The sequence below is a fragment of the Phymastichus coffea genome, unplaced genomic scaffold (assembly GCF_024137745.1).
Source record: "Phymastichus coffea isolate CEN01 unplaced genomic scaffold, Cenicafe_Pcof_1.1 PCOF00033, whole genome shotgun sequence".
Lineage (NCBI taxonomy): Eukaryota > Metazoa > Arthropoda > Insecta > Hymenoptera > Eulophidae > Phymastichus > Phymastichus coffea.
In genome coordinates, this window is record NW_026706844.1 from 2,966,778 (window position 1) to 3,022,642 (window position 55,865).

A 55,865-nucleotide genomic window follows, 5' to 3' on the forward strand; every position below is an offset into this window, starting at 1 on the left:
CTATCAGCGTTTGAAACTCTCAAGCCAAAAATTTGCTAAATAGATCGCGATCACCTTGTCATTTCGAATGGTTAAATTTAATACAAGACATACAAGGAATACGCACATCTATCGAAATCCAAAAATATGTCGTATATTACACATTTATCTTGCTCTCTATGCTTCTCATCTATTTCTATGTGATCTTTATGCTGCGTTACTTCACGCCTTTTGCTCGCAATCGTCAAACAGTTAGTATTACAGTTATTTTATGAATTACGCTAGGTAGGTAGTAATTTTCATTCAGTTCAGTTCCTTACGTTTTTATAGACTGGTCGCAGAGCTTAGAACAGTCGTAGAATCATGTAAAAATACAGAATTGCAAATGGAAAAATGCTATAACGTTGCACCGAGACATATGAAAACAAAGAGTTTCTCTTTCTCGGCTCTGAAACGAAGCTTTGGCAACTGCGATGTACGTATAATACAATTAATTTTTTCAAAGAATCATCACAGAAAATCATTTCAAGTACATATCATTCTACTTGTTGCTTTTTATGCGGTAACCAAGTTCGCACAGTTTCTGCAATATTTTCATGACAATGCCAGTTCCTTCTCATTAGGTGGCTCATTAGAAGTCGTTATAAGCACGAGTCAATATGTCTCATGAACAAATTTGGCAAAGATTGTCACATGCTGCAAATACAGCTTTTCTTTTGTTGTAGTACAATCGGTTTTAAGCTTTCGTAATGGATTAGCTTGGAGAACCAATTGCTTGTCGTCTTGAAGTACAACATTCCTATACAGCTTTATTTATTGTTCATTCATCAGAAATGTGTTTTGAACAGTGTGCTCATTATTCTAATAATTTTTCATTTGACGCTATCCATTCTCACATCTACTTGTATCTTTTGATTGACCATTTTTGCGAAATTTCTTTACAAATATTCTTGCGCGCTGTAATTATTGGAAAGTTATTGTACTTCTTTTCAACGTTGGGCTAGTATAGCTACTTTCGAACGAAATGTAAACTTTGTACAAACACAAACGAAAAGAAAATACCTGTCCACGAGTCGTCGCTCTTATTTATAAACAATGCACGCGATAATCTCGGCTGACTTGTACGAAAGGAACTTACATTTAAAACTAAAGCAACGATGGAAAAATTAATTTTTAGATCAAGTATATTAGTGTTGCCTACAATCGAACATGAAATACATGAAATATTAATATCTGCCGATAACGTTTCAATTAGTTTCAATTCATTATAGCAAATATTATTTTCAGAAATTAAGGTGAACTTGACAGAATGTTGAACTTTGAATCTGGTGAAAAGCATGAAAGAAGATGATGATTGACAATATCAAAAAAACGTTTCAGAACTTTCAGACTACTTACGAGTGGCTTGTCATTCGACGCTACACTTACAATTGTAAGTAGACAGATGGGCCAATGAATCGCAAAGCACATTCTTTAGAAAAACATCGCTAAAATACAAAACACCATTAGTAATAGACAATTATACGAAAGCTCTTAACGGTTCGATAGGCGTGAGCGTCACGTAAAATCGCAAGAACACGATAAACCTGAAATCAGTGATTTGAAATGAAACTCTTATTATCTAGACAAACTATGATATTTCAATGCAATGACAATTAAAAGTATTATATATATATATGTGTGTGTGTGTGTGTGTGTGTGTGTGTGTGTGTGTGTGTGTGTGTGTATATATACACACACACATATATATATACTCAAGTTTTTTTCACCGATACCACAGCTCAGTCACATACGCGACTTTAGAAACTACTCTACCGAATTGTATAGGCACTACTCCTAGCCTAACAAGTACCATGAATTTATAAAGAAACATATATACATAGAAGATTCCTGGTTAAAAATAAGCTTTTTTAGTTTTCATCATACCTATTTATATCTGTATGTATGATATTTACGAATCCAATACACATATTCAATGCGCGCACATAGTTCATTATATCAATATATACGTCTCTGTGAGTGTACTTAAAAATTCAGTGTTCTACGCCACTAAGAATCAACCACTTTATTCATGCGACTGCTACTCAATAACAGTCCATCACTCTTGCTTTCATGCATTCCGTTTCTCTAGCTCTGCATACTAAAGGGTTTCTGCTCTCTGCCTACACTCTTCACAAGTATTCGCTTTGTACAAGGGAAATTCTCTCAACTTCTCTTCCATAAGACATCGCATTGCGGGAAAAGCGTGTAGTCTATCAGTCAATGTACCAGGCTCTTCTATTTTGATGCATTTATATGCACTGCCTCTTGATGTTATTTCCCGCTTACTTAGAGTATCAATCTTTTACGTGTCGATGAGCGTTGCGTCTGTCCAAAGGCTTCAATTAGACATAAGCTATGTATGAATTATAATGTAGGTAAATGTTTCACGTGATTTATTCGTCCCGCATACTCCCTCGTTCTTCACTTGCCAAATTGTTACAAATGCATATTTATTCCTTAAATAACGACGTGTTTACTATAGTAAAATATCACAACTAGAACCAACGACATGATTACAATACGTTTTTATCTGTTTCGGACCGTCTCTTATCCAGTGTTTACCTTGACTTCATCAATTTAATGTCATGAGTACATGAGACGTACTCATACGCTTCTTAAACCACTTTTGTTCATTTTTATACTTATCATTGTTTTGTGAATAAACGCTTATTGGCGAATGATATCGTATTTTCAGGAAGATACTTTCATTTCACAGCGTATAAATCCAATATATTATTTTGTTTAAGGAGATAGCGGTAGATTATCATGTAACGAATAGAAACCTCATATTATTTAGGAGATACCATCTACCATTAATAACATAGGTATACAAAATTTTATATCACAAGCGAGCTATAATATTCCCGAAGGATTTTGGTGCGCTGAATCCAAATCTTGCCTCAGAATTGTTCCATCAAGTCAGGTTTTTGAGATATCCTGACCCTAAAAGTGTAAAAATCACTGTTTTTTGATATATGGGAGGTTATGTAACATCGTAAATAAATATTTTCATAAAAAACTATTTAAAGCACCTTAAAGTACAAATCATCCCTTTTAAATGCCGTTGAGTTTGCCCAAATATCTTTTTTTTCGCCGAGATATCGCATTTTGAAATTTTGATATTTATGAATTTCTCAAAATTCGAAAATCCATTAACCCTTTGTTGCACGAATTTTTCTTTTGAGTTAATTTATTCTAACATAGTTACTCGGGGGTTTTTGAGGTCGCTGATCACGAATCTGAAGTTAACACACACACATACGCATTTTTTCAAAATTCTAACAGCATCGATCAAAAGTTCAGACAATTTTATGCCAGAAATGTTTATTCCTGATTTCTATTCCTGATAAAAGATCAATTGAAAAGAGTAAAAGAAAATCGTCCGCTTAAGACTTGATGGATTAATAGATTTTCGAATTTTGAGAAATACATGAATATGAGAATTTCAAAATGCGATATCTTAGCGAAAAAAAAAGATATTTAGGCAAACTTAACGGCATTTTGAAGGGGAAAATTTGTGTACTTTAAGATGCTTTAAATAATTTCCTGGGATAAAATTTATTTACGATGCTACATAACCTCAAATATGTCAAAAACAGTGCTTTTTGCACTTTTAGGTTAGGGTATCTCAAAAACCTGACGTGATGGAACAATGCTGAGACCAGATTTGGATTCAGCGCACCAAAATCCTTCGAAAATACCATAGCTGGCTTATGATGCAGAAAATGACCTTTTATTTGTATACCTGTGTAATCAAACGACGCTTCATTGACGCATTTGTTGAGTGAGCACTAAGTAGTACGAAAAACATATAATGCTACGTCAAATTTCCTGAAAAAATGATCATTATGTATGTTTATATATAAAACTATGCTGCGTACGTTTTGTAGCAAATATGACTAAAAGTGTATGCATTACTTGTTTCTTATCAGTTCATTCATATTTACTCACACAAATGGGACCATACAATGATCGCGCGATTCTGATTTGATAAAACAATAATTACACGGCATATCTGCTAGTGCGTGGCTGCCAAGAACACAGCATATTTCATTTATCGCCTCGTCAATGCGTAAACACTTTGGAATAAAGTCACATTCATTGTTTAATACTAATGTCAAGTAATTTACATATTGATTATTAAGAAAACATTTCTTCAATATTTGTAAGTTTGAGTTTGTTCAACTCTTTACTTGCCATTCTCTTTATCATGTAAATATGTAATAGGATTAATTATTAAACAGGCACATTAACGTGGTTAGATAGTCGTACAATATTAATCGATGCTGGCTGGTGAATATTGTCATAATTACTTTTTTTTTTGATTTAACGAATCTATTTGTTTCCAATACAAAAACTTTAGCGAAGTTAACGCTCGATTTTACAATTTTGTAATATTCAGATTTGTTGCGCTAAATTGTGATAATCGCAATATTCTTAATATTTTCTATTGGAATCGATTGAATACATGAATATAATAAAATTCATGAAAAAATAAAGTTGAATCTTAGTATAAAAACATGATAAAAAATTTCTTATGCAAATGTTTTTGAAAGTAAAACGACTATTTTATATTGCTATAAAATGAAAAAAGTCTTTAATTTACCGGGGGTAGATTAAAAACTGGTAGGTTGCAATCTATACATAAAAACTGCTAATATACAAGACATTAATCTGCATTACATAACGATTAAATCGAGTCAAACTCAAAATTTTTTTGCAACTCTTAATATAAAGTCACATAGTATATTATTAGAATTAATAATATACTAATGTATCGTAATTAACGTACACATACAACATATCATTCAATGCTGTAGACGAGTATCACTCTAAACAAAATTTAAACGTCATCAATTCATATTTTTATTATTATTAATTGTATTAAGGTAAAAAAAAATTACCTTTACTGATAGCTTTTAAAAACTAAAAAAACTTTCAATCGGAAGTTAATTATTCAATTAGCCAAATTCGATTGTTATTTTTCGATGAGAGTAAATCTATTTCAAACTGTTTTAATAATGATGCCTTGTTTAAATGTATACTTTACAGAAAATCTCGCTTTAATATTCAAAACCAGATCTTATTTCATTACGCAATGGCAACGTACAGGTATTATTATTTTTGATCGAAAATATTAAAGTTGATGTTAACGTTGAAAGTTAAACTAAATCTTACTAAGTGTACATCTAGACGAGGCATAAGCAACCTGAACCAAGCAGCAGAAATTTAAATATTTAAATAATCGAATGGATTACAATACATGAGGAAGAACCTGACTTAAAATATCGTAAATTATCTGGAAATACTCATACGTAATAATTATTTCAAGCTATACAGTAATTTATATACAAGACTATTGGTTGACAATAAAAAAAAGAACATAGCTATTTTCAATCGTACGTAAAAGTAATCAGTAAAACTTATAAGTAATTTTCATATGTTAGAAACATATTTTAAAAATGTTTTGTTTTATCGTCAATTTGGTTTAAATGTTACAGAAACTCGCAAAAGAAAATATGTAATTCTCAATGCATGCATATATCTAAATATATATGTATATAACGGTTAAATGTCATAAAAATGTTAAGAAAAAAATGACTGAGTGTACATTCTAAGCAGAAATATCTTACGCGTTAATTCAAATTATTAATAACTTATCATTTTGATTTTACTAATGTACATCTACCTTGTTTTTTGTTGATAAAATACTTCACGGAGTTAAAATTATGCTGAAATGAAATAGTAACTACCAAATAGATTGAAAAACGAATAAAATCGAGATAAAAATATTAGCATTAGGTATCTATAGAACAAGTCATTGCAATTTAATATTTTCTTGCAATTCATCGTGATCTGCTTGAACGATAAAACGTATAGGTAAGTAAAATAAAAGTAACTCAAAATCTTAAAACGAATGAAACGACAAGAAAACGATGTGGACAGTATAGCAACAGTTACGACATTCAGCGCAGCATAAAGCGAAAAATCGAGGATATCTAATTGGCCCACGAACATTTTACGAAATGAAAGAGCAGTTTCAGCTCTTCATTTTATCTATTTACAACTTCGCACAACAAAGGCCCGATAACAATATAAATAATTACAGTTCAATTGTAGAAGTAGTAATAATAGCAGTCGTTAGAGCATCAAGCTATACGCACTCTTACACACTTAATACGCATTGATTGAACAGCTGCTTATAGTTACAAGATTACGGTTTATAAATGTGTGTGCTTTTCTTTTCTTCTTCTTCATTCAATACAAAAATTCTAAGTAAAAAACGCTCTAGAGCACAAAAGAAATGTTCACATGCGTTTGCTATTTAGATGATGCCACGCGTCAACCCAAGTTATCGTATTTTTAAAAATTGAAAATATTAAAGTAAATTAAAAACTAAAACTTCAATGATGCTTACAAAAACACCTACAAAACCAATAACTTAAAGACTAATGTAAACTATGAATTTCCCGTCGACACTTGCAATGCCTACGTATTTTTATGCGACGGCTGAGTATACAATTTCATGACGTACTTTCCCCTTTAGGTACACACTTATTCCACAACACTATAAATAATAATTTTACCCTTTACTGACCAAATACAAAAGTAAATCTGCTAAGCAGCGCATTTCCAATCTTATTCTAAAAATTAACGATAAAACGGACGAGAACAATAAAAATATTATACATAGATTTATGTAAGCAAGATACGCATCTAGCATACCGGTAGAAATGCAAACCTACTTGTTGATCACAAGTTGTAAATAAAATCAACGAGAAAATAAAAAAAATTCATTATTAACTACTGCAAACTTGATCGTTCAAGTGTACGGCTAGAGATTTCGCATTTTAAAAGCGAGCAAAGAGCTATTTTTGTTGGCTTTAATCTAAGTAGCCAAGTTCCGATATGCAGTACGTTATCGTTTGTACCGAATACAAAATCTAATAGCGCGTAAGATCCAGTCGTAACCTCTCTGGAGTAGCACTGAATAATTGTATACGACGTGTCTCACTAATCTATGCCTCTTTATAATCGCCTCGCTCGCCGAGGTCTTGTCTCGACATATATGTAACTGTAATTGTACAGTACAGTCGCATCTAATAGTTGTCGCAGGTTGGCGTTGCCAAGCAGCATGGGGAATACAGTGGAACAAAGGTTTATTGAAAAAAACATTAGACCATAAATCTCAAGGCCGCATCGCTTATACGGTATACGTGGCCAATCGAAACCAAAAATATTTCATGTTTTAGGCAGGCAGTGAAGATTGAAAAGCCAAAAGGAGGATCCGTTTGTTCGGCCATTCGAGGACGGACGGATTATCGGTCTAAACAATTTGCACAATTTGCTTCACATTCGAAATGCATGTCTACATAGTTGAGAGAGTTGCTCGTTTACGCCCGGATCCTCCTCGCGTGATGAGATCCAGGCTACTTGGCATAGCTGGCCTCCGAGATAATCGCTTATACTGAACACGACGAACAGACCAGCAACGAATACCACACGGGGCTTTGTTCGACGAACAGAGCAGAAGAAGCGAGCTGATGAAAGTAAATAGGGATTGTGTACTCTTGAAAGAACAGACTTGCGAGCAGAGCAAGTCCTATGGTATGGAGAATTAGAGGCGGAGAGGAAAGGAAGAATCAGCAGAAGAGAAAGCGGGAAACTACTCCGTGAACCAGAGGCCGGACTGGTACTGGTGCTTGCCCGGTGAGAGGGGCGCCAGCCCGTAAACCGCAGTGGGCTGCATGTGGGCTGGTAACGGATGGGCCGCGTGCGAGGCGAGCAGCGGCCGCGCTGAGCTGTGGTGCGCCGGCGGCGGCAACGCTCGACTAGAATCGTACAACGTTAACGGTGACGAACTGTAAATTACAAAGCAATTATCAGTTGGTTCATTTTTACACGCCATTCTCCTAACATCTCATCTCTATTCTTCTACTTTACATTCACTTGTCTGCCGCCTAACCGTGTACGCACAAATGATTCTTGAGCTATACGATTGAGTGTCTCTTTGTCATCGTTTCAGTTATCGTTTATTATAATGTTTGTTTTCAAGAATCAGTAAAGACTAATATATTCTTATATAGGCAACTTTAGTCGATAGAAGTCAACGAAATTCTTGACTTCCAAAACCAGTCACTAGTACGTACTGGTCGTTGTCCTATATTGTTTATTCAATTAACAAATGATAAATTGTTTGAATACTGATTTGTTGTTTTTTTCATTATCAAATCATTTTCAAAGCTACTAAACAATGCTGTCGAGTTCCAGTATAACCGCAAAATATTATAAATCTAAAATTTTAGTTGGCAAAACTCAGATGACGTATCAGTGACAAATAGATAATCTACAAAAACGATATCTCTGGAAGTAGGATATGTGTCATAGAAAAAGGAAGATAGCGATGACACTTTTGATAAATTCGAGTCGCGGTGACTGTGAATTAAAAAGCAGTATAGAGAGAAGAGTAGAGATTTGGGAGGCAAGTAGAGTAATATAAGATGTGCTTGCAAATAAGAATAGTAGATATAATATAAATAAAAATGGTACACACGTGCATGCATCAACTAGGTGTCTAGGTACCCACCCGGGTGTGAATCCCTGGTAGGTTGGTAGTTGCTGCTGCTGGGGTGGCTGAGTAGGAGCGGCGGCAGTGACATAAACGGGCGGAGGCACTGCGTGAGCCCGTGGGCGGACCGCGTGCGCATACTCCTGGTAGAGCGGTTGTCCAAGATGCTGACCCTGGGCAGCCGCGGCCGCCGCGGCCGCGGCAGCAGCTGCGGCGGCTGCCGCGCTAGCGATAATAGGACCGGCAGGGCTTCGTCCGCCGCTGCCCGTGCCCACCTGGCCCTGGGCCGAGTTTGTCGGGCTCATGTGGTGAGCGTGATGGGAACCGTGCACCGTGCCGCTCGCGCCCACTACACCGCTTTGCCTGCAATCATTGGGGTGACCAGCCGATTTTAAATACCAATCTCTCCACCTCTTTCGACTCGCAATCATTTGCTCGCGACTCCACGAGCCAGTCAGCCAGTCAGATTACGTTTGCCAGCTCGATTAGAATACTCCAAATCGTCGGCTGACAACCTTGACACAAAGATACTCTACCTGTACTGATGCACCGGATTAGCCACCGCCCACTTCTGATGCTCTCTCGAATGAGCTGCCGGTGGCTGCACCGCGTATTCATGCTTGTACTCGGAACGCTTGCTGGGCCATGAGATGCGCTTGTCGGTTGTCCCGGTCGTGTAGACAATCTGCTGCTCAAGCAAGTGCGGCTGCGTGCTACTCGTTGACACGTACTGCAACCAAACCAACGTAATGAACTAACGCACCTCGTCGATAATTCTGTAAAGCTGTCACAAATATTGGGCTTTTCTTTTTCTCTCCGTAAAAAGCGCAGTTGACAACAAACCTGATACATAGGTGTCTCTTTGCAAGCCGCTGAGTGGCAGGGATGAGGGGCCAAGTATTCCACACCAGGTTCCGCTTTGGTCTGCACGTTAACCATGTTGCATTCCGACTGTGCTTTAGCCAGCAGACGTTTCTTTTGAGATTGAGAAGTGTAGCCCGAGCTAAAAAAATAATTGCTTCAAGGTTAAGGAACAGCGTACATAAGAGAATACCCAGGACAAAAATAGAGGATTAGGACGTATATTAATAAAGACGCACCTGATGTGGTGCTGTGGCTGCGGTTCATGTTTGATGTGCTGTGTTGTCTGCTGATGCGCCTGCTGGTGTTGAGATGCTTGTTGATATACGTGAACCGGGTGGGACCTATTGTTGGGACTGCCTTCGCCGTCACTATCGTTTACTGTGATGACATTCTTGCGCTGAGACCTTTGCGAATTAACTACTGCATAGTTATTGCTCTGCGAGTGATTTTGTTGACTATTATGCACCACTCGAGTTGTCGGTTGTGCGCTGTAACAAAATTATGAAAGAAAATTAATCGCAAACAGCCAACTTTGCCAATAGAATGGCTAGGGCAAAAAGGCTTGTAACAAATTAATAAATAGCAGCGCATTGTTGAAAATGTCAACAAGATAATGCAACACGACCAAAAACTTAAGTCAAACGTTATTATCTCTTTATTTCATTGTGTTCTTCGTTAATTATTTTTTTATTTCATCATTTTGAAAAGAGCATACTATGTATCTTATTGATCAACACAAAATGTTTTTATTGTATAACATGAAAAAGAGCACAAACCATTTTTCCGGGGTTTCATCCTCGCTGTCACTGATGGTGATGACCGATACAGCTGGCGAAGGGGTATCGTGTATAGTAATGGTCTGCTGGCGGACATAAGAGACTTGTTGATGTTCTGGGAGTTGATGCTGATGCGCCGGTTGTTGTGGTTGCTGTTGTTGTTGCGGCTGCTGTGGCTGATGCTTGTTGGATGATGAAGAAGTGGACAACGAGTGATGGTGAGATAACGCGGAAGAAGACTGCAAGATAGGTTGGGTCTGCCAGATTCCAGTGCAAGCTTGAAGAGGTAACGGGGACATCTGTTGCTGCCTACGCGTATTGTTAGGAGGCGTGCTCTCCTTCACCCGTTTCTTTACTGGACTCAATTGCTGTTGCTCTTTCTTGTGCTCATGGCTGCGGTGCTGCGCCTGCTGGGGCACGCTCAAATGGTGCTGGTGGTGTTTACTTACGCTGCGCTTGCCCCAATTCTGCGGGGGAGCGTGCTCGACCAACGCACTTGGATTGTACACTTCGGTCACGGGGAACACCGGCCTCTGCTTTCCCGCAAAAGATAATCCAAGTTAAACATTTAAAAAATGTGAATATCAGTACTAAGCGCAATCGCAAGCGAGTCGCAATATTTTACCTGTAAAATAGCCGAGCTTTCGACAATAAGTGGTCTGCCCCAATCTCCGGCATCGCCAAGGAGGGGCTGCTGTATTGTCGCATGTTGTGGAGGCAACTGTTGCCAAGATGGAACAATGGCTGCCATTTGCCGACTTCCGCCGGGCCACGACGTTTGTACCGCATTCTGCAGTGCAAAAACGAAAATCAAACAATTGTAATTGGTACTTGCTTTTTTGTACGTGTAAACCAAAGCAAATTTACAGTCAGTAGCATTTGGCGGCCAGTTTCAACCATGGACACGGGCACAGCGTACTGCTGTTGGGCAGCAGCAGCTGCAGCTGCCACTGCCTGTTGCGAGATGATAGACGGCTGAATTTGAAGTGGTGCTTGCTGAGCTTGTGGGGGCTGTCGAATAACCCAATAACCCAATTAGACATTAATGCCGAATACATTTCGCCTAAGGTTCGACTGTCGAAAACAAGGATTTAATGCTCACCTGCGTTACAACGACATGCTTGGCAGGACTTGGCATAGCTTGGTATCCAGGAGGTGGACAAAGAATACCTGGTACTAGTTGGTGAGGAAAATCGTGTACGCCGTTTCTACCGCCGTTAGAGCTCCCGGAAGAACTACTGTACTGTCCCGCTCTCCGACTGCTATTGCTGTATATTTGGTACTGAAATGAAATAGAACCACGAAATCAAACTTTGCAAGAGAAACGAATTGAGACTATAAGTATGGGGACGAGTTAACAAAGTTCTTACTAAGTTGTCGTATCCCGACTGAGCTGTACGGTGTTCCCGCACCAGTCTTTGAACCTGATTATTAAAGGTAAGCGTAACCGCGCTTCCGTTGGTCGTCGGTACAAAGTTGGCAACCAGCGATGTTGGAGGTGGCGGCTGGGGTGCCGGAGGTGCCTGATGATGAGCCGGGCTGGCGGTGAATTCTCCGGCTCGTCGACAAACTTCCATCATTTGTACGGAGGCCTTGACATTGTTACAATGTGCGTAATCCACCAAGTGAGCCAGTGTGACAAAGGCGTGGTTCAGAGCTTCTCCTGGTGTTATTCGACGCTCCTACAGAAACCAAAAAATCATATTTATCAGTTATAATTTGTCGTCGCGTGAATCAAATAAGAGTAATTGTTGGTTGAAATAGATATTACTACCTGATCCATAGTGAGCATTCTTTTCAGTAAATCTATAAATTCTCTTCTATCCGCTTTTTCGGCCAGAAGCTGACCGCCTTCCAAGTCTGTAGGAACGTTAACTTGGCCAATGTCGTCGAGACAATTAAATATGTACTTTCTTGCCTCTTTGGATTTGATACTCGTCTCTGCTTCGTGCTCCTCGGGCGTTTTGAGCCGCCAAAAAGGGTATGTACCTGACAAAAATGAGCAGGAGAGTCAGAGCGACTATAGAAAAACAAATGTAGATGAAGAGAGAAGCCTTAACGTTTCATACTGTCGATATCCCTGTAGAAAAATTTGGTCGTTTTGCTGGCGTTGTTGAGCATGTGCTCGGTGGGTAGTCCTTGAGTCTGACTGATGTATCGTATTTGATCATACTCGGAGCTGCCAGGATAGAGTGGCCAACCGAGGAAAAGTTCAGCAACGACGCAGCCGAGCGACCACATGTCGATGGCCTCGCAAAACGGCAAACCGAGAATAATCTCTGGTGCGCGATAGTAACGCGACTGCAAGTACGTATTGCACACGGCTTTAGAGACGTGCGAGGCTGAACCAAAGTCTATTACTTTCACTCGGTACGGCTGGCGTACCGGGTCCACCAACATTATATTCTCCGGCTTCAGATCCGCGTGTATCAAACCCAGTTGCTGAAATTTCAATTGTAACATCGGTCAAACATTCCGCTATCTAAGTAGCAGCCATGATACTCGCACAGTACTTACTTTGAGCTTAAGCAATGCCGTGAGGACTTGCTGTAGAATGGGCCTAATATACTTGAGAGGGAGTGGCGAGAATTTATTCTGTTTAAGAAAATCGTAGAGATTTTGCTCAAGCATCTCGAATACTAAACAAGTGTGCGACTTGTGCTGAAAACATTCATAGGCACGGACGAAATTGAACTCATCCGCATTTTCCTGACTTAAGCGAGACAGGATGGAGACCTAAAAACAGCACGGGTCAACGTGAGTATATTCATTAATTATCTACATGAAAAACAAATCGATCGATCGTCGAGTTATTACCTCGATTTGTCCTTGCCGAGCGTACGAAGGGTGATTTTTCAGAATTTTAATGGCCACTATTTCGTTGGTTCCCTTCTTCCAACACTTTACCACCTGTAGCAATGCATTTGAATAAACGCGCGAATACAACCGAAAATATAGGAGAAAGAAAAGAAAGTTTAATTGTATGGCACTCGATTTAGAGCTGTTTGAGTAGAGAAAAGAGAATACTCGTGGATAATAGTGTATTCTTCAACGGATACGCAAGTAAAACGATGAGTATTTTATGCAAACGCGCTTTTGAAGGTGCTGGTAAAATTTGAATAAAGCATTGAAAACGGCCAGTGATTATTTCAGAGAGGTTAATGAATGTCGAGGCGCTAATAAAATAGTAGGTTACCTGTCCAAATGTGCCGCGACCAAGAAATTCGAGGACCTCGTACTGGTTGGTCATAGAATAGAGAACCTCGTGCTGCACAAGCTGGTAATCGCCATCGCCCTGCGGATTGGAGTTCCCGTTGTTACTGACTTGCTTGGTGTGTGACGTCATGGCTGTGCTCTTGTGTGACTGTTGGGCCTGGGTCTGCGTCTGTTGTTGCGGCGGCTGCTGCTGCTGACTCGTCAGCTGCTGTTGCTGCTGCTGGCCGTGGTGCTGAGACACTAGGCTCGTTGTAGCTGTGCCTCCTGCTACGGCAGCCCCGTTCACCACCAGCCCTTCACCATTACCTTCCCTCGACCAGGTTTTTCTCTGCAATAATATACGATTGGTAGATATACGCTCTCGCAATATAGATTGTTTAAGATTTCAGACTTTATATCACAATCAGCGCTGCTGATAAGGGAAATGATCACAGAAATTAACTTTGTACTCTGAAAATAGTCGAGTTACTGCTGAAATACGAAGGCATCGGATAACTATTGCACTGGACATGGTGCAGTGCCCGGATGGAATAATATTGTGGTACATGACATTAAACTCGAGGTGGTAGTTACGACAAGTCAAACGCTGAGACAAACACGATCAACAATGTGGAACTAAAAGTATCGCTGGCATTAAATTGAAAGAAGGAAGGAAGGAAGGAAGGAAGGAAGGAAGGAAGTGAAGGTATTCGGTGATAGTAGCCACAGATAATGCCCCTATGGGGTGCTCTTATCATCCGAAAAAGCCTTGTGTTGACAATCGGTTGATCATTCCAGAAAGTATAAGACGCTAGTCGTACATACCTTTTGGCCACAGCGCTGATAGGTATCTAGAAGCTTTATAGTGGAGGCACGGACGAGAGTTTGCTGGTTGGGACTCTGCTTCTGGGGTCCATTATTGTTGTGGTGTATTTGCGTGAAGGCGGTGTTGTTGCCGCTGAGTGAGTATCGCTGCTGCTGCTGCTGCTGCTGCTGCTGCTGCTGCTGCTGTTGTTGCTGTTGTTGTTGTTGTTGTTGTTGTTGTTGTTGTTGTTGTTGTTGCTGCTGCTGCTGCTGCTGCTGCTGCTGCTGCAATCCGCCAGTTTCCAGCTGATAGTCAGTGCTCGACTGGACCAATGCGTGTTGGATCACCGGCTGACCCACACTGTCGTACTCCAACTTGCGCTTCTTGCTCTGATGCTGATGCTGATGCTGCTGCTGCTGCTGTGGTTGTTGCTGCTGCTGCTGCTGCTGCAATTGTTGTTGCTGCGGCTGCTGATGGTGATGATGGTGGTGATGCTGCTGGTGGTGATGCTGATGCTGGTGGTGATGATGGTGATGATGGTGATGGGCGGTATTACTGGCGCTGCCGCTACTACTACTACTGCTGCTGTTGACGCTGCTCGTCTGCTGTGTTTGGATGAACATGTCACACGTTCCCTGCAACAAGCACAAGCCAAATGAGAATCGAGTGGAAGGAGAGGGACTGCAGGTTGTCAAGTTGTCAAAGGGGAGCGAGGATCGTTGTACGGTAGGTTGCCCCGCTCGATCGGGCCGCCAGCTGCAGTAGCAGCCTACTTTGACAGGCTGTGCAGTCATTGCGACGGTCGCCGAAATTCGGGCTCGCAGTCAAGGCACAGCAACACGACCATGAGATTGTCGAAGACAACTCGACAAGTGAGTCGGTGCGTAGCTCGGGACAACGATCGATCGTACGCCAGTTGAAATTGGCAAAGAAACAGGAATGCGCGGCAAGAGGCTGCGAGGGGAAGCTTGTTTCCTCGTTCCGACGAGCCAGTCGATAAAGTGCTTTGGCGCTGCAGACGGGTCACAGCGGTCGAGAAATTGTCGGAAGCTCGCGAGGTTTGGGAGCTGGATTACGGGTGTGCGGTGCACTGCCACTGAGACTCTGACAAAAAAGAAGACCTAGGGCTTTCTGCTCGGAGGGCTGCCCTGAACTTGCAGCGGCGGACATTCGACTTACGCTTGGAGCCTGTCTTTCTCGCACGCACGAGCGAGCCTCGGCAGCCTTAAAGCGAAACCCGCATCTATCCCAGATGGGCCGCGTTGACATTCAGCGAGCCTCTTGCACTACTCTCGAGCCAATCCAGCTGAATGCCCTTTCAGCTCCAAGTCCTACTTCCGACGGCACCTACCAAGGAAAACACGCTTTCCCTCCCTCTTTGCGCTTCTTCACAACAATTCCAAAGACATTTCGAGACCAAGCGGCTTGGTACTGTCCAGACAGTAGCGACGGGCTATTATAGAACGGTCCTGACACTCACCAAATTACACGCGAGTTCTGACATACGACGTATGCATAAAACGATGTTTTTAAACTTAAATTAGCGTCTTGTTAACGTAATATTAACATAAAGTACATCTAAAAACTTGCAGAATAATCGGTATAAAACAACATTACTGAGGATGATTATCCAAGCATTTCGAGGGGTTCAAAAAATATCCTAAAAATATCGCTTTATACACGTGTCATTTCGTGAGCGTCAGAATGGTTCCGTAGGCAGCGCCACGTACCTGCTGTCCGGATACATAGAGACAAAAACAGCTGGAGAACGCTGTTCCTGTTGGATAACACAGCTCGTGTACAGTTGTTAAGACTATTACTTGCGCGTAAACATGACGAGTCAGTAGTAGCAGCAGCAACAGCAGCGGACGATTTCTTATTGGAGCAGCCGATTGTTGGTATATTTAATGAAACGCACTTGCTACGCCAGACAGTGGAGTGAAGAATTGTTGTTGTCTCCGGAGCTCATGTTGGTGTTCGCTATTAAGCACAAAGCCGCTTGATCACGGCGCTTTTTCAGCTTATTGGCGCACGCAACGCACGACAGTATTCGTCAGTACAGAGTAAAGTCCTTCGACGCTACGTAGTCGTGGATGCATGGATGCTCGTGAACGCGCAGTCATAGACAAAACAGCCATCTGTTCGAGGCCGCAACGATAACCTTGCCTAACAGCTGCAACGCTTGCGCGGTTCCACCGTGCAACGACGTCAGGCACGATTTTGCTGCCATTTCAGCCCTTCTTTTCAGCGAGCTCTTTTGCATTCGACAACCGAAGACTTGTTTGCTTTTCGCTCTTAACTAATAACTTAGTCCAGGCATTCTGCCAGTAACAAAGTCCAAAATAAGCAGAACTTTAATTGTACATAAGCTTTAATGAGAAGTTATCCTTCTTATAATCCTCATAAAAGGAGGTAGGTATGAAAGTGAAGCCAGTTTATTTATGATTGGATTAGCTTAATCTATTCACGTGGGCCACTGTTGTGAGTAAATCGCCACTAAATAATACATCGAGGCGATTTACATTAATTTATACTCGAACTATTAAATTAATTAAAATAACTACGGCAATTTGTAGGCATTGAAAAGACAATAAGCTCACATTCTCTCAATGACTTAACCTTAAAATAATACGATACCAAGTGATCATAATGCACTACAATTATATTTATTATAGGACATATAAATTTATTGAATATCATTGTAAGATTTAGCTTTGGATAAACATAATCAGCAATGAAGAGAATTATCAATTGATATTTCATATGAAATACTGTAAATTGATTTTGAAGTATTCAGTACTGTTAATATTTTCGAAAATTTTTACAATATCATTTATAAATGTGAACAAACTCTTCAAATGTCACAGATGAATTGAAAAAACTGTTAAGAACAGTTCAAATAATATATCTGTTGATATGTAGAATTATTTATTTTAATGATTTATTCAGAGCACATACATTAATTATATAACTGTTAAAAAATAGCGTACAGTGCAACAAAGCAAATGCTACAATCCAGCAGAGGAATTAGCTTCCTGTTCGCTGGTCTGAACTATAACTAAACTTAAAATTAAATCAAAACAAATAGAAAAAACGTAATTATTGCACTAAAAACATGAATCTTCTTATTTTCGTATCCTACTATTGTTAGAGGTTTTTCTTTTATCTATTTACTGCGTTTTATTTTTCTGGTAATTCTTCTATCTATTTTCTTTTGGGAGTTGTAGACTATTTTTCCTAATTTTTTTTTTTTTTTTCTTTTTTTTCATACATGTTTGCGATAGTTCTTCCTAGTGAAATAATAAGTTTGATTTATATCCAGTGGATTTTTATCTACGTTACAAATAATACGTTCTTATGAAAATTTTGCTTCTTATGGAAAAATACATTGGAAATAATATCTCCTTACATTCTATATAATAAGTAACATAGATCCAACGATCAGAATTTCACGAAACTTTGACTAAATGAAACTTCTGGAATTATGGAGCGAATACTGTGTTAAAAATATTAGTTAGATACATGGTTCAAGCGTCATTAACGAAAATGTTAATAAAAACCGATACCGCGACACAACGCCAATTTACTAAATTTGTCTTATAATTTTTTCTAATAAATATTAAAACTTTAAAATTGATATACCTAGTCTTGGGATGTTTATATACAATGTAGCATTAGTATATGTATATTAAATTTTTGAGGTTATATTTTTTCCGGACAAATAAAAGTACATATTGATTTTTGTCAATGTCTCAAAAATCTTTTTTTTTTTTTTGAGTACATCAACGATTCTCTTAAAACGAGCAAGCGAAACAATTGGTTTTTCAATACGCGCGAGCCCCAATTGGAAACCTTCGGAGTAGGGAACTCCCTTAGTACATGTTTCTGTGTTATTTATTCTCGATTCTGTATCATTTTAAACGGTGAGCGTGGGTGAATAATAAATAATTAAATTATTGAAAGTGGAATGATAAACTGAAACTTTATTGGTAGGTACTTGGTCTAAGTACAAGCAGTTACAAGTCACTGTGTCGTATCGGTTCGGAAAAACAGACCGAGGAACTGGCAGGAATCACAACTCCGGTCTAGTTGTGAGTCCGAGTAAGAGCGATGATTTTTAGTCGGTCAGGAACATCTCGAAACTTCTTCCGGAAAATCATAAGGAAAAGGGAAAGTCCCTCCCACGAAGTCGAGTGGAAAAGGTAACAATTGCCGAGATATATTATCGCTCGTAAAAGATGGACGGACGTGCTTTTCCTGTACATGTTTTTAGTAAGCGAGCGTTCAAAACAATCCAAGTTTATGACGAACGTCTCTAAAGAAGAAGACCAATCGTACCGACACGGTGATGCTGTCTCAATGGTTTATTAACTACAATTACGTACTCTAATAAAATGTAAATAGTCTGTGGAGTAGATGTAGTAAACTGTAAAAATATGAAACTTCGAAAATGCACACTACATTATTAATTAACAAAATACCTACAAACTAACGAATTTCTAGAATATAAAAGATATTTTTCGTGTACAAATTTGTTAAATGTATCTACCGTCTGATGTTATTGCCCAATATCACACCTAGATATTTAGTGTAATCCACTTGTTTCTTCTAATTCACTAATTGCTTATTCATATTAGTTTCTACTACAAGCCAATTATTTTCCTCGGAAATGATGCAAAAGAGAGAATCATGCTACCTCGTAGTGACTGCAATAAGTCATTTATGTAGATGATAAATAGCTAGAATAGTAATTAGATGAAAAGTTATTAATTTTAAAAATGTTGAAAATTTTTCAAAAGGCTATATTTTAAAAATTAATAAAGATATGAGGATCGACACTTGTTTAAAATACGCGTAAGGCCTTGAGATTCAAAAATATTTGCAACGATAAACAATAATTGTTTATTAGAAAAAGTCATTAATTTTTTTCTTAAGCAAATTCGAATACCTCAAAAAGTCGTTTTTTTCAAGTTCTTGCTCCTACAGATTTCTGAGGGCTTTATCTAAAAAAAATCGTTATAAAATTCAAGTGTCCGTCATAAGGGAAGAACACATGGCACCGATTAAAAGAAGACACTATGCCGTACGGTAGCGAGCGGACCCAGCGCTCGGATCACCGGCGCTGGACTAGAAAACAACTTTTACCTCGTCTTACAGTTTTTTTTCTCACCTTCCATCGGTCTGTCTCGTTAAAACTCATAGAAGCTGTCACTTTTAATACTTCAAAAGTCATAAAGTGATTTTTAAAGTCATAAAACGATTTAAAAGTTATTTAGGTTCAGTCAAAATTATGCTCCGATTTGAATTTCATTTTACGACAATATGACATTTTTCCGTTAAGAATGTGATAATTAAATAATAACATAGTTACACAAAAGTCACTTATGAACTTTTGTTACTGCCTCATAACGTGGCTTTCGCATTTTTTAAGAATCAATATCCTAACGTTGAAATAGACGTCTCCTCATTTTGTACTTTCCGACCAAAACATATATTTTGATTAATAATTCAAAAGAATTTTAAAATACTTGCGCATGTGTGTGTGTGTGTGTGTGTGTGTGTGTGTGTGTGTGTGTGTGTGTGTGTGTGTGTATATATATCGTTAAAATGTGAAGCTAACGTTGAACGAAACAATTCAATTGCTGATATCACATTCAAAAAATAGAAAAAGGTAGTCGCTAAGGGGGAAAAAGAATTAAAAGTACTGTTTATAGGTTCATTTGAAATACATGACTAAGTTGTAATCAGTCAGAATAAATTTGTAAATTTGTAAAAGTGTAAAAGCAAGTATAAAAGATAATGAAGTTATGGCAAATCTCGACTTTTCAGAAAATTACGAGACTAAATTCCAACACGCGATCCAAGCAATCTATCAATACAACGGTCAAATAACATCCATTTTCATTTTATAAAAAAATAGATGGAGAATTTAAACAGGATATTTTAGTAAATATATAGGAATTGTTAAAGCCTGATAAAAACGCTGCAGTCTTGTTTCGAAAAAAAACTGTAGAATATTTAAATACAAAATAAAAAAATACCGTAGAAAAAATAATATACGCGTCACGGAGCAGCGGATCAATGCAACAATTAATTTAATTTTATTAATTTAATTAGCAACTATACCGATTACGGCATAAAAGCTGAGTGGTATTTTTTCGCAAGCTGTCATGGTAAAAATGCTTGCGACGGAATCGGAGGAGGAGTAAAAAGGCTTACTCGAAATGCTAGCATGAAAGGTAAGATTATAAGTCATGCTTTCGAACTATATAAATGGGTACTACAAACGATGACTAAAACTGATTTTGTGTGTACTGTAGTGATAAAGACTACGACCATACGAGGTACTTTAAATAAAACTAAAAGATAGATTCGAAATAGCTAAAACAATATCGAATACATAATCGTTTCACGCCTTCATTCCCTTAAGTAATAAAGATAAATTAAGACTTAAATGTAAAAGACTTTCACGATCTTCCGAATATGAAATAACGATAGTTTGTAAGTAATTAAAAATAAATAAATAAAGTTATTCACATTCATTATTACTATTATTACTATGTTATTAATTTTATTGTATATCAAGTGATAAAATATTTTTAATGCAGACGCAATTTTAAAAAAACGTCGGTCTCAAGTCTGATTAAACACACAGAGTTAGTATTGTTATCGTTTAATTATTGTATTCTTAACGTACGAACCACATATTTTCATAAAATTAAATATAATTTGAAGCATAATTTGTATTGAATACAAATAACATTCAAATACCTCGATTAAAAGATGCTCCGCCGTTCACTACGGGGCTAGCGTTCGGACAGACGTCAGAGCGCCTTCTTTTAATCGTTTCCACGTATTCTCTTGACGGGGACTTGAATTTTGTAACAGTTTTTTTATAAAAAAAACCTTTCGGAATACGTAGAAGCAAGGATTTAAAAAGAAAAACTACTTTTTGAGATATTCAAATTTGTTTAAGAAAACAGTTAATCACTTTTTACAATGAAAAATTATCGTTTATCGTTGCAAATATTTTCAAAGCTCAAGGTTTTATACATATTTTTAAAAAATTGATCCCTATATCTTTATTAGTTTTTAAAATATAGCCTTTTAAATAATTTTCAGCATTTTTTTAAAGTTAATAAATTTTGATCTAAGTTAATATTTTGCTATAAAAATTTAGGAAAATGATGACCTTTACAACAGTTGTGCAAAGTTTGAACTAAATCCGTCACCCAGTGTTCCTGAGCTGATTGAAATATCTAAAATACTCATATATATTTCTTCTCCCTTCATACTCACATGACTATAGCGAACCGAGTCTAATTCACACAGGTATCTAATATATCTCTGCAGCGTTTCGTACGAACGTACTTCTTGAAGAACGATAATAACAGTAATAATAAACTTATCTATACTGAAAATTTAAAAAAAATTGTAAAAATATTTTCCATACCAAAAATAATTCTAATGTAACAACAAGATTTATCTGGTTTTAAGAGAAATTTCTTTGGACTTATTTTATGAAGAAAAATGTATTATAAAAAGAGTTATTTGGCATAAGCCCGCGATAGCGGTCGGGCCTATGCCAAATAACTATGCCGAAGGCCCTCTACCAACTAGATCTTGGAAAATTTTATCTGAAGGATTCAAGAGGCGTTTTTCATGTTGATGTTTTACACGATTAATTTCTAAATTTCATTAATTTCCTTAAATTATATTAAAATTGTTATCAATATCTAATTACACTATAATTGTGTGGTTGCATTGTGTAAATGCATTGGAAACATTTTTTTGTATGATTTTCCATTAAAAAAAAACTTAGTAGGGAGCGGCAGTACAAAAACAAGCACAGAAAAACGAGGATTACACCGCAAGTCTTCTTTCCTACTCGTGAATAGAGTGAGCTCAACAAGACTTCCTGGTGGATATTCTGTATGATAGGTCATTATATTACAGAATGACCAAATCACCTTTAGTCTCATTGATAACGCAGTGAAGCACTTCGGCAAGAGATCTTTTCTATCTAACAATCGCACTGTGAATTCGAAGGCTTTGCAGGAAAGCCGCACAGCAAGCCACACGGAATCCGTACGGAAGCCGTACGGAAACGGAATCCGTACGGATGTGTAGTTTCTGCTTGGATATACACGTACAGATAACGGAAACTACAGACAAAATAAAACGAATAGATAACGGACTGACTTTTTTGACACAGCTCTTACACGAACTCCAGCCGGATAGACATATTTGTACTTTGGGGCTATTTTTAAACAATTGAAAATTCAAAAAATGATTAGTGAATAAGCCTATGTTATACTATAGCTCTTAATGAAAACAACGAGTCCTCGCCAACTGCTGTAGCGCAAGAAATTTAGTTCAAACAAACCCTCTTTTTTAACTACAATGGTTTTCAAATAGAAATTTATTGGTATATTTTATTGAAATTTAAAACACACCTTTATTCTATCACAACACACAATTTAAAATGGATTTAACAATTAATATTTAACGATTTGCAAAGATTAACAAATAGCTTATTTAAATGTTTTTTTGCATTAACTTAAAAAGTATTTGTTCTATTTGAAAATTAGACGATTCGCTTTATAGGTAATATTACTGCCAAATAATGATAGACTTTAAAAGGTCCTGCTTATAAGAAGTTTGTGTTCATCGTCATAAAATGAAAAAAGTTTACCTATTTTTCACTAATTGTTTTATACGCAGCCATTTTTTTTGGTCTTCCGGTGTACTATTAATGCGAAGCACGAAAGAGAGAGAAAGAGAGAGAGAGAGAGAGAGAGAGAGAGAGAGCGAGATCATCGCACAGCGGAGACCTGAGTTTCGCTTCGCTAAGTCAAAGCGCGTGACCCTCGTCAAAATCGAAATTTTCACTAACTTGTTTGTGGCGAGCGTTCATTCTTCATCCATCTTTGAGACAACCTTGCAATAATAGCGATGCTACACGACTATTCAACGCTTGAATTAGCTTTTTCCAACAACGTTTACTTTGCACAGAGAGTTTGTCAATGTGTCTACAGCCAGAGAAAGCACCCTTGCTAAAAGCTTATATCGCATGGAAGTACTCGTGATTCAACTTATTCAGGGAGCAAAGCGTTTTTCCGCGTAACTCTGATATCTTCGGTCATCCGCTGAATTAGAATTCGTCGATTCAAGCCGACTGGAATACACTTCGATATCCAATACCTTAGCCGCTGTCCTGAAATGAAATAGCACGCCCACTCTGGCGTTGATGGGCGAACCAATTGATGCAACAACCGAACCCAACCCAACCCCAGACCGCTATCTTCGCCAAGACACGTAATACACGAGGCGTACTCGCGTCCAGCAATCTCTCCAAATGCCGGCAGTTCGCTCAACATGTTCGCCCTCGTGCTCAATTCACGCATGTGCCGATAAGCCATTCCCAAAAACTGAATTCACTTTTGAAATTTGATAGCTCAATAATTATTTCAACAAACTATACATTACAATGCATCAACTAATATAATATCAACAATAAAATATTCTTCTCCATTTTCAATTGTCTGATTTGTCGACAATTACGAGCAAACGTTTACACCGTTACGACTCACGAATACAAATGATCTAGAACGCAAATCCGAGACACATATAAACGTACTTTTAATCTATTTATGACGCACTGAAACGTGGCAGAGAGAAAATCAAAGTATTCGCTGGTGCCGCACACTACACCGATCATTACAAAAATATGTCAATCAGATCAACTGTCATAGCGTCTCAAAGCGTCGACGAAAAGTCACACAATAATTTCTTGACGATTTTGCTTAAAGAGACGCAGATGCGTGTTACTCTCCAAAGTGGAAACTTTGAAGCTACAGAACACGTCTGGCACCAGTTGAACAGCAGAGGTGTGCAAAGAGACAGAGAAAACGCAAAAAGAGCCGTATGACATTGGTGACGGCGCATCGTGTACCGAAAAACAAGAAAGAGGAAAGTCATACGCAGAGTGGTATACGCATTGAGAGAGTGAATGAGTGAGAGAGAGAGAGAGAGAGAGGAGCGAGGTGTATAGCAGCAAGAGAAAGTTAGCCTGGTGTAATTGGCAAGCCACTGGTTGAGTTGCCGTTGGTAAAAGCTACTCTCGAAGCTTGGTGACGGCAATCGTGAGGAAGGGGAAAAGGCTCTTGAAAAGGGAGCAAACAGCCGACGAGTCTGGTCTACCCGACAATGGAGGCCTTCTAGTCGATAGCCCTCGAACTAACGGCTTGCGCGAGCTCGGCGATGACGATGACGACAACGACAACGACAACGACAACGACAACGACAACGACAACGACAACGACAACGACAGCGACGACAACACAACGACAACGACAACGACAATGACAACGACAGCGACGACAACACAACGACAACGACAACGACGACAGCGACAACGATAACAACGATAACAACGATGACAACGAGACGACAACGTCACATGAAAAAAAAACCGGAACATGGCTTACCTGGTCACTCGTCAGCTCTTTGGCCAGTGCTTGTCTCTCTTTGGTGACTGCTAGTGCTGCTGCTGCTAATGCTGCTGCTGCTGCTGTTGCTGCTGATCCGTACTTGACTCAAGTGGTGCAGGGCCAGTACATAGGGCCCGCGGCGTTGTCGCTCATATTCCTCCGGAGCAGACGCACGGCCTCGACCGACTCCAAATGCTATAGCAGCTCGTGCGAAGTAGTCAGCAGGTACGGGCTCGCTCGCAGCGACACACAGCCATCTTGTTGTACGTGCCGTCTCTCCCTCTCAGTCTCAGTCTCTCTTTCTCTCTATCTATCTCTCTCTCTCTCTCTCCTTTCTTTCTCGCTCGCTCTCCTCTACGTCGATCTGCGTCCTCGATTCCTTCTCTCGCTGCCTGTCTGTCTGTCTAAGGAGCTCTGCTCGTTGGTCGTCCTACCTGCTAAGCACTACTGGGCTCGTGGCCGTCGGCACTTTTTGCGCAACACTCCAGGAGCCCATCAGACACAGACTGCTCGTCCTCGACTTTAGCCCCGCCTGCGCTGCACACATCATTGAGCACGGTCACTCGTTGAATTCGCAGTCATTCGCTCTCTTCGCCTGCACTTGACAGTCCGAGAGAATGCTGTTCTCTAGCGAGTGTGCCGCAGTCGCCTTGGTCAATCGCTGCTGCAGTGGCTGCACGCACAGCCTCTCATTCTGCTTCAAGTTCGAACCCGTTGCGGGACACATTCACACACGCGCACGTACGAGACGACCTGGCTTGATGCTCGCCCCTCGCCACACTATCTTTCTCGTCCGTCGTCTCAGTCTCTCGTCACCAGCACGCGTTCACTGCACGCTGAGAGACGACGGCTGACGACTCACTGACGATTACTGTTGGTTCGAGGCTACGGCTACGCAGGTTCCACTCGCTCGCCAACCTCCAACTGCGCGGTGCTGTCAGTGCTGCCCCCTCAGCGCCAACTGCAACAATCGACACTATCGACAATCCGACCGTAGTTCGCACCACGGTTCTGATGTTCGCGGGGCAGGGGTATACGGCAGCAGCTCACACGCTCAACTGCAGTCGATACTCGACACTCGACACTCGACGCCAACTCATACTGTCTGCTCGTTCAAGGGAGAGGGACAAAGACAGACTGCCTTTCTGACTTGACCCGAATGCTGGCTCTGCTCTATCCGTCTCTGTGTTTATCGCGAGCGGCGAGCGCGACCAGAAGCGGCAGAAGCACGACTCGCTTGCGAGGCTCGCGTACGAAGCAGGCAGCTGCCTTTCGGAGCAGGCACTGTTGCCACACTTCTGCGCTGGCTTGGTCATCACCCGTGATTACGGCTTATGACCTTCTCTCTGCGCGGGATGTTTGAATAATTGCTGGCGCCGTACTATCTTTCTACTTTCTATTTGTGCAATTTGTGTGCGCCTGCTGTATAATTTTTACGTGCACTCTTTCACCTATTTCTTTGGAGTATCGATCAATGGTTTAATGCAATTTATAGCTCTTTGTTATTGGAGAGTTATATGAGTTGCGTCGTGTTCATTTATCGGCAGCTGTATCGATTGACAAAAACGATATTTTCCACGATGCTTAATGACAGTTGGAGTCGGTAAATAAATTGGATTAGAAACGGCGGGCGTCGTCGTTATTGACGATGCCGTGTAAATAGTACGACGCATAATACAGTTGGCTCTCGCGCTGTCAGCGATATAGCATACGAGGGGAGTGTCAGCAGGGTGAGTGTGACTGCCGATGTAAAATGAAAAATATGGATCTTATTATTAATGTTAATGTGAGAGTGTATGGCGATAGAGCGCGCGTACGAGGTCGGAGCGCAGCGCGACGCGATATTCCTTTCGAACGTCCCTGGAACTGAGACGCGAGCTCCTTTGCATATTATTGCAACGACTTATGCTGAGAGCTATCCGAATGTTACGAGTAGTCCGAGCCTACGAAGTATTTGAGAAGTTCGGTATTGGCCTGACAGGTCCGGTTCGAACAAATTTGAAGGAGCGTCAATACAGAATACGCGGACGATATTCAATCGAAGACAGTGAGACGTTCGCAGCAATGCTGACAGTCGATCACTGTGCGATGCATAGCACCGAAACATCGCTCAGCCTCCGACGATCAAAGATTTATTTTACGCTGTCTATTTTATAACTCGTATAACTAGATGGACAGCCTAGCAATATGAACGAGCGACTTGATCGGCTTGGACAATCAATAACTTTGCTAGACGTCGAAAAGTAAGCATATTAGCCAACTTGTCGTAACAATCTATAGCTATACGCCAAAATCTGGAAATCCAATTCGCTGCAATTATTTTCTTTAGCGATACTAAACCGTTCGACTGTATGACAATAAAACTAGCAAGCCACGAATCGTTCTTATCGATATCGCCAATTGCATGGCTAATGCATTTCTAATCGTGTCAAACAACGATTTCTATTCCACGGGCATCATCGTTTCCCTATAATTCGCGTCAGCATTCAATAAAAACTAATCGTTAGTACAGCGGCATACATTTTCTAAGAATTCATTTGAAAGTGAGCTTCTGCACAAGCCAACACCTTTCGATGATCATGCACATATCATAGAGGCACTTGACAATCATATTCCAGGCAATCTCGATTAAATTATGAAAAAAAATTTTTAGCAGCACTTGTTTTGAACGAAACTAGTTTCAAATTTTTAATAGCGATGCTGAATAAATTTTCAAATTATCATGACGAGAATCCACCTGTAAAATTGTTTACACAATGCAGTTTGAGTAAAAAATTATTTTTTTTTCCAATCAAGTACTAATGTAGTACAAAATCATTTCAGCTACTCTTTTCTTTTGAAAATCCACGTCGAATGAGGTATCTTCATTAAAATCGACCAATAAGGTAATATAGATATTTAAAATAAAAACCGTCGAAAAATAAATCATTTTATTTTTTAATATCTCTTTTTTTTCTTACTAAATAAGACAATAAAAATAGAACAATGACTCATGATATGTTTTAATTGCAGAAACAGGCGCATTTTTGCGATAAAAATTTCACATATTTGATGAAAAATGTCCCTACATACCATTCTATTTGTTTTGCATTATACTTTCAGAACCAAAAAACAAGAATTTCTTATGTATGACGTACAAAATTATTTATCTTTGCTGAATTTTTTCCAAAGTAATTTACAACGCTTAACCTTGAATTACAGATCTATCAAAGTTTATTTTGTAGAAGGGCTCTTTAGTTTTATTAGCAACAGACTTGGACATTTTTCAGCAAAGAATCGTAACGCTGTAATTATCGATATTGAGATGCGAAACTAATTTCAGCCTTCAGTTCAAATGTCGTACTTTCTTATCCGTCACTTCGTAACGCTTTCATTGTTTGTTTACATATAACATTGATTGGAAAAACATAATACGGCCTCGAGTCAACGCATGAGCCTAGTGGTGGGAGGAAAAGCGCTGAAAACTGAACGAGTTACTTTAGCTTTGTTGTGCTGGACAAATTCATTATAATTAATTTAATCAGAATGAGCATACTCGTGAGGTGAAATGACCAATACTCCATTTTCCACGAAGAATGTTGGCATTTTCGTTGACCTTTTTTATTCAGGATGGTTTGTTTATAAAGATAAATGGGTTATATCAGTAGTCAAATCTTTCCAGCATTTATATTATTAGTTATATCACCGATATCAAAATCAATACTACATTTACAATAAAAGAAGCTACGCCATTATTCATTTCGCTTCGATATCATCAACTTCATCACAAATATAGTCTTTTTTTCCCGAGAATATATTATTCTCGATTTCACTGCCATTGTCATTATCTGCATATGTTGTAATTAAAAGTCAATTGAATAATATCAAATTATTCGTTGTCCGTTATAAAAATAACCAGCCAGAATAACTAACAGTGAAAAATGAACATTACTGCCGAGTCATTGTCAACTTGACTCTGGATAGACTTCCGGCGAAGATGAGCACGCGCCAATTTTCCAGCCAAATCGACATTGTTCGCGGAATAAAGCTAATTCGGTGCTGAGAGCATGTTCTTAGCCACAAATGCAATGAAAAGTCAATGTCGCTACCGTTGACAAGTAACTTTCGACAAGGTACATTGAGTTGATTTTTCGATTTTCAACCGATTGATAATCAATTAATTAATCCAAATTTGAAAGCAAAATAGTCACGCGCATCACGCACAGTCACAGCGCTGCAAAATCTAATTGTTATTTTCTATCGAACGTTACGTGCCTGAACTTTCGGCGCTCCACGCAACATGTCGGGAAAATCTATCGGCCACAAGTCAAATAACAAGACGACGAGACATCTTATCGTCAAGTCAGTAAACTAAGGATCAGCCAGCTGGAAAAGCGCTAATCCAAGCGAAGCATTTATGGGTCAGAGAGTTGTCGGCTGTGCGTATCCGCACACGGCTGACGTTACACTACAGGCAGATACAGGCAGGCCGAGCGAGCCCGTGCGCGGGCGTCGGCACGACTATGCCGATGACTGACCACGATGGGCTCTCTCTTTTTCATTTGCCAGATCGTCCCTCCACGACGAGCCGGCTTGTCCTGTCCGGGCTTCAGCCTGCTGCTGCTCCTCCTCCTCCTCCTCGTCCTTGCTAATATTCGAACGTAAATTCCATACGCATTTATCCTCGGCATTTAGGCATTGTCAGGCGTAGTTCGTTTTCTCAGCGATTATCCATTTCTATGGCAATGACAAGGACTCTTGGAGTAATACCAACTCCACCAATGTGACTATTTATAAAAATATAAAAACGTACAGTTATTTTTGTATTTATTATTATATTTATGATTGAATCTTGACCATTTCGCAGCCTGACAGATGCGAGTGACAGAGTGAATGTGCTATGATGCACTTGTGCGCGTAAAATAAGTTGATGGAAACAGTAGAAATCGCGGCATTGGCGCGATTCTAAATTCAAATAGCAACAGACCACTTTTTGCCGGATGTAAGTTTTAGTCAGAAATAGCTGTCGACTCCGTCGACAGGCACGCCCAGCTCTTTATCAGTTTGAACAACTATCCAGTCGCGGCGTTGATCAGACTCGCTCGCTGGAGGCGAGAGTGGCACGCGGACGCGAGGGCGCGCTCACGCAGGCGGTGCTCCGCCAGATGTACTCGAGGTGTGTACTCGAGGTCGACCTTGACGACGCCCAACTCGTCGGCTTGCTCAGGCGTGGCTCGAGCGCGATCACGCGCATGCCATGGGTCTTCGCGGTGCCGGCGACTGCGCGACCGCGCGACCACGCGCCCGATGGGCCCGGAGCCGATCACGCCTAGGGACTTGTATAGTTGGCGCACCCAGCGGCCTGTCGTCCTCGACTGGTCCGCCCGCACCATGGAGGAGCGCAGTTGGTTCGTTCGTTGTGCTGTGCTCTGTACGAGTTGAATGCTGTCCGCTGGACGCGCGAGTCTCTATACTTATTTGGGTGCTTGAAACAACGAGCGAAGGGCAGCAGCTCGAGCCACGACAACGGCCAGCAATGAACTTGATTCGGCAATCAATACTGAACTGCACTGACTCGAGACCACAAGCGTTTGGAAGACCACATTGCTCTTTCATTGTAAATAGCGAACGTGGAGGTTCGAAAGATCTTTCAAAAAGTCAATTGTAATAAACGCAGAAAAGCATTGTAACTCTTATTTGCATCAAATAGTTTTACCCGATAGGCGTAATATTGAGGAAATGAGCGATTAATCATCTTAAGTGGGAGAAAAACATTGAAAAAATTCATCACGGAAAATCTATGTAAAGATCATTCACCCCTACGCGTCCACGCGAACACTAACATCTGTGACCTTAATATTAGATAAACAGCAGATCTGAATTTACTTGAGAACCAATACTTCTTTACGCGTGGCTGCTGGTATGTCTATATCATCGACGCCCGTACCAGCACGTCCAACGATTCACGGACTTGACAAAGTGTTTATAACGTCTGCCGTTACTTTGGTTTTAGGGCGGACGATCAGACCATCGTCTTTCTGGAAAATAAACAGGTTTTCAATCGTTCGAAACTTAGAAGATTACATTTTTCTTCGCGAACCTCCTTCCTATAAATGATATACCAATTTGACAAGGACAGTAATGTCATTTACCTATACAGACTCCAAACAAGTCTAAGGATTTTGGGATTTGTGTTTGAATTATTTTTTATTTCGTTGTTGTTGTCAATGGAACCAGAAGGACAACTACGACAAGCGCAACGATTACCCAAGTTTTATCAGAGTGATCACGATAAGTTCTTCTGAACATATTGAACTTTTTCTAGCAGCGTAACTGCCAATACCACGATAAGTGAAAAGCCAAATGTTCGTTTTTGTGCAGTAATTGCTTCAAGTTCCTCAATTAGGTCATGTTGTAATAATTTGTACTTTGTCGTCACCGATAGCCCAAATGGCTTGTCAAAAGTGCAGCGCATCGCTCGTCAACCGCATCACTGATCGGCACACTTCTCAAATACATAGGCATTTGTTTGAAAAATTGCTGCTTTTCATTAAAAAAATGAATTATAATCACCCGATGTAACTCAAAGAGTTGCTCTTCGTCAAAAGAAGAACCTTTTCAATATTCGACTAAAAATCTATAAGACTATGTGCGTTATGTTGCCTATACTTTATTAGTTACGAGTAGCACGTTAGTGTTTGATATTATTAGCTCAATATCGCATGGTCAATTTGCACTTGTCACTAAGTGCTGATATTTAAAAACCGCATAGGAACCGTTCTCGATGACAGATTATTACAATTTTATAGAAAACTTATAATTAGTAATATGGGAACATTTGACACAGATGAAAAGTCTATTGCTGCAAAATTCTTTCCGGATTATCAAAATACAACTTGACAATTGAATTTCTATAACGTATCCATGCATTTGATTAATTGGTATGAAAGAAACTATTAACCGTGGAGCTATTACAAAATAATATCATCATTCATTATTTATTAAACCGCATAAATCGTCTGATTCTATTTAGTACTTTATCCGCAATCACATTTACACGTTTTACAGAAGACACATCAGACGTGAGACGAGCACGAATAGAATAAAAACCAGATTGACTGTTTGCCACTAGCTCGTCAAAGTTTTGTGCCTGGTGTTGGCTTTACAAGCTGATAATGCGAAACAGTTCAGCATTGATTCGTCCAGCTCGATGTCCGGCATCCGATGGTCTCGGATGCGCATAGTTCAATGATTGAAGAGGACTTACGGCGGGCAGCCTAAGCACAAACTCATAGATACCATTGTTATCGAGAAAATGTAGATGATTCCGCAGAGCGAATGACTTGCCCGTAAATGTTTCGTACGATAGTAATACAATGGCTTCCGAAGCGCAAACTCGCGGAAATTGTAATGGAAGATGCAGTGGATGCTAATAAAGAGAGGGCATCGCCAGTGCTATCGTGAAAACAAATAACGGCCTAGCGATCTTCCGAGTGAAGTAATGCAAGTTTCCGCTGGCGAGAGCAAAGCTGCCAAGAGGAACGAGGGTGCGCGGCTGCCTGCTTTCGGCTTTGGGCTTTCGACGACGGTTGCAATCGCCGTCAATCGACTGTCGAAAGACTTGTAATCGGTTGCTGCTCGCTCGCACTGTCTCTCGTGTCGTCTTGTCCTGCAGCATGGCACCATCAGCGACCGCCTCGGGGCAACGCAACGCTAGGCCACTTCCACTCGTGCCTACCGCTCGACCCATTCTCAGCGATGGCTTCAGCTTCACGGATAGCCAACTTGTCGATACGAATGACTACAGCGCGCTGCCACGATCAATCTAAGACTTGCATCGTTCACAGCGAATCGGAGATCCGTTCGAGAGCTCGCTGCATCTTAATCTTGCAATTCGTGATTGCTCACTAGCTGTCGATGCAGTGCTCGTACAAGTTGTGCTTCCTCGAATTGACAGAAAACACCATTTCATCCCATCGATCCTCGACCGTCGAAAATCACCTTTGAACTTTGATTTTAAGCTTGGCGGGCAGAGTATGTTCGATTCTTCGTCCTTCGATCAAGTTTCTTTGGCTTACCAACAGATGGCGCCTCCTGCTTCAATTCAGCTGCTGTCAAATTTCAAGCTCTTATCAGGTATTCGCGAATTTGAAAATGATGATCTGTCACATTCGTAACTGTCGCGCACACGTACAGCAGCGGTTATCTTACGTTAATTAAAGCTGCAGCTGAACATCGCTTTATGTCTTGCAAGCCGCGTCAATGTTTTATTAGCTGTAGGCTCGTACTGCTCGTATTGCGTAGGTGGTTTCCGTCTCCACGTAACAGTGCACAAGCTCGCTAATGGCGTTGAGTGTACGCCACTCGACTCGGCGAAGAGCAGCTGGAAACGCGAAACGGATGAGGCAAGCTATCTCGAGCCGATTGTAACGCGAAATCGAGGCGTCGGCGAGCCTCGCAGATAGCTACAGTTGCATGCTCGAGTACGTAGTCAGCCTATATTAAAATTGCACAAAATTTAAGATTATGCAGATCCGTTGAATGGCCAAGTCAGGGGCCTTATTGCGATGATGGTCGTGCGTGCTTGGACGTTGCGTAGTACATTCTGCGTAGATCGTGCCCATCGCAAAAGTAATTAACGTATATTGGTTACTCTATTCGCAATATTGACATTCTCCTTATGACGGACCGATTTAGTGTGCATGATCAATAAGGCCACAATAAGGCTTCATTCTTCCGATTTAAGTCCGATCGAATACATGTGGCACATATTAAAAGTGAAAATGTATGCAGACAACTGTTCGAATAAAAACATCTTATGGGAAAGATTACAAAGCTAATGAAAAACGATTGATCGACAAATAATTAAAAAACTAATCGCATGAATGCCTCATCGATCTGTTGCTGTGATAAAATCGAAAAGAATGTCAACAAAATATTCAATCAGTTTTGTTATAACATGTTTTTCACACAAAGTAATTTTCATTTCGATTTTGCATTGATTAATGTTCACAATAAATTATTATTTATTTGACTGAAGATCATATCGTGCAATTATTTAGTTCTGACAGTACACAAGCTTTTTTGTATAGAATAGTGTATTTTATAATATTTATTAACTTAAAATTACGAGAAACTTTTCAGTATATGCATTTGAATATTGTCAAACATTAAACATTTATTTTTTTTATAAAAATGTACAAACCGAATGTATGTATAAATATATGTATGAAGCTTAAATCCAGTGGTAATATATTTTTCTTTTATAATACATCCTTATGCAGAAAAAAAATTTGTGGTAAAAATTAGTTTATTTGTGCACTTTAAGATGTAAATTTTCTAAATAAATATCATTTTAAAGTAATAATTTTTTCACTAGTAACTTAAGTTTTTCCGCTTATAAAAAGATTCAATAATAGAAATTACATGGTAAAAAGCGAAAAACAATTTTTTTTTTCAAAATTCAATTTTAATAGTAAATACTTATTTTACGTGCAAAATAAAACATTTTTTTTCTCTGGGATTTTTCGCTACACTGCGTAGATTAGGAGATAATGCAACTTGAAAAAAATAATCAATATAATTCAGTTGTGCTTATTTAAAAGAAGACGTCAATGCGCACCTTTTCCATAATTTAGGTGTTTTTTGAGGATCGAAGAAAACAAAAAACAAAGTTCAGTTTTTTACTGCAAAAATGGAAAACTTTTTTATAACTTAAAAGGATATGAATCATTCTAAACAGAAACATAAAACTTCTAATTTTGCGTAATTTTAATATAGTTTAGCCACATACTTATGATCGCAACTGTACGTGTGCACGACAAATTGAAGTATTCAAGTTCGGAAGCATAGCAATCAGTGCAAATGGAGCTCCACACCTAGCTCTGACCGAACGATAAGCTCTGACGAACATTGAGCCTTCGATCAACTAGCCGCCGCATTGAGCGCGCCATGGAAAAGCTGCTTTCGCGATTTCGAGCAAAATTATCGCCAAATTGGCAGTCGTCCAAGCGCATCGAACGACAGTTGCACCGATTAACCTTAGTGTATATCGCTTAAAGTGCGAAAAGCGCTTCTGTCCCATCTCGAACTCAACTGCAACAGATACTTTCTCTATGCCTGACTTTTAATTATTCGAATATTGAAATAACTAGGCTTCGCCAAACACTTCGAACTTTGTCGAGCTTTATTAATAATTTTACCTAGATATCATTTGAATTCTAGATTTAACTCAGTTCTTTAATATTTCAAAATTTGCTTATACACATTATAATTATAAAATATTTACACACAATTCATTGCTTTAACCACCCAAATGACGAACTAAGAGCATTCACCAGTCAATTACTTTGAAACGAGCTGTTGTAGTCAATGAAATGTATATGTGCGACTTGCGCATGGAATTCATAGATAACACCTGGCCAAATCCTGGCCCATTTACGCATTTTATATATTTCTTGTGCACATTATACGCGTAAACATTCTTTCTATTAGCAAACATAATAGGAATACAACTGAAGTCCATAACTTCGATCAATGCTTTCAACTTTTGGTCTTTCTTTTAATAATAAAAATGCATTCTCGGAATGATGAAAATAAGGCACCATAAAACAGATCCACCATATAGACTTAAGGTTTTAAATGTAGCTTATAATTAAACATTTCTCATCGTGTCTTTTCTAGATAATAGACCTAACTTTTTTCTTCTTTTATGTATGTCTGCAACTTTGAAAGGGTATGCTAGCGAAACTGACCCATTTCATTATTATTCACGGGATTAATGTTTAATTTTGCAATTAATTACAACAAATTTTTAAAGCAATTTTTTTTAAAGATTAATCTTGTTTATGAAGAATCATAAAAATGTATAACATTTTCAATGAAACTAAAGCTTTCAGAAGATAAGCATATTCAGTTTATCCCTTTTGTTCTTAAATTTCGACATAAGTAATATCAAGAATGAATATAATTAAAGTAGTTATTTGTACTTCATTCAATTTTACTTGAAAAACAATAGCCACTTACCGTTATTAGTCATTTATTAATTATTGACAACTTTTACAAACAATATTAAACTTTGACAATGTTTTTTTTCAATAAATGCCTTTCAAATAATAAATTAAATCAACTTTTTTCTACAAGCATGCCTAGATACTTTAAATATGTTTTACATTTAACATATTCAACCTTAATGTCTAGTAATGATAGATATGCAAAAAATTATGTGTATTTTACCAAACTATTTAATATGTGCTATTATAAGTAAAATAAAAAATTATTACATTAATTAAGTATGTACATATGGTTTTGAATGTAATTTATAATTACAGTGCAGAAATATTTTTTAAAGCTTTGCTTAGTTGATCACAGTGTATTAAATAACATGTAATTTAATGTAAAAGGAAAATAAATAAAAAAATATTTCTTTTAATAAACAAAACTTAAACTATCAACTGCTTGCTCTCAACTAATTTTTACTCAGTCACCTGAGCATGAATATCACTCAAATAATTTTTCTAGAAAACGTTAAAATCACAACTTTTTACATATTTTTCTATGAAGTACCTACCACTTGTAGTTGGTATTGAGAAAGCTAGATCACTCACATCCATTCTATAGTTATTGAAGAAACAGTTTCTAAAACATCAATTTGCTAATAAATGAAATTTGAAACTTTTTGAGATCATGACAGCTTTAAATTTGAAATAATTGCTTACCGAAGACAGTCTACCATTTTTGTTGCAATGCCTTGTTTACGATGATTTTTTGAAACCCAAATTAAATTTATTCCACATTTCACTGAAAATGTTTCAGAAAACACACGAAATGGTGCAGATGAATTTGATTCAAATCTAAATGCATAGTCTAATGGCTCAGCAACTAGAATTCCTATTATTAATTTTTCTCTTACATACATAAAGAACTGAAAGTACAATCAAATAGTTATCATAGAAATTTCATTTGAAACAATTCTTTTCATATAAAAATGAAGAATTTAAATTACATTTTTCTTCTGATTGTCCATGAGATCATAATCACATAGACTGGCTTCTGTCTTTATAAATCTCAATAAATCAAATACTTTGTCTTTATAAGTTTTAGGATCATAAGGTTTAATAATGATAATGCTATCAGTTCCAGTACTGATTTCCACTGAATGTTCCTTTATCCATTCCTAAAATTTATAAATTAATGAATTCAATAGTTGATGTTTTATTTTTTATGAAGTATACCTCCAATTGTACATCACAAAAATTATTATGATTATTAGAATGAGCCATTTCTTCATTTTTATTTCCAAGTTCATCGACAAATTTGCATTTTTGACATTGGATCTTCCTCACATTACTATGTTTGACATCCTTCTCATATTGTTGTGAGGTGCTACTGTATCTCAATTTTCCACTGTCATGCAAGTTTTTTTCTTCTAAATTATTTTTTCTATAAAAGAAATAGTATATTTATTTGCTTAAATGTTTATTGTTATTAGAACTTGAATTAGAACTTGAATAGACACAAAATTTAAAAAAACTGATTAATACTGACTTAGAACTATCATCAGTTATCCAACTATCTATAAAAAACAAATTATTTCCAACAGCCAGTTGATTTGTCAGGTCTTTGTGATTATAAATTACAACATCAGTCATCATTTCGTTATTGCTAAAGTTATTATTTTTAATATCCATAGCTAAATTCTGGTAAAGTATAAACTCTTGATCAATACCTTCATCAACTTTATTTTCAGCCCGAGTTTCTCGATCATTAGATAATTTAAAATGCCTTGAATTTATTAAATTTTCCATTGTAGGCAATAACTTTTGAGGATTTTCTTGATGTTTATATTTGTCAAAATATGCTTTGTTCACAATTGTTGAACTATGTGAAAAGTTGTTTCGAGCTTCTAAATTGGAATATGCATGCTGTCCAATATTAAGTTGCTTATGAAATTGCATTTTTGAATTCAGACTACCAAATACATTGGAATACTTCACTATTTTCTCTTGCTTCATATTCTTGTCATGTTTTAACTTACCAACTGTGATTTGCAATACGGCTGGTCTTTTATGCTTAAAAAATTTTTTGTTGGGATTATAATCTTCAACACTATGACAATTTTCAAGTTCTCCAACGTTCTCCTTCAGTAAAGTTTCACATTGTTTTGCTGTGACAGTATTCTCATCCATTTCTAATGATTCATTCTTTATATAATTAACTTTGCATTTGAGCTTTTTAATACCATGACCTACGCCACTGTTGATTCCTCCAACTTTACGCTTTCTAGTAATTCTCTTATTAGGAAAATCATATAACAGACTTGATTTGCTTTCATCAATTTTTTTGTTTATCGTCCCTAATATATTTGGTGCTAAAGGAATAAATCTGTTCTCATTATTTCCATAAAACGATATTGCATTTACAGGAAATATTTGAGCTTTTGTTTTACTTTTTTGTTCCATGTTGTAAAGAAATGAGTTATTTTATCCAAATCGCTTTGATAAATTTTGACTCGATTCTGCAGAGTAATTAGAGGGATCTTTCATATATATTCAAATGTAGAAAACGCGTGTTTATTTTCACTTGATATAACAAGAATGGTTATTGTTATTTCAGGCCTTGCGCTAAATACTGGAGATTATGAAAATGTTTGTAATTCTCCTTTTTCTGGTGTTTCCAATACACTTCTTTTGATACCAGATACAATTGTCGAAAATTCAAACACGGATTCCATCATGACTCATTATATTGTAGAGAAGCTCGCCCGCATCATAATTAAATTCAACAAGTGCCACTATGAGTGAACGGTACATATATGGAGAGCGTGTAAGACTAACAAGTCATATAGTATACTTCAACAAAAGAAAACAAACCGCCATTTTGAATTTTGATTTCCACGTGGTAAAACAAAAGAAACGAACGCTGTACTGAGAAAAACAATGCCCTATGATTTTGTTTTCATCATCGGTATTTGAACGGATATGTAAAAATACTTCATTCGACAAGGAAATGTGACTTTCCTTACCAAAAGGAAGTTACGTTATTCTGCAAAATGATGGTTTCTAGTATGATTGTAAGTTTAGGTCGGATCATCAAGAAGATTATTGTTTGTGAATTTGCCACAATTCGAGGGTGAGGGGTCGGAAAGTGCTGATGGTACTATTGTAACGATAAATGCTACAGGCTCCGAAGATATCTATCTTTTAGAATAAAATTGTGGAGGGATTTACTGCGTCCTGTACGTACAGGACAATGATAAACGATTAATCAAAACAATTAATAGAAATATTTATAAAAACCAAGATTGTAATTTTTATTAATCATTGTGGCAGATGATATTCGTCATCATTATATTATTATCTATATTAGCCGAACTGATTCCACGATGAGATCTGATCTACGATACAAGGACTTACTCGCACATGGATATACGGACGATAATATGATACTCAAAGACAACATACGCGATCTATATAATGAAAGTATATGCTTAACAAACTGAAATACCAAATATTACACATGGGGAAACATGTACAGTATACACGTGTATCATGATAATGATTTGTGCGTATACATTAGCAAAAAGTTGAAAATATAAAACTTTTTGAATAAAAAAGAAAATTGAATAATACAATAAACGTGATGTTGTCATTGAGCGTGTACATTTTTCATTTAAATTTCGTTCAAGTTTCAACTCATTAAAGTTATTGGTAAGTTTCCTCCAAAGAAAATTAATGTTAAACAAATACTGTACAGAATTTGTACAAAATTTAACAAGCCCCCGAGTCCCGTGCGTGAAATAAATAGAATAATTATAAAAGACTTAACTTTATAAATTATAATCTATAATCACATGACTAAATACTAAAGAACCTCAGTGACTCAATAAATAACGTTCATGGCAACTCTTCTGTACTGTTCATTCGATTAATGACAACGGCCCTACATAGACGTGACAATCGGTATATAGTAGGTACATGTTTTTGTGTATGTAATGCTTTAGGAATAAGTACGTACGCGAATATGCGTATGTATTTGTATATATTTCAATGAAATTTCGTAGGAACTAGGTACAATAATTTATATTAGCTGCTGCACAATCACACGGCCGTATTGAACATGAATGTTATTTATTGAACTGTTATATCTGCATTAAATATGGATATGATAAGATTCGAATGACGTGGGGTGGTATAATTCAATATGAGCGAGAGGTAGTGGATTGGGTTCGGGTTTAATGAAAAAGCAGCTGATTCGGTGAAAAAAGTGGACGCTGTCGAGTGAAAGAAACGTCTGTTCAGCAAAGTGTATTCGAGGAAAGGAATCGTAAGTAGGCCTAGCTAATTTATTTGGCGCGCGCTTTAGCGAAATCAGCATAAGGTGGGTGGATGTGCGCCAAGCCAACCGGAGGGTTAATTGCTCGATCTGCCGATTCACCAAATGAAGCGGTAGGCTCGGCTGAACTTGCAAGGCGTACGGACGTCGCCGATCAATTGCACATTGGAACAACTAGGCATTTTGTTCTTAGCACTCAGATCTTCGCACGCTATTGTAGCAGCAAATACCTACGTGATACTGAGCGTTGACACCAGCCGAGGTGGCAGATCTTATAAATGTACGTTGTGTAGCAAATGACATACAACTTTACTCTGCTCTGCGTGCTCGGAATTGCAATCACTCGAAAATACAAGTACTGGAAGTGCGCGCGCAAGGTGAAGAACAATCGGCGGCTCGATCGTGATGCGATCGTCTGTCGAGATGATCATTGACCTGGCTGTTAAATTGCAAATGATGCCTACTGTCAAAGGTGAATAGCGGCGTTTGCTCGCTTTTAACTGTCCATTGTACGTTCGCCTCCGGGAAGAATTGACTAACAAGCCTCGGCGCGCAGGCCTAGTCTAGAATGGCTGAACGGACGGACGTGCGACGTGCGAGGCCCGCGCATCGCAAAGTACAGGCAGCTTATTGCACGCCTGTACTTTGATGCGCCAGTTAGTTTGCGAGCAAAAGCAGCCGAACGTGGCCCCGTTAACTCGGCCGCGCGCGGAATAATAAAAGCCTACAGCCATTGCATCAGCGAGTGACAGTCGGTATAAATGAAACGTGCACGCGATCGGGCGCCTGTGCGAGAATCGCCGAGTGGGCCAGTCAACCGCGGTGAACCCGTCAGCCGCCTGGTCAACTCGCGACAGCGTCCACCGAGTGACGCTCGCGCTCGATTGCTTGTTGTCATTTGTGATTGCAATTCGCAATCGTGGCCAGCGTGGCCGTGCCACTGGTCACTGGTGCCATCCGACGTTCCGCTCGCCCAGTGCTGCGCCCCTTTCGATTCTCCGGCCGCTTCGATATACGTAGTTGCCGTGGCCAACGCTTTCGCACTGATACTCATTACAAGGCTATAAGCATCGATTCAGCCTGCGCTTTACAGTCACCCAATGCTTGCTCTCGCTGCCGACAAATACTGGCCACTCAAAAGAACAATCAACAGAAGCGCAGCTTTTGTCACGAGCCTTTAATTCCGACTCTATTATATTTGCACGCGATCTTGATTCCCGCTCGACGACTTGACATTCAAGTGTAATTAGCATTAGCATTTCTCTGTCCAGTTCTGTGTCGTTTTACTTTACAGTCGGCCTACCAAGCAGGTAACGCCAATAAACAGTACATTCTTGTTAAGGCCTTGAACAGTCGTTTTGCGATCAATTTTCCACCACGGCAGTCAAGTAACAATTTACTGGCAAAATTCTATGTGCTGGTCTCGTTGTCAAATTGCCTCTCACATTTGGCTACAATTTGGCTGTTTCTTTCCTATAGATAAGAGACCTTCATTCATCCCCTTTGGTCGTCAACATCCACTGCTCACTGTTGGCCCAGTGAAGCATGTTTTCCGAACGCCATGAGAATGAACGAGTACAAGCGATTGCAGCGTTGTTTTTGTCACGCACTGACGCTCAATCGATATACGTTCATCGATTAATGGCACGAGAGCCACGCAGTAAGCTCTACAAATGAAAATTCAGATCGCTACGTGGTAGCTCGGATGAAGAGTGGAATGAAGAATGGAGCGAAGCCAGGCTTCCCTAGCGAGAGCTGCGAGCGGCTGGCAGAAAGCGGCCCGTGTAAGAATTGCCATGACTGCAAAAACGGCCCAATATTGTTGGAGCACTGGCAACCGAACTTAGTTTTGTCAAGCACTGGACCGGCTTTGAGCCAACATTGAATTGATAAGAATGGTCCGAGCACCGGCAGCCAATACTGTACCAATAATCTATTTTTGAACGATTTTAATATTTTTTGTTTTCCGGCGCTGGCCCAATACTAATCGTTAATCATGATGCGCATGTTTATAAAGAATATTAATAATAACATTTTAACCTAAAATATATGATAAGTATCGTGTTTTCCGAGTAGCTTTCATTATACCACGCAATGCTGAACAGTTATTCATATCTCAAAAAATCAAGATCCTTGAAAAGGAAAATTCTCTGTTCATCGTCGAGCACCAGCTATAGCGACAATGGCAATATTTTTATAAAAAAACTTGATGCGCTTGACTTATCCCAAAAACGTAATGATCGATACTCGAGGTAAATTTTATAAGATAATTGACATTTTTTTATCTATGTGTTTACTTTAATTAGGTTGAGTGCACATACTATTGTTCGTTAAGTTTGACCTCTTAGTATTAACATAAATGTTGTATAAATATTGTTGTTACCTAATTTGTTACTCGTCATACTTATCTTGTAAAAGTTAGCAATTAAATTTTAAATAAATAGTTACATGAGTATGTAGTATGTAAAATAATTCAATAATAAATAAAGAAAACGTTGACGCTAAAAAATGCGTTCTTATTTATTAGCTTGATAGTGTGCTTGTCCGACAATGACAACAAATATTGCGTTACCAGTACTGAACCATGGTCAATGCGTCGGCAATGGCTCACTACTGAAAATATAACCTTGGCCCATTCTTATCATTTCGTTACCCGGATGACGTTGGACCAGCACTGGCGGCCTGTACCGGCAGTCTTGGTTAACGTTGCTGTGCCAATGTTGGGCCGTTTTGACTTTCTTACACGGGGGACGTCTTTCGAAGCGCGATTCAACTGAAATGCCGAGGCTCATCCACGAGACAGCGTCGATCTTGCGATTATCGAGGAGGTCAGCTCTCGCAAAGTCCACCGCTGAAAGCCGTCAACTTACTGGAACACGCTCACTTGGAAGCGACGACAATTTACACGAATGACGCACTCACATTCACTTTTCTTCCATCGGCAAGTTTCATCTGTCAGTGCAGCCTGCATTTTATTGGCGATGAGCGTTACGCTCAGCATTTCAAACGAAATCAAAGACGAGAAAGTATAGGTAAAATAGGCTTATCGCTGTCGTTTCTTCGATTGCCTCAGAAATGAAGCACCCTGTTGCTCGATTACCCACTGGTCGGCCGACAGCACCACTTTCGACTTTATATCAATTTTTAATATGAAATTCATGCAAAATTTATATAAAATTTATATGAATTATATATTCGAATAGTCCAAAAATTAGCATGCCCATTTCAGATGAATTTTGTATGAATTTAGCACAAATTTTATATAAATTATACATGAATTTCATAAGGTTTCCGCGCATTTTTTTTAATTGTTGATAAATATTCTATTACTTTTATTTATTATTATTTTAAGAGCTAAAATTTGATGATCTTTTCTCGTAAAAAATATTACTTTATGTATAAATTTGTGTTTAATGGAAGCAATTTATCATCGTTATTAATAATACAGCATTATCTGGCGAAACTCACTTCGTCTCATACTAAACGCCCTGAAACAAGAGCTCAGAGAAGCCTTAAAATCACTCCGCGACTCTGAGTTCTTAAATTATATATCGAAAGCGGAACAAAATTCTAAACGATGCTGGAAGGTTATCAAATTCCTTCGGAACCGCAAACTATACTCCCCTAACCCTTTCTCGTCTAATGGCTCTTCCTTTTCGGCAGATATAGGCAAAGCCAAAATCTTTGCTGAATCTTTCGAAAACCAATGGTACCCCTTCCTCACCTGAGAGACACATAGGTAAGTTCTATTTCGACGATGACGTAATGGATTCTATCAGTGCCTTCCTCTCCACTGTCACAGACCCCCCCCCCCCCCCCACAACACTCAAAGAAATAACAGACTCCATTAAAGCCCTCAAAAATAACAAAACCCCCGGTATTAACGATATCCCCAACCGAGTACTAAAATTACTCCTCCTCATTCACATAGTAGCTATCTGCAACATCGTCAACGCGATAATGCGGCTACCTAACTTCCCACCGATCTGGAAGGAGACCATCATTATATATAATATATGTCCCCCGAAAGCCGACAGATCCTTAAATCTCGCATCCATCTATCGTCCAATCAGTCTCCTCTGCACCATGAGCAAAGTGGCTGAAAATATCCTCCTCACCCATCTTATCTACTTTATAGCCGAGAAAAACATCCTCTCAGAATTTCAACATGGTTGCCGCCATTACCATAGAATCTGCTACAACAGTAAATAGTGGCATGAAGTATTGTGTAGCAGAATTCGTCGCCCAAAACAGTAACAAAAGACAGCGTACCTCCATGATGTTCCTTGATGCCAAACAAGCCTTCGATAAAATCTGGCACGACGGGCTGGTCTTCAAACTCATGGAACTAAGTTGCTTCCAATATCTTATCAGCACCATCCATTCCTATCTCTCTGACAGAACGTTTAAAGTTAGATATTGAACAACCCTATCCGATCTTTCGTCCATATATAACAAAACACATGGTGCTTTTTCTTCCCTCAAATTTTTCTTTAACAATAAATCTATCTCACAATGAACAAAAATTCGTGCCTTCAATGCTATCATTTAAAGCATCAGCATCTACGCGATACCAGTATGGGGAACTTCCTCCTCCCTTAAAAAACTAAACGGAACCTACATGCATACTCTCTACAATACTTAAAAAATCGCCTGGTATATCAGAAATGCTCAAGTCCTAAAAGAAACCGGCCTCCCCTGCCTCTTAATGGCCGCTACCCTTAACACCACTGAACTCCGAAAATCTATTAAATCCCCACCCTAATTCTTACATCAATTGCCTAGCGGAATGCGAAAACAAATCGAAGGACAAAGTCCTAAAACCTTTTTCCTTAATCCCACGCCCTCATCCCTTGACGATCATAGTTTCACCATTTAGCGTACAGCACCCTACCGTGGGGTCCTAATTTCTACATCTCTTCTTCTTCTCAAGGTTTAGAACCTCTGGGTTTATAACCTCGAGGAGGGGTAAGCATTCCAGAACATCGGAATGAATTAAAAACTACCCAACTTCACACTATTAGGCGTCTTTAAAAGATTTCTCCTCCTCGCTTACAAAAAGAAAAGTATTAAGAGAGAGAGAGAGAGAGAGAGAGAGAGAGCGATAGAGAAAGTAATAAAAGAAGCGAGAAACTGCTTGGCAAACGAGATGGCAAAGAAACGAGATGGCTGCTTAAAATTGGTGCTCCGTAAATTTGCACGATTAATTCATTAATTATTCTTGTTAGAAGTTTGGAAGGATTCTTTTCTTCTATCTCTTTTTTTCTATTCTTTATTCTATTCTTTTCTATTGCTATTATTTTATTCATTCATTTTATCTTTTATTTTAAACTAGCATGTCTGTCACTGAGGAGGCATGCTAGGCATTTCAAATAATGATGAAAACTTGTTGAGTGATCTTATTTATTCGGGTGATTTGTTTAAAAGTAATAGTAATAAAATGTCTTTAGACTGTGATACTGAAAATGAAGCTTTGATTAATAAAAAGAAAATTTTGGATAATAGGGCTATTTCAGATTCAGAAATAACAATGGCGGATAATGATGTGATGCTTGAAAATAGTGAACAAATGAAAAAATCTAGTAATTCTGCTTTATCGACTGATTTTATAATTGACGATTCCAATCGTCTTTCATTGAAATAAGCGATTCCTCTGCTGTAAGCTCTTTGACTGTTGGTAGTGAGAATACTGATTTCTATCCTATACAAGATGTTAGATTCAAACATTTTTCTGTTATAATGTTTTCTCCTTTTATAATACATGTATCAAAAACTGACAAACTAACACCTTGGTTTAATAACTAATTTTCAAAGAAATTATATTGTCACCATTAATCGTCTCAGATCGAATCATTATTCGCTTGTATTCAGCATGTATAGACAAAAACATCGTTAAATGCAGTAAATGCCCTCATTATCCTTTTTAAAAATGAAGGTACCAATCATATTATATGAAATTGTCTTAGACTCATCAATTAAAGAAAGATGTTATTGAAATGTCTTGAAAAAATTTAAATTACTCAACCTTGTTCCATTGAAAGTTTTTTAAAAGATCCTAATAATAAATGTTGCAAACTTATATTTAACTTTTTACAGTTTTGTTCATTAACCATTTGATTTTTTTGTTATAGGCTATCCCATCTCCTTATATTTATTCTCCATTATCCTTATTCTAATACCTTTACGCCATTTCTCTATCTTTCCTTTTTTCCTTTTATTTTCTTTTCCTTTCTGCCCTTCCAAGTGTAATTTGGTGCGGAAAGTAAGAAGAAAAAAAGTTTTACTCCAAAAAATTCATTCATTTTTTACCGCCATCCAAACATATATGATCCACCAAGATAAAATCAAGATTTGAAGAAGAAGAGAGAGAGAGAGAGAGTGCTTGAAACGTTGCTTACAATATAGACTCCAGTATAATTGACCTAAGAATATATACTTTTTCGATACTCCGTGCGCAAATACGTCTTTCCCGTACGCTCGACAGAAAACCTGTGTTGAAAATCACACTTTCCACACGTCGTATCAAAAAATACTGTACGGCACATGTTCGGGAAAGAGTTTCTCGTCTCGTGTCCCCTTCCACCCTCGCTTCGCTCGGGTGTAAACGCTACACGAGACCAGAATCTACTTTCCCGCACTTGTATCGTAATGTACTATTCTCGTCTCGTATACCTTCCCACCTTCGCTTCGCTCAAGCGTAAACGCCACACGAGACAAGAGTCTACTTTCCCGCACTCGTACCATAATGTACTACTATGATTCCCTTACTTCCGCTATTCTTCGACAATATCATACGGAAAAAAAATATCCCAAGAATATTTCCTTAGTCATCTTAGTGTCAAATGTTTACTATTAGAGAGAAATTACTACAGACTATTTTAAAGAGACATGATCAAATTGTACATCGCCGAACCTTTAATTCTTGTTAAAATGTTATTATCTTAACCATAAATTACCAATACATAAATAACGATATAGACTTGTTGAAATTTTAATGAAAACTATCTGAACTATTTTGAATAAGCAGTGTACGCAATAACTGCAGGTATGGTACGACTGTCGATCCACCATCGTAAGATTGCAACGAAGATCGTAAACCATAACATCAAATAGGGGTTATGTTCTACGTGGATGACACACGAGGAAGTAGGCAGCTTTATAAGTGTTTTGTTGCTATGATAGTTTTGTAACATTACACCAACAATGGATTTTGCGAATGAAAAAACTCAATCTAACGTCACTGTGCGATTAGCTGTCAATCGTATTGACCAAAATCTTCCTTCTAATCAAGATCCTCAACTAATACTTTTTACACCAGGGGAAGAAATTTCCACACAGCCAGACTTTCTAAGGTACACATATATATTTACTAGATAAATATACTGATCTCATAACAACAATGTCTAATAATCTTCTAGAGGCCATGGTACCTTTGTTGACGAACAAGAAGTTTTACGAGCATCAGTAGCTGGGCGATTAGAAAGAGTCAATAAATTGATATCAATCAGACCTTACAAAACTCGATATCAAGGAGAAATTGGTGATGTTGTTATCGGAAGAATTACAGAAGTTCAACAGAAACGTTGGAAAGTAGATACTAATGCTAAACTAGATTCTGCTCTTTTATTGTCCAGTGTTAACTTACCCGGAGGAGAGCTGGTAATTATCTTGTATTCCTTGATTATGAAAATTATTAAAGATTGCAAAATCCTATGTTATAATATACAATATTCGATATGAGTCATAAAAAAATGTTATATTTTTTCTTTATTTTTGTAAAGTATATAAAGTTTCTTAGTAGTTTGCAATTAATTAAATAATTATTTCAGAGGAGACGTTCCGTTGAAGATGAACAAGCAATGAGGCGATATCTGCAGGAAGGAGATTTGATATGTGCTGAAGTTCAAAGTATATTTGCAGATGGTTCCCTTTCATTGCACACTAGAGTCTTAAAATATGGAAAATTGTCACAAGGAATCATGTTAAAAGTATCTCCAGCTCTGATCAAAAGACAGAAAACACATTTCCACAATCTTACAAATGGAGCTTGTTTAATTTTGGGAAATAATGGTTATGTGTGGATTGGAGCAAATGTTGCAGATACTGACCGATCAGAAGGTGGTTTCACCCAAGATTTATCCAGAGTAAATCAAGAAAATAGAGAGGTATGTGCAAGGTTGCGAAACTGTATCTTGGGTCTGGCAAAAAGCAATATTCTTTTGTCAGATACTTCTGTTACTTATGCATATGAAGAGTCAATCAAATATAAGGTCCATGAACTACTACAACCAGAAGTACAGCTTGATGTATCCCTGTTGACGCATCAACGATTGATGATTTAAGTAGCAGGCATTTATCTTTAATGAAATTGTATAAATTTACTTTCCAATGAAATCAATTTGAATTCATTGAATAACTAAAAATCTCTAAGATTTGACTTTTGGAAAAGAATAAAATAATCATAAATTCAATGTACATTATGTCAATCTAAACATTGTTTTGATAACAAAGATTATTTTGTATTGAACTTGCAACCAATAATACTAATTACTAGATATATTATGCTAGTTGACCACCAGAAAATGTAAATAAGTGAAAGTTTGTCAACTTATGTGATAATGTAAATAATTTTGCTTATAAGTTATGGTTTAAATTTAAAGAACAGGCCATTCATAGAGGAGAACAATTAAAAAACCTATTAATAGTGAAAAATAATACAGGTATTAAAAACTTTGATGATGAAAACAGTGAATAAAGAATGTATACGTAAGAAAAAGAAAAAAAATTATTTTGCGAACAGCTGGAATAGCCATATATAGAAAGTCCTTTGTAGTTTCGTCTCAGTCGGTATAAGGAAGGAAAAGAGAGGCTAAGTATTTGTTAGCATTCGACAGTGACATAATCGAAGCCAACATACGAGCATGGCTAGGCCAATTCTCAAAACGCTCTCCACAGCCTATTTCACGTCTCTCGATTTGACTGCGAGAGCTGGAGCTAAGCCATGGGATCTGAAAGCAGCTGCGGAGAGCGTTTCGAGAATGGAAGCAGCCTTGATACGAGCGAGTATTGCTTATGTGTAGCTCTCAATCCAGCGGCGATGCACTTTCGTTCATACGCGAACGCGGCAACGGCGCTATAAAAGCAAAACCAACTCGATGGAGGCATGTCTGCGAGGTACGTGCGCGCCATCTGAAATTGCAGGGCAGTCGTTACTCGTCAGCCGAAAGCGCGTCCCTTTAACGTTTAAAGATCTGTCGGGGCGCGTGGGTAGGCTATCGTGCGAGTTATCTACCACGGGAGCACGTCCTGCGCTCGCGCGCAAATAGGCTGCAGCCAGCTGCTCTGGCGCGAGATGCGTGCCCCAGAGCCTGTGGGAACTTGTTCGAGCCTTTGTGCCCAACCAAACCTCGAGCGTCCCTGTCCCCGGCTAATGAGCTCCCTCGACCTACGCACGACAGCCAGTGTGCCAAGCTGTCGGCGCACCTCCCCCCGTCCATTGGATCCTCGCGCCTACTCGAATCCGTCTGTCGAGCGTCGACAGGTTGGCCGGCTGCGAGATCGAGACACGACGAGTCGACGTGAAAAAAGAACGCAACTTTGGCGAAGAGACGAGCGCCAAGCAGAGCGCAGCCATGCACCGTTCTTTGTACCGAGAAAACTTGAGCTCGACAGGCTCCATTCTTACGTTCGCCTTTCTCCGATGTATCGAGAAAAATGGTCGTTGAGCTTGTCGACAAATCAACTCTGTCGAGTGCGCTCGATGCAGTCGAATGTTTGGCAAGAAAGTGACGGAAATTGTCGCAAGAGCTGCAAGGTGTTGCTCGCCCAGCATGGCAGATGGGATTATTAGGCGCTCGATGAAGTCTGGCAGACCGAGAGAGAGAGAGAGAGAGAGAGAGAGAGAGAGAGGCTGCTGCACCTGCCGTCGGGCAGCAGTGAGGCTTCCTTTGGAGGACGCTGTTACGAACGACCGTTACAGCCTCGAGCGCCCGCCCAAATATGAAAATGCAGCGACAGTGACCGCCAAATGCACCGCGGCCTGCAGCTTGCTCGATGTCTCTCTGTTCGGGCTCGCAAAATGCCGTCACCCTTTATTGGTTCTCGTCTCATCTCCCGATAGATCGCTCGACATCGACCTGTACCTGTACATACTTACAATTGTTTCGAAAATTCAGCTTGACCGTGCTTAAAACGTGACGCTTTCGCTTGACTATCCTGTCGGCCATCCATTCCATGCCATTGCAAATCAAACCTCGTGAAATGAAACCAGCTATTTCGAGATAACTGAGTAGAAGTGAGCAACAAAATGTTTTTTATAATGACATCCACGTGAAGACATAACGAATCGTCTATAACAGCTTAAAAGTAGCCACCACTATAGAAAAACAGTCTTTCTTCAATTCGAAGTAAAGGTTGCATTCTCACGTAATGATGACTGCTGCGCGAACGAAAAGAGGTGAAATCGCTGAAAATCGTCATCGCTCATTTCAGTTGTAAATCATGCCAGCCAAGCTGGCTAAGCTGCTGATCTATTCTATTGGTATATTCTATTGGTCCGTTGCTCGTAAGTGGTTAAATTTGCTCGACTGGTAGGTTTGCCTTGCACACCTGCTCAACGAATAGTATTTTCAAGTTCCTGTCCGGCAGAACGTTGGCCGCTTTCGAGCGGGCGCTCGTCCGAGTCTTCCTGCGCGTTCTCTTGCAGTCGCTCGCAATAAATATTGCTGGCTGCGCTTAGCTGCGACGTGCGAAGCGAACCTTGACAAAGTAAGCGCCAGTCCCTCTTCCGAGAAATTTAAAAGCCTTCGAGGAGCGAGTGCGCAGCCGCGAGCAAGGCGCCATTGAAAACAGCTGGATCATAAAGTATCCGGGGAAAATAGCCGCTCGCGCCCGGCGCAACTTTCGTTTGTTCGCGGGGGAGCAGCCGTGCACGCCGTGCTCTTGTTTTATGGCCGGTCGGCTACAACGGAAATCCAACGAGGCTCGATTTCCCTAACTTCGGCTGGCCTGGCGCCCTTTAAAACACGCTGCAACGAGTGGTCGCTCTTTCGAGCAGCGTCGTCATTGCAAAAAAAGAAACGCGCCCCGTGACGCGACGAGGACCGTTGAGCGCGGAGGCGGATCGATGGTGGCCGCGTCGGGCGGGGGTGCTATTCGGTATTCGGCTCGGCACAGCAGCTGTCGTGCCAAAAACGCCGCGTCCGCTACATTTGGACTCCTCTTCTCGCTCTCTCTCGCTCTCTCTCTCTCTCTCTTTCTCTGGCGCGCTGTTGCTGCGCCTCTCTTCCCCCCTCCCTTACATCTCGCTGCAAATGCAGACGCACCGATGCAGATCCAGCGTGGATCCCTTGATATAAAATCGTCTGTGTACGGCATTCGTGCATCGTGATGGATGTGACGGTGAAACCGTTGCTAGCTCCCGCTTCTCAAAACAACCCGTAGCCTCGTCATTTAACTCATTTTTTCAAGTCTATTGTAATTCGCCTGGCCGCGCCCAGCCATTTGCTCCAATCAACTTGCTTTCAACTTCATTAAACTTTTCTATATAACTTTTCCTACTTTTACAATAACCCAATAACCCATTTTACCGACTATTACACGTCTTTGTCGCCGCTCGTCATTCGCCCTTAATATTTCGTACATTTCATACTTTTTTCAAATGTCTACTTATGGCAGCCGCTGACTCTACGACATTGCATTGATTTGCCGAATATCCTCGGTTGAGCAACGTTTCCTTGACCAACATTCGTGTACAACCGACATTTTGCCGTTTTACTTACGAAAGCAACTTACCTATCGAACCGTATATACTTGCAAATGAAAACAATAATTATTGATAACTTGGATTTATTGCATTTTTTTTTATATTTCGACACATTTTAGTTAATGTATAAATACGTATTCATGCAAAGTTTCTGATCGATTGTCCATCTGGTTTTTCAGATAGATCGTCAAACGCGCTACACGCGCTCATCTCTTGATATATGTATACAGTAATATCCAGTTTCCGGTTTGAATCTAATCAAAATTATTACAGGCGAATTAAAACAATCTAAAATACATATACTAAATCATAAATCAATTCTAATGCTTGGAAACACTTATCATACGTCGGTATTAATTGGTAAATAAAAATCTAATATCGTTAATCGCTGATCTAATTACGTAACAGATTTATTAGCATCCACAAGTCCGCTTCGCGCGGTTATCTTTCATTTGTACTAATATTCAGTTTCACGTGCTTGAATCAAATCACAACTATTTATAGGCGAAATTAAAAATTCTAAAATGCACCACGTCATCAAACAATTGTGTGCTTTGACACGATAACATAATAAAAATTCAATTAAAATTATATTTTTATTTCATTCAAATCGTGCGACAAGTCATTTTTTTTTAAGTCATAAGATCTTCCCATTAAAAGCAATACACATTGAAAAGTAATTTTTACAATAAATATTCGATAGGTTAAAAAGTGCCATTTTCGAGGGTTATGTGCACTTTGCGCAATAACTAATGAACCAAAATAATCGCGCGACAGATCGTAATATTGTAGCTTTTAATATTCTCTACAACTTTTACGCAACACTTTTTTCGCTAAAATGCATATCCTAGCTTGCAGGAATAAAAAACCTGTTTTCGCTAACTTTGAACCTTTATAACAAATTTTCCAGCTAAAGTCTCGAGTTGCAAAGTATATACGTTTACTATTTACGTTGCCCTGAACGAACCTAGGTTGTCAAAATCAATTATCAAATTTTTGCAAGAAACAGGCCTTTTTCTCTATTGATTGGACTACGAGTGAATTGGATAGGAAAACTACACATGATTTTTGCTAACGATTGAGTAGGTTTATGTATGTAAAAACAGCAATTAAACGCCACGCAGATACAATTATCAAAAATCTGTGGGTCAACAACTTCGGCAATTTGTTTATTAATTAAAACGAAATCACGTGGGATAAATAATTGGTTTTCCTATCTATACTAACGATGCGTAGTTTTTCCATAATTGTTTTGGAACGATTATACTATCGATTCCCGCTGAGTTCTTTCATCCGATCGAGGCTGCGTCTCGAGTCGCGTATTTGTAAGTTGAATTAACATATACTTATACATTACCGGCATCGGGCTATGACTGATATTTTATTATACGTACTGATATTTATGTATTAAGACAATATTGACATTTTTATATTATGCGTTAAAGAAGCCCATCGAAGTAGCAAACAAGCACGTAAAAGCACGTAAAAATAAAAGAAATTGAGATATTAGGCGCAGCTAATTATTCGATTTAGTTAGAATAAGACTGGAAAGGGCAACCAAATTGATTACATATAGAGAAAGACGTGATGCCGGATTACCTTAAATGTTCGAGAACGAGATTACACACTAGGCACGTAATAATCAAGGAATATTTTCAGCAACAATATGGAGTAGCAATAATTTGTGATTTTCGAAAAAATTCGTAATGACGTTATTTGTATCGATATTAAGTAAGGTAGATGCAAGTCCGGGGTGTCCACTACTGGTTCAGAGGTAGGATAGCCTAGCGAAGCCTAATATTTCAAATTATTTCATTTATTTTAAACTGATTTCATATCAGCTAGACACTGTATTGTCCAAAAAAAATTAAATTTATCGGTTTTCTCCGGAACTATTTATTTATTTTATTTTAATTTTTCTTTCGTGATCGTTGGAAGGAAAAGCAAAGCAGTTTACGTTCGCTGCAATTGTTAACAAAAATGTTGAGCCTGTCGTAGAAGGTATTTGATCGATAAGTATTGTGTATAGCCAATAGTTTGCGCGCACGAACAAAAGTTTTAAAACATAATCTAAGCTACGGTGGTAAAGACGATCGCGTAACCATGAATTGGACGAATTCAACGATATGCGATACATGGTTTTTGAAGAGAGAAGCAGCGATTCCCAGACGACAGTGGCACTCTAGACCCCTGAAACACGAACTGTGGGAAGGTTTCGCTTATCTTGGGCACGAAAGTTGCAATGAAATCAGGCTCGAGTGTTCCTTGTAAATAACGACGAGAGCGAGTGCCGAGCTTGAGATAATTTAGCGAAGTGAGCGTGTCCGCGTTGAACGATTAGGAACGACTCCGCGATCTTTTGGTCGTATAGGTGCGTATCTAGAGCGAGCTGCTTGGCTCGAGAGCGAGCAAGTGGAGAAGAGATCGTTGGCGAGTGAACGGAGGAAGGGGCGAAGGGGTTCGCGGGTGTAAGGCACTTCATACAATGTCGGACAATCGTGCAGAGCCGATGGCCCCTTCGCATGGCATTAAGACGTGCGCCCTGAAGCTGGCATCTGCATATTTACAGCGACACACCTGGTGCAGCCAGCTCCCAGCCGCTCTCCCAGTCGCTCTCCTAGCCGCCTTCTAGTCGGCCGCCTAGCCCTTGTGCCTCTTTATTTTGCCTTCCAATCCAATGATCCGACCTACGTGCCGATGCCGACGCCATTGTTCGAGTCTCTTTCTTGCCAGACTGTCGTCGCGGCTAGGCGTCACGTATGAGGAGACGTGATCTCGCCGCGACCAACGTCTCGTCGGAGCTGGCTGCAGCGCGGGGAAAAAAAAACCGTTGCGAGTGGTTCGCGAGCGCCCGGCCACCGGATCGCAGCCCGCCCACGCGCGGCCGTGCCTGTCTCGACCGCCGGCGCCGCGAATCGGACGGTTCGGGCCCGTCAAGAGAGGTCAGGAGAGAGCGCGCAGGTGGCCGGGCGCAGAGGCCGGCGGATCCGCGGGTCGACGAAGGCTGCGCTTGGCCGACGGCTCGAGCGGAGGAAAGCGCGGCCGGAGACTGCAGCTCGTGGGCCGCTGCGGACAGGTGGGCAAATAACAGCCGTGCATTGCGGCGGCGCTGCGTGGTCGCTCGGGGCTGGCCGCTTTTCGTCGGTGGATAGCTGCGCGTCTACTCGTTTTTCCGCAACGCTCCGGGCCGGAAATCGGCTGGCTCTGCACCGATCACTCGTGCCAAAAGGACCACTTTTGCCGGCTCGCGGCGGCGCGTACGTACGAGTCCTCGAAGCAACTGACCCGACGAGTACAGGTTCCACTTGGCGAGCGGACGGAAGCTCTCGGTGGGTCTCGCGCAGGCCACACCTCGTCCAACGTCGGCGATTATCGTCGGTGCATACCCGGCTGATGAGGCGCGATCTATGCGCCACTGCGCGCTCGTCCGCCAACAAATGTCGAAGCCTGGGAAACGCAATCACGGCCATCGTGGGGCGCGATCGCCAAGAGCGATCGTTATGCTTTTTGGCCTCGCGCACCTGCTCCCCCTCTCCGTCCCGCTCTCTCTCTCTCTAGGCGCGGCAATACATGCGCCCGCACGCGTCCCTCTTTCCTTTCGCGCTCAAGGCTCTTTTCCGTAACGGCCAAGTTTACCCCCATACAAGAAGAAGAAGGTCGCGAGTAGGGGCTCGGTAGAGCTTCTAGTATAATTGACGCACATTTTCCGGCCTCGACGAATGCTCGCTCACTGCTGTCCTGGTAAGGTGCACTGCTTTTGCCGCCCGCTGCATGCGCTTATCCAGCTACAAGCTCCTTCACTCCTCGCAAGCCTGAATCACAAACGCATTTGCCGTAGATGCTATCGCATGGCATCAACGCGATGTTCTTGCCGCTCTCTCGATCACGTCGACAATCGATGCGACTGCCAACGGGCACACGCAACGTCGCCTCTTACGTTATCGCGCACTCGAGTCAATGTTTTCGCTCGGTTAAAATCGGTGCCGGCAAATGTTGTACAGCCCGATGCACCGCGCAGGTACCGGAGTGTCGCGTGTTTGTCAAGTCGGTGCGCATTGGCAGCACA

At 39.5% G+C, this 55,865-nt stretch overlaps 3 protein-coding genes across 6 annotated transcripts; 1 reads left to right on the forward strand and 2 right to left on the reverse strand.

Annotated features, from left to right (window-relative positions):
• Nucleotides 1-1,252: 1,252 nt before the first annotated feature.
• On the reverse strand, nucleotides 1,253-25,844 carry LOC131663378 (homeodomain-interacting protein kinase 2). Of its 3 annotated transcripts, none has more exons than XM_058933753.1 (17): nucleotides 24,721-25,844; nucleotides 14,251-14,865; nucleotides 13,427-13,774; nucleotides 13,048-13,140; nucleotides 12,748-12,966; nucleotides 12,300-12,672; nucleotides 12,002-12,219; nucleotides 11,601-11,912; nucleotides 11,333-11,512; nucleotides 11,098-11,241; nucleotides 10,856-11,020; nucleotides 10,231-10,766; nucleotides 9,691-9,942; nucleotides 9,434-9,593; nucleotides 9,127-9,320; nucleotides 8,609-8,953; nucleotides 1,253-7,883 (listed from the first exon to the last, which is right to left on the reverse strand). In XM_058933753.1, the coding sequence occupies exons 2-17, from the start codon at nucleotides 14,851-14,853 to the stop codon at nucleotides 7,688-7,690; spliced, it is 4,338 nt and encodes a 1,445-aa protein (XP_058789736.1). In that variant the 5' UTR covers nucleotides 14,854-14,865; nucleotides 24,721-25,844; the 3' UTR covers nucleotides 1,253-7,687. The 3 variants fall into 3 exon arrangements, with proteins under 3 accessions (XP_058789736.1, XP_058789734.1, XP_058789737.1); XM_058933751.1 differs by having other exon boundaries at nucleotides 8,576-8,953; XM_058933754.1 differs by lacking the exon at nucleotides 24,721-25,844 and having other exon boundaries at nucleotides 8,576-8,953; nucleotides 12,005-12,219; nucleotides 14,251-14,406.
• Nucleotides 25,845-35,965: 10,121 nt separating this feature from the next.
• Nucleotides 35,966-38,500, reverse strand: LOC131663326 (N-acetyltransferase ESCO2-like). 2 transcript variants are annotated; one of them, XM_058933684.1, is made up of 6 exons: nucleotides 38,150-38,500; nucleotides 37,249-38,071; nucleotides 36,936-37,143; nucleotides 36,707-36,877; nucleotides 36,420-36,625; nucleotides 35,966-36,339 (listed from the first exon to the last, which is right to left on the reverse strand). In XM_058933684.1, the coding sequence occupies exons 1-6, from the start codon at nucleotides 38,160-38,162 to the stop codon at nucleotides 36,219-36,221; spliced, it is 1,542 nt and encodes a 513-aa protein (XP_058789667.1). In that variant the 5' UTR covers nucleotides 38,163-38,500; the 3' UTR covers nucleotides 35,966-36,218. The 2 variants fall into 2 exon arrangements, with proteins under 2 accessions (XP_058789667.1, XP_058789666.1); XM_058933683.1 differs by having other exon boundaries at nucleotides 37,249-38,500.
• An 8,515-nt stretch (nucleotides 38,501-47,015) lies between these two features.
• Nucleotides 47,016-48,797, forward strand: LOC131663320 (exosome complex component RRP4). Its single transcript, XM_058933671.1, has 3 exons — nucleotides 47,016-47,387; nucleotides 47,454-47,694; nucleotides 47,865-48,797. Exons 1-3 carry the CDS (start codon nucleotides 47,239-47,241, stop codon nucleotides 48,375-48,377), a joined length of 903 nt encoding a protein of 300 aa, XP_058789654.1. The 5' UTR covers nucleotides 47,016-47,238; the 3' UTR covers nucleotides 48,378-48,797.
• The last annotated feature ends 7,068 nt before the right edge of the window (nucleotides 48,798-55,865 follow it).

Bases quoted from the DNA above. Each gene is read 5' to 3' on its own strand.
- LOC131663378 (XM_058933751.1), bottom strand. From the start codon at position 14,853: ATGTTCATCCAAACACAGCAGACGAGCAGCGTCAACAGCAGCAGTAGT. The intron at 10,767-10,855 runs GTAAAATATTGC...TTTGCGGGAAAG, and splicing joins AAAGCTCGGCTATTTTACAG to CAGAGGCCGGTGTTCCCCGT. The intron at 7,884-8,575 runs GTGTGTACCATT...TGTAATTTACAG, and splicing joins CACCTAGTTGATGCATGCAC to TTCGTCACCGTTAACGTTGT.
- LOC131663326 (XM_058933683.1), bottom strand. From the start codon at position 38,162: ATGGAACAAAAAAGTAAAACAAAAGCTCAAATATTTCCTGTAAATGCA. The intron at 37,144-37,248 runs GTCAGTATTAAT...TTTCTTTTATAG, and splicing joins ATAACTGATGATAGTTCTAA to AAAAAATAATTTAGAAGAAA. The intron at 36,878-36,935 runs GTATACTTCATA...TATAAATTTTAG, and splicing joins TTTGTGATGTACAATTGGAG to GAATGGATAAAGGAACATTC.
- LOC131663320 (XM_058933671.1), top strand. From the start codon at position 47,239: ATGGATTTTGCGAATGAAAAAACTCAATCTAACGTCACTGTGCGATTA. The intron at 47,388-47,453 runs GTACACATATAT...ATAATCTTCTAG, and splicing joins ACACAGCCAGACTTTCTAAG to AGGCCATGGTACCTTTGTTG. The intron at 47,695-47,864 runs GTAATTATCTTG...TAATTATTTCAG, and splicing joins ACTTACCCGGAGGAGAGCTG to AGGAGACGTTCCGTTGAAGA.